Source organism: Protopterus annectens, chromosome 17.part0 (assembly GCF_019279795.1).
Source record: "Protopterus annectens isolate FY-2018-M chromosome 17.part0, PAN1.0, whole genome shotgun sequence".
Taxonomy (NCBI): domain Eukaryota; kingdom Metazoa; phylum Chordata; order Ceratodontiformes; family Protopteridae; genus Protopterus; species Protopterus annectens.
Genome location: NC_056751.1, coordinates 456,415,096 through 456,487,184, shown reverse-complemented (window position 1 = coordinate 456,487,184; position 72,089 = coordinate 456,415,096).

Here is a 72,089-nt window from a genome sequence, read left to right as displayed (position 1 = left end):
GTGAAAGAAAAAGATATTTGAAATAAGAAATTCTGAGTACAACAAACCAATTCTGCATGCTCGCGCATAGTTATAAATCTTATAGTTTAGTTTTAAGCATTTATTTACTTAGAATCAGTAATAAAATCTCAGTAACAAGCTAAATACACATTAAGATAATTAAGGACAAAAAGGTTTGAAACAAGGAAAATTCTCTTATATAAAAAACTAGAAAAACCTTGTCAAGCAAAAAAACTAGCATTATTTTCTTGATTTAAGATATTTAATCTTACATAGATTTTACTTTTTGCAGTGAAGTGACTAAACCCAGCATTTTGTTTAGTCCATACTTCTTTTACTTCAGTTTCAACTGCACACCATGTTCTCATTCAACTTTTATAAGACCTACATTTTACCGATGTCACCAGTTGTATCATACACATTTCTGTTGCTACACCTTCCGTCTTGTACTTGTTTCATTCACTGAGTGCAGTTTACTTTATTAAATAAATCGCATGTTTCTTTGCCAACAAGTTTTGTAGGTGCACTATTTCACTTGTTTTTGTAGGCTATATTTATATACTGATCTCTTTCTTCTTTCTCCTTTCCACCTTGTGATTTAGCTTTGCTGTCCTTCACTCAGCTATCATTGTGAATATTATCATGTCAGTTTTATTACAAAAGCTGGCATCCTTTAATTTGTGCCCCAATATCTGCTTTTTGCTGCTCTCTTGAAGGAGCTTTTCTCGTGTTAGTAGTGTGCATGTCTGTGGATATTATCTAAGATGGCCATTGTACTTTGTCATGTGATGCTCTAAGCTGCATTTGTTTGCTGTGCTCTCAGTCTGTGTAGCTCCCATTCTTTTTCTCCTCTTCTTTTCTATCTCATTCATCTTCATTTCTTCTGTATCCTGTCTGCAGTGCAATAGCCATTTTGTATAATTTCTTCAACTCTTGTCCTTTGCAGCAATTCGCCTGAAAGATGCCCAAGTTACTATCTCGACATCTCTGGAAGGAGCCATTTCTTCTTTCTCTGTCTGTCTGTCTCTTTCTTTTTCTCTCTCTCTGCTTGGGAAGCTTTAAAAATTGTTCTCCATTTCCCTTCTGTTTTTCTCCTTAGGCTTCTTGTCATGCATGTTGTTTTATTCTTGCTTGACTCCATTTTGTATTATACTTTGTCTTTTATGTTCTTTAAGTGTTACCACTTGTTCTCTTATTTGTTTCACAGTCCTTCTCCTCTTGCCTAAGCAGTGGAACATTCCTTTATTCTTTCAATCTTCTCCTCACTGGCTTGCTTACATTAGTTTGCTTCTGTATCCCTGCTGCATTCACAGCAGCTCTTGTTTGTGACAGACTGATTTTCCAGTTGATTCCCTGAATGAAACTGGAGTTTTCATGTCTTCATTCTCTTGTGGTAATGTCTGATTTCAGACTACAGCTTTAATCATGCTATTCTACAACTGCCTGTTAATATAGCGAGACAGCATAGTAAAGCTGCTATTCCCACTTAGGGTTGTCATCAGTTTCTCTTATGTAGATCAGTCATATAGGGACAGTTGCATCATGCAAATAATGTGAAAAGTATCAAATGTCTTCACATTTTAGGCTAAAATAAAGGTTAATAGGCTGTAATGATTTTTATGGCCGAAAGAGCTCACATCACTCAGCATCATTGGGAAAATAGCAGTGCCACCATTAAGAAGACTTTCTTCACATATACCTGTTACAAATTGCAATAACCCATCTACTGCTTTTAAAGGCAGGTAGGGAAGAACTTTGCTATACTGGTAAGAGCAGCCTGTTCCAGAAATAGGATGTACAATATGTTAATTAGGCCACTGGCATGCTGTCGGCTATTGTTGATGTGATAGTGTAGATTTGTGTCTCTAGAATGGGCTTTTGCTTTACCACTTTTCTGTTTAGGTGAAGGTAAACTAATCAGAGATCAAACATCAGGAGTCTGTATGACACTGACTTGAGCAAAAGTGCTTTTTTGTATCAATATAATTAAGGGAACTGAGAAATGAGATGTTTTTGATGAGCAAATGTTGACGTCAATAAAGCTGGTTTAGGTGCTAGAAGTGGTATATGCCAAAGGATGCATTATATTCATGATGGCTGTAATAGAGGATGATGATGTCTTTGGTCATTGAGGAGATGTTGAAAAGGATAGGCCATGCAAGGCAGAAAAAACTGTCTAACCACCATTGAGACATGGTGGTTAAAGAAGAGGAGGTCATAAATATATGTACTCAATGCCCTGATGACTGTGTCAAGTTTAAGTGGAATGTCTGTATAAAAACTAACAGTGATGCCAAATTTACCAAAGGAAACTATGCTGCATTTCTTTGTAATAAGGGTAAGCCCATGATTAAAATAGCAAGCATTAGTTTGGTCCAGCCCTTACAGAGAATTTGAATATGACAATGGGATTTGATAACTGCAATCATCAGCAAACTTGGTTAGCCAAACTCTCATGATATTGTCTTTTATGTCACAGGAATATGTATCCAGAGAAACAGAGACCCAGGATAGAGCTTTGTGGGACACCAATAGTGATATTTTTCTCTCTAGAGAAAATATCTTCTACCTTGAAGATATGGGTTCTGACAGACAGACAATTACAAATCCATCAAATTATGTATGGGATAATATTGACCTAGGAGAGTTTGTCAGTAATGTCAGCATGGGACATAGTATCTAAGGCCTTGTCAAGGTCTAGATAAGCTGTGCTGACTATATGCTCCTCATCTATAGCCTCAGTAACTCTTCCAAAAATCTCAACTAGGTTGAGCAGTTGTGATATGCCTTTTGCAAAAGGTTGGGGGGTTTGCATAGAAGTTAAAGTCTTTACCTTGCAGATACAAGGTAAAGGGTTTGACTCTCACATTTAAGAAGCATGGTTACACTTAATAATGCCGAGTGGGATAAATAACCTTAAGGAATTATGAACCTATAAAGTTATTGGCTATAAGATCACTTATATTGTTTTTTTAAATGTTCAAAATCTTTCCAAATATTACTAGGTAGATTAATGGGACTGTAATTCCAAGGTTCAGTAAATTACTTTTATGTAAGGGAACCAGAGCTGCAATTGTCCACTCCTCAATGATGTAACCATTAGAAAGAGAAGCCAGCTGAAGAGCTGATGGAGGATTTTTTTCTAAGTGGGACTTTACACTTCCCAGCAGGCATACAGAGATATTGTCCAGACGTAGTGTTTCTATTATTAGAAATTGCCAAAAGGACTTGGTCCAAATTGATTATTGGGGAGGGAGGGTGAGTGAAAATCAAAGAGAGAGAGGAGGAGGAAGGGTGGCTGTAGTGAAGTTGGAAGAAAATTTGTTCACAAGGATGCTATCAATATCCCTGGAGTCAGAGAAAGAGAAACTATTTGAGATAGGTTCAATACAGAACTGTGTGCTACTTGTAATCTTCCTAATATAGCTGAATAAGACCTTTTGATTATCTTTTGAATTAGTAGCAATCCAAAGTTCACAGATGACCTTGCATTTCCTAATGGTAAGTTTGAGAGACTTACTTATCTGCTTTAAATCTATTTTATGTTGATGACGTGGACATCTTTTAATGATGGCCAAGAGCTTTTTTCTTTTTAGTATAGAGTTTGATCATGTGGCAGTTCCACCATATGGGATAAGTTCCAAACCTGCCATTATATACACTCCAGACTAATATGGCTGCATCAGTGCATTTGTCCAAGAGGGTATACAATTCAGATCAAACAGCAGGCACAGCTATATGATGCATTTAGGAGCTACACCATTTGTGATTGCTAACAAGATGAGTCTATATTAAATAATCTGTTTTGGAGTAATCCCTGAATGCCTCACAACAGGCTTTCATAGAGGAATTCACAGCAAGAGGACTAGATTTGACTAGGGAGAGGATAACAAGTTGGCTGGTGCAATTGGGAGAAATTGTATGTGAGGACTCCTTCAAGAAGATTAACACCTCTGTTTTTTAAAAAAAACAAAAAAACAAACAAGGCAGTGGTAATCTCACAAAAACAGATTTATGTTAGCTCTTTCATTGAAATAATACATAAACTTTCTCAGACACTAAATAAAAGAAATCCACAACTTAAATAGTATCCAAATCATGACATCACATACAAATCAATTAATAATTAAGCTTTAAAGAACCACTCAACTTAATACATCAGAAAAAAAAACATATAAAAATGTATGAATATAAAATCATCATATTTCAAGAACCAACCTCCAAAATTAAAATGTAAAAAACAAGTTCCAATCTACTTACAATAAAAAAATGTACAAAAATGAAAAATCATATATAAATACATACACACACTTTAGGGGAATATATTAACCAAATCACTCCCAGATTCTTATTTAAATTACCTTTCTAAAGCTTTCAATTTGAGAATGCAATTCAATGAGCACTGCTCATTCAGACCAGGGTAAGCATAGGCATTGAGTCTTAGTTGCCAAAATAACTCCTTTTCTTCTAAAAAACAAAAAAAAACAAACATTTTTATTTCCTTTTTAAAGTTGATATTTTTATTAGTATATTGATATTTTTTCTGTGTTGTTTGAACTTGTACTATTGTATTTAGACCATGTCTCCCCGGGCCTCTACTGAAAAAGGACATGTATCCAGCTAGACTAGCCTGGTCAACAAATGTAAAATAAAAATAAAATAAATAAATAAAGTTGCCATGGCCCACCTCTTCAATCTTTTAACACTTGTTCAATAACAAGATAAGAAAATCTATGTGCTTCATTCTCCATTACATGCCTTGCTAGTGCATTTGTGTTTACTTGCCTACTAATATTGTACTGGTACTCATAATTTTTTTTAAACATCTCTCGGTTTTACTAATATAAAAACCAGTAGAATTTCGACACTGTGCAAGGTAAACAACCCCTGAGCTCTCACAATTGAACCTGCCTTTTATATGGTATGAAACAATCCCAATACAAAATTTATTCTGTACTTCAATCAATAAGATGACAAAATTTGCATCTACCACATTTGTACATTGCAGCCCTACCAACGGCAAAGTTATATTTTTTCTCCAAGAGGTTCTTGATGTTGCACCCCCGCCTAATCATTATGCAGGGATCAGTAGTGATTATTTGTCTAAATAAAGAGTCTACCATTAGAACAGTCCATTTTTTAGATAAAATGTTTCTGAGAGCTCCAGCATCTAATGAAAAAGGGGTACTAAATTTTAATGAGTAATCCGTAACCCTCTCGGATAGTTCACAAGATGCCTTATTAGAAACCTCTGAAAAAATTGTATTAACAAGATAATTTCTACCATCTAGGATAGGTTTAAACCATCCTTCTTCACTTTTCATCACCACTTCATTTATAATTGATGTCAAAAATTCCAGATGGTAAGACCTACCCAGGAACATGTTTTTCAGATGCTCACATTCAGATAAAAAATTATCATGCAAGGTGACCATCCTGCCAGCTCTCACAAGTTGACCTTTCACAACCGTCTTCTTCTAATGGAATGGGCGGTTACTCCCATAATGAAGAAGCTGTTGGAATAAGTGGCTTTTCTAAAAATATTGGCCACATATCTTACATTAAGTCTATCCTTTAACAGAAAGACATCGAGATAAGATATTTGCTCAGACCCAAATTCAAAAGTGAATTCTAAAAAGTAGGTTAAACCAGAAATCTGCTCAACAAATTCAGACGCTTGAGGAAAATTGCCCTTTAGAATAATAAAAATATTCACAAATCTGGTATACCAAAAGACAAAATCCTTATAGATTTCGCTCTTGAACAAATACTCTTCCTCCCAGTGAGCCAGTACACAATTTACAAAACTTCCCCCACATGGAGAGCCCATTGCTACCCCTGATCTCTGAAGGTATATGAAATTGTTAGACAGAATTATGTTGAGTAAGTACTTGATAAGGCCTATCTCATCACCAGGGGCACCTATCTTGTGTAAAAACTCCCTAACTAATTCTATGCCCATAACCTGTGGGATTAACAGTATATAAACCCTTAGCATCAATTGTTAAAAAATTATAATCAACATCAAATGTTAAGGAATTCAGACTGTTTAAAAAATACCAAGAATCATGGCATATTTGAGGAATATCCTTCAAATAGTTCTTTAATAAACTATCCACAAATTTACTGCAACAATATGTAATACTTTTCCTTCCATCCACAATGGGATGGAAAGGTGGATTCATCACACTCTTCTGGATTTTTGGAAGTCCAAAAATGGTAGGGGAGCTAGGATTTTAATGAAGTTATATACATCCATATTTATTCTAGACTCAATGAATAAATCATTAATGTATGATCTAATTCACTGGCATGCCCCCATTGAATTCATTTAACAACACCAGCATATAGGCATCTGACCTTAGAATGTTCAATATACTATTGTTATAATCAGCTAAATTCATAAACACAAGGCCTCCACCTTTATCTGGTTTTAAGACCTTAACATCAGCATTCCTGAGTTCTCTCAAGGCATCAAACGCCTCAACAGAAATGTTATAACTATTAGCATATTTAAAAGTACTACTCAACATATTTCTAATATCTAATTCACACAATTTCTCAAATGTAGCAACAGTATTGTGTAATATTTGATTAAAAAAACTGGATACCTTAAAATCCTGCTCAACAAACAATTGTTTGTCAAGCACAGCTTTTAAGTTCAGTTTACGAGTAAAAATTTTAAGGTCCAGCAAAGTACTTGCTAAATCAGCCCCCCCTTGTTGGAACAAATGTTAGACCTTTTGATAGAAATTCAATAAGTGAGGGAGAAACCTCAAAGTCTGAATAATTATAAATTTTAAAGTCACCTGTAGAATTTGTTAGCATCCATTACCCAACAATTGGAGTATCCACGTCAGTGGTAACTTCATGTTGAATGACAGCACCAGTGACTATCTCCTCCATTTGATGTTGCATTTCTGTCTGCGGTTGTTGGAATAATGGCTACCCGGTTGCTCTGGTTTGTAAGGGGACAATTTTTTTTTGCAAATGCATTGCTTTTTCCCAAAGTCAAGAATTCTCTGGCCTACCTGTTGCTGGTAATAAATTTATTTGTGGATAGCTGAAGTCACCCATAGGAAAGATATTTGGTTCCACTGCTAGATTTTCTAACTAGTTAAGATATTCTGTGTTCTCTAAAGTGGCCATATATGAGGATCTATAACTGACTATAATTTGATAATTAATTTTATACAGTGTAGCTGGACTTCAACCAGTTCCAGATTTGTATCATGTGAAATCTGGTAAGAAACAATGAAATTATGAATAAAGACAGGTACCGTCCACCTGCAGCTGTTGTTGGAACTGAATGTATGTTAAGCGCTGTCTTTTGGAATGCAGGGAGTATTGCAATAGTTTCATAAATTTATTTATTTGCCTTTGACATACATTATCATGATATGAATCAGCAGAAATGACTCAAATTCTATACAACTAAGTTTTAACACAAAGTGAAGTACTGTCCTTCAGACTGATTGTGTCCTACAAAAGCCCAAATTCCCTAAAAAAAGTTACACTTAAGGTACCTGAAAAAAGGCAACTTTTCCCTTTATTTTTAATGATTTTATTGTTTGCACTATGGCTTCCTTTTGCCTGTGTATGAAAAAATTGTGTGCAGTTTCATATGAATTTCATAAAATAGGATATATTTATGTAAATTCTTTTGACTTAGAATATACTCCTTAATTTGGGAAACATTAATATCCACCAGCAGTAGATAACTGCAGTGGCACTTCTCTTGCAGGATACCTCCTCCCCACTCTGACTAACAGCTCTGTTAACAGTATATGCATACTTGGTAGCATGAATTTCTCTTGTAAAAAGGCCAATAGATATTTTTCTAGCTCCAACTTGACTATTTTTCCTGAATCATTATGCATCACCTTTATCGCATTTGAATATCAGCCATCTTTTTGTTTTGTTTTCTAACCATTTCTTCTAACCTTTTAATTTTATTATTATTATTATTATTATTATTATTATTATTATTATTATTATATTGACACATTGCAGGACGTCTTCTTTTAGTACTGACCTATCATCTTTTAAATCCTGGACTTTTTCTTTGAGCCGTATCTTCTCCTAATATGCTGTTTTTTTCACTATATCTACTGTGATGGCAATCAGCATATTGGACTATGTCCTTCCTTTGGTACTGCTTTAAGTAGTACCATTTTATCCTTCTTTTATTCCTATCTATTTTTATTTTATTTTATTTACTTGGCATTTTTTCTGGGAATCTCATTTTTTCCATCCCTTGTTGAGAGCTCCAAGGTCTGGCAGCCATCTTGTCTGGACTTAACAAGCACTTCTTTCAGAACTATTCCAGTCAATGGATATTTTGCTAGGATGAAAAAAATAAATAAATAAAAGTGAAGTTATTCTTGTTGTATAATCATAGAGCATAAATGGCAAAAGTTCCCACTGTCTGTTTACTCCTTTGTCAATTTGGACCCTTACACCTTACCTCCTTTAACGAAGAAAAACAGGTCAGTATCAGTCATACTAGGGGTATAATTGTAGATGTTTGTCCAGTTGGCAAACTCCTTTTTGAGGGAATAAGGCATGCTGCATTGCTTCATTTATAATGAAGGTTTGGTTCAGGAGAAGGGGGTAAGCACTATGTGATGAATCTCTCTTCCTATCATGTTTTATTTATTTGCTGAAGCAAGTATAGATTCCTGGTTCTGTAGTTAATGGGTATGTTTGATTTGTGGAGAAATATGAGGTCTCAGACTCAAAAGTCACAAACCTATCACCACTAAGGGTTCTACAAGCCAATGAATAATGGAACAGTGCTATTAACCTCTCCTGGTAGCTCTTGTCTTTTAAGTCTGTGCTCGGGTTAGTTTGGAACCTCTTTTTTTTCCAGTCACTTGATAATGCAGAGGGGGACTTGAAGATGACAGGGAGTTTGCACTTCTCTGCAAATGTGGTTAGCAAGAGATCCCCATTTGTAATTTAGAAATCTGACAGTATATACTGAATGATAGAGTTCCTAGCAATGACACCTGAGGAAAATTACTGGTCACCTTTATGTCTGCTGAGGACACACCTGCCACCCTCAGTACATGATTCTTGTCCTTCAACTAATTTGCAGTCCACCTAGCTATGTAGAGCTTAGTTCAATCAGCTTGTTTATTATGTTAGCATGTGGTGTGGTGTGAAAATCCTTCATTAGTTCAAAATAAGCTGTGCTGACAACATGGCCACTGTTCGCAGCTTAAGTTACTTCCTAAAAGAAGCTGATCAAATGTATTAGATAGGATCTGCCCTTATCAAAGTCATATTGATAGGGGCAATGCTTTGGGGAAAAATGATATCATAGAGAATTAGGTACAGTTATGATATGTTTTATGACTTTGCAGCTGAGACTGGCCAGGCTATCAGATCTGTAGTTTCTGGAGTCAGTTGTGTGCTCAGGATTGTGAAGTGGAATCTTAACAGCCATGCTCCATAATTCAGGGAGAAATCCAGTTGCTATGCATATCCCTATGAATGGGTCCACCAGAGAACATGTGGAATGTTTATTTGACATCTAGGTATATCATCATGCCCCACAGATGATGTATTTTTCATTTTGGGGAGTACCTTTACCAAGTGTCCTTTGGATATGACAGGAATGTTGTTTTGATGGTGACATCTGCACTGAATTTGTTTTTTAGTATGTTGGCTATATTTACTGGAACCAAGTAGGTAGTGTCACTTTAGATACATTCTGAGCAATGTTGGGGGATATTCCTTAGTTTCCTAATGTAGCTAAAGAAGAATTTGTAATTGCCCTTAGCTTTTGATGATAGTCTAAGTTCATGATGGAGTTTTTACTTCTTTTGATGGCTTTTTAATGTTAACTTTGATTTGAGAGTGTTTTTGTTTTGCTATATAATTTAATAAGCATTTTTTTCTTTTATTGTATTTCTTATTTGTACACAAGGACCACCAGGTTGATTTACTTTTAAACTTACACATATTGTTTGGATCTGGTAGGGTTTATCCAGATGTTCATAGCTTGGGTATATATGATTTCTTCGAGTACTCACATTGTCGAACCACTATTAATCGAAACCTCTTTGCTGAAACCTAAATTTATCAAACAACTGTTTAATTGAAGTTTTTCATAGGGAAAAACAATGGCTGACCAACCTACTGCCTGTGACAAAATTCTAAAAATGTAAAACCTACTTGAATGGGGGGCTGTACTCCCCAGCCCCCCTAACTAAATATACCAAATTCGAGATCGCACTACAGTGGTGAAAAGGGCAAATTTGCAATGACGGCCAGTCATTGTTTTTCCCTATGAAAAACTTTGATTAAATGGACATTCGATTAATTTAGGTTTCAGCAAAGAGGGTTCCATTAATAGTGGTTTGACAATATGAGTATTCAATAAAGTGATATAGACCCCATAGCTTTGGTTATGTAACTACTTGCTGTGCCAGTATCTGTGTAATACAGTTAAACCACAATTTTGACTTCGTCATTGAATTGTTGAAGGATTATTCTTTTAAAATATCTGAACTTTGTGATATTTGCATCTAACTGTTTTGAGATTTTGAAGGAAAGGTTTACCAGTTTCTGATCAGACTAAATGGGAAAAGGGAGTACCAGTAGGATCTTTGATACTGATGACACGTTTGTAAAGATCAGTCAGGAATATTTTGTCCTGTAGTTGTTTCCTTGACAATTTAGTCCAAGGGGTTTTATTTATAAAGTTAAGGAATTACTGAATGTAAATTAGAGTTGAGGCAGATGTATTAGAGTTTATCATGGGTTGTTAGAGCTGTTTAGGATAATGGATTTCCTGTTAATTGTAGGCCATCCAGTGTATTTAGGAACCTAACATGTTTGTTCTGAGAGCATAGAACAGGTTCTGTAACATGTTAAGACCTCACAGTTGGTCCTATTTATTGTGATTTAGCTCTTAATCAGTTCACCTTTTGGCATTTGTAGGGATCTGTCTAGAAGTTATATATTTTTTAACAAATAAAGATACTCCACCACAGTTACCACCAGTATGGAGGTTTTGCTTCCCATACTTTTAAATGTCATTTCTGTAATAACACACACATATGTATGAACTACAAACAAGGCAGGGTCTCAAGATCAGGCAAGTTGCCATTTTGACTTTTGGCATTGAGCAGGGCCACCTTGATATTGTGCGGTGTCTGAAATTGTACTTTTGTTAGCCTGGGGGCTCTGTTAACTGGACTCAGCCTGAAAGTGGCAGTAAGGGGGGAGAAAAGGCTTTAGCCAGTATTCCACAACACTGGAATAAGAGGTGAAAGCTATCCCTTGTAAAGCAATAGTGACTCCCTAGCATTTCATACAATGCTGAATCATACTAGAGCCCCTATAATGACACCAACTATACAGCCAGTGGTTTAAGCATTCAAGAAAAAGGAAGGATTCTGGTAAAAAGAAGGTATTGACCTGCATTTATGACATGCATGGAGAGGTCCATCATGTCTATCTGCAAATGCCTAAGGGTAGTGATCTCCAGGTTGTAGACATCCTCATCAACCACCACCATGAAATAATCATTTGTTTAGCTTAAGGGTCTTTAGGGACCTCTTCAGATCTTTGCTCCTGAAAGGCAGCTCACTGTCAGTCTCTCCCTATTCAGTGTCCTGAGAACTGTGTCGGTTTGTCTGACAACAGAGACCCCAATCACTAGTACACTTTTGTTAGAAGGGTGTCTAAGTGAACATGTTTTGGAGTGGTTAATCACCTGGTTACCCATTACTGTGCTAGAGCTAATGGATGTTGTAGTGTTTGATTTATGTTTAGGCCTAAATCCATTTGGTCTTAGATACTTAAGATGGGACTCTTTAGTAACATCCATGTATGATACTTTACTTTGTATTTGTGAGGATTGCAATGGTGGTATGTGCACTCACAGGTTGTTTGCTTGCTTGTTTGATGAGAAGTCCAATTTGGTTGAATGTATCACATATAGATAGCAATGATTAAGCAATGCATTTTTGTGTATGAGTATCAGGCAACTGTTACACTGCCTGAGTAAACAATGTGCTTTGAGGCTGGCAACCAAGAGTGAACAAGCTGGATCACCTTTAATTTTAGTCTAAGAATACAGTAAAGGAATGTAATATTATTTGATTTTAAGAAAATATTTAAATAGCTAGTAATTCAATGGAAATAATATATGTTTGATATAACAGGATTGTGGCTTAGGGATTTATTAATATATGACTTATATTGGTTGTGTAAATGAGATCATTAATATGTAAATGTAGTTTAAGAAGTAATTTAAATTGCCTCACATTTGTAGTCTAAGAGGGAAAAACAATAAAGATAAGACAAATAAGAATATTTTTTGTTTATCTAACATAGTACTGGGTTTGAATCTAAGTAGTAGACAGTATGGAAGTACAGCTACACTATCTCAATGGATGTGAGAACTGGTAACCATTTAGAATGTCAGGACTCAGACACCAAGTCCAAAAATGTGGTGACTGAATGATTAAAAATCTGAACTTATGTATATTAAGTCCAATATTGCCATTTCTCAGAATATTCAGTTTTCCCTGAGGTATGGTAAACTGTCCATTTCTTGGAATGCCCCCCCCCCCCAAATAAAGTTTAAAGGACAAGAACAATGTTTAATGATCACTATTATCCTGTATTTTCAGACTTTTTTCAGTACTTGGGACTCAGCAAACTGAGTCTCCACATTTCTATAGCTAGCCGGGAAAATTAATAGGTTAATTTGTAGAACACTTCACAATGGAAGAGCCTGCATCAGTCTAGTACAGTGTTGTGTGGAGTGGTTCTTGGCACTGCTTTTCCCAGAAGAGAAAACACAAGTACCAATAGCTAGAAATTCAGACACATATGTCTACTTCTAGGACACAGGATGCAGTCACTCTTTTGACAGTGATTTCTTCAGAAGCCAGTAGATTAGAGAAATTATACCCAAACACATTTTGGAAATGGTACAGTATTCCCTTTTCTCCACTGCTGTTTGACCTCAGAAAAGGTATATATAATTTTATGGTGTGTGAGGCTTGCCACTCACCACACAATGGGGCTTCATGGAGGCCTGCCTCTGAAGAAAAAGTATTTAAGGACTGCTGAAAGGCAAACTGACATACTTTTTGCACTTTATTGACAGATGAAGAATCTGCTATCAGTCGATCAACAAGAAACCCATAATAAAGCAGAAGATTAGTTCCCTGTGTGACGCCACATCACTGGACAAGTAATGAAGGACCCTCAATCCTCATCACTGGCAACAGTGGGGGATGTACACTGGAAGGATGACAAGTACACATACAGTGTTCCCAGATGCAGCTTTCTGCAACAAGTGAAATTTCCCTTAAGAGCACACAAGAGACCACAGTCAGTCCAAGGCTGGTTTCTCCCTCTTTCTCCAGATCCCCAATAAGACTCCCCACTGGCACAGCTATAGAGTTGGATCTCAGCTGAGTGGCCAAGCCAAGACCTCCATCCCCCTCTGTCCAACCAGTCCTTCTTGTCCTTGCCCAAGTAGCTGACGTACATACACTCTTCAAGGATTGATTTACACACACACACACACACACACACACACACACACACACACACACACACACAAACACACCTGGGAAAGTCTGGCACAGGTTTACTAGCTATGCCCCCTTTTACCCAGACAGTAAGGTAGTTTTCACTGCCACCAACCAACTCTTCTCGGCTACTTCAAGGCCCTTAACAAAGGGTGTCCAATCTTACTGTGTAATGTTACTATTAATACAAATGGTAGTTTGACCAACAGCAAGACTATTCGGTGTGGCCTACACAGTGTCACCAAATAAATATGCAAGTACTGTCAGAACATAAATATGACTCACAAAGATCAGCCACAATGAAAGGTTTAAATATATTTCATAATAAATAATAAAAGAGCAAGAAAATATTCAGTATATATTCACAGTGACATCAGAGTTCAAAACCACAGGAAATATTTAAAACAACATTGCAGGACAGGCTCCAATAAATAAAGGATAATATCTTAACTGTGCTTTGCTATATTCCTGACTATATCTAAGAGAGTTATACTGTAACCTAAGAACTTACTTACTACAGAGCAAGGCAGATGTGGTGAATGGATTGTCTAGTTGTCAGGTCCAAGACAGAATGCTGTGTCTGACTCAGAGAGTTCTCATGTTAATATCTCAAATATTACTGCTGGGATAGCTTGCAGAATGACACCATTTCTCGTCATCTGATTCTATCCCTGGTGAAACCTCCACTGCAGGAAGCTAGCAGTATTTAGCATCTACCTGTGAAAATACATAGACCTCAGATCTTTGACATATGCTGGAAGTCATAAAACAATTACCTTCTTCATGTTTCAAGACTAGTAACTATTTCACCTTAGAGATAATACAGAAAGCTCCCTAGTTTTAGACATTTTTGTCTCCTTGCTGCATCGAAACTGAAAAATATCATCTTTTATTGTGTAGTCATAAAGTAATTTAATTTCAGCTATTTTTCTGATGTTGTGCTTGACTGAAGTTAACCTACTGGTGTTCCAGTTTCCACTGTTACAATATATACATTTAAACAGTTACAATAGTGCATGCACATTTCTGTTTAATTCCAGTAAGGCACACTGTAAATACATTTCAAGCACGTTGTAAAAACCTTTTTCAATACACGTCTGTATAATCAAGTTTGATATACACATTACATACAGTTCTCACAAATGACATATAATTATTTACAAAATTCCAGATAGCTGTGCTGGCAGTATCTCCCTTTCCATATCCTGCCCACCCCCACAGATACATAATAATTATACGATTATAACAATCTGAAACATTTATAAAACTGCAACAAAATTAAGTAAATTTGGAGTAAAATGCTAAATTAGATACCAGAAGCACTTTAGCAATGTAGTAACAACTAGTATAAATACAGCAGAACTTTTGTTGTTGTTTAAACAAAAGAATTGTAGTGAAACTGAATAAAATCTTACTTAAACTGGGTAAACCACTGGGAGACTGTAAATGAAACAGAAAACAATTTTCTGCTCTTTAGATGTGGAAACAACTCAAAACTCCAACAATATCCTTTCTGTCTGCAGCTGCCTGCTAATGATAAACCCTTCATGATCCATTGGGCCTATACATTCCCTGTATCTCATCCATCAGGGTTATTTTTTCTGTTTAGACCCTTAGTCCACCCCTTGGTGGCTAACATGGGGACCTGTGCCACCGTAAGGGCATACTGTAATGTGCTACTGCATGTGGCTTCTCATATCCATGTGCCAATGAGGACTACTGTCATTAGACTAGCAATCCATGCCCACATCTCTGGTTACAGTTGTCTTGCTTTCAGGCTTCCTCTTGCATTTGTCAGTCCAGCTACCACACAACTAGTCCATCTCCTAAGGAAAAGCAAGTCAGTATTTTGCAAATCAGTCTTATAATCCCCTGCCTGACTCTTGCAGTACCCATTCCACTAATCAGAATCAGATTATTTGCATCAAAGTCTGGACTTTATCCCACTATACCACTAAGGTAGGCCAGTGAAGTTAGTTTAAGAAATTTATAGATGAACATAGGAAAAATTGAATAATGTTAAGAAAATACAATGATGTGTGAGAAGATATTTTTAATATTTTTTCCCATGAGGTGGCAGATGTTGTGCAGTACATGAAATGGATTTTCAGAAATTTAGAAAAGAAATTAAGGAAAGTATCAACACTTTAATTCAGAGATATGGTTTTCATTTGTATTTTCCAGGGCAATTATGCAGGATTAGGCATAGTGAAGGGCTACATGATATTTAGAGGCAAGCCCTGATCCCTGCTCTCTTGCTGATATGTATTGTGGGCACTGTTGGTAATGTTTTGTACTGGCAATATGCAAAGAAACAACATCTGTATATCATGTTAAAAGTAATTCAAAGACAGTTATGCTGCTTTTTTAATATGGTAAGGTTTATGTGTTAATACTGTGAAGATCAGAGCTACACATGGTAACTCAGGCATGCTGTCATATCAGCAATTGCACAAAAACATAATCCTGAGTAAGCATGAGTTTGAATGACCTATTGTCAAAGGAAAAATATACTTTAAAAATGATCAAAACACGGTAGGTTCAGGTTAAGGCACTTTCATCTTGCAGCAAGGAGACAAAAACGTGCTAATACAGAGTTTGTCTAACTAGAATCAGGAAATGCAAGCATTTTTATACATTTTCTAATAAGACATTGCCTACCAAGCTGACGTAGTAAATCACAAGTTTTGTCATCATCATTTTGTAGTGATTGTTTTTACAATATTCTGCTGGTACTATCAATTTTTGTGAGAAACTTCCTAAGAAAAACAACGTGGCCTTGGCTACCACCGGTTAGATATATGCAATGTTACCATTCAAGGTACTATGGCTAATTTGAGCACAAAGCAAGTATAGATTGCAGTTCATTTTTCTAACAGTCCTTTGTCTATGTTATCTCTAACTATTGCAGCTGTGCATGTTCTCATACTTCGAACAGAGCTGATTGTTTAAAATCATTACATTACAGAATATTGCATTGTTCATTCATTTCTTCTTGACCTAGCAGATAATCACCTGCTTCTCAAGTACATTTCCAAAAGGCATAAACATGAATATTGCTGTGCTAGCAATTACTAGGTCAGAGGGCATCTTGCAAGTTTCAGAAAGCACACTGCAGTTTCAAAAAGCATCTTTTAGTTTCATATGAAACTCAACTGTATATAAAACAGTGCATATAAAATAGAATGAAAAACGTGTTAACTTATTCAGTTTCAAATTAGCATTAAGCACACACATTAATACATATTTTTCTGACATTTCTCCCCTGTTAATACTTTTTAATTCTATTTTCAAAAGAATAAACAGTTTGCTTCTTCTCCTAACCTCTTCCATTCAGGATTTGCAGTTAAGAGAGTCATTCAGTTTAAACTTATGAAAGTGTTTCACATTCTAACAATTCTTCAATTTCAGTACTTTTGATACAAAGTCTCAGAAACCGATATATCTATAAATTCTTTGATTAACTTTTTCATGCAGGGAATACCACAACAAATACATGCTCCTAATAGGAGTAATCCCACACAAATGGCAATCATGATGTTCATTAGGATGGAACCCCACCCCCCAAACAAATTCTGGAAAAAGTCTGTCAGAGGGTTTGGGCCTGGTTTGGTCATAGCCGACACTTGCTGTATCACCTCAAGGTGGTCATTTATCTCATGTTGATGATCAGGTATATACGCACAGCACTCTTCTTTGATTAAAGCACACGTACCACCTCTTGCCACTAGGGTGAAGTCAAGAACTATTTGGTTCTGGAGCAATACAGTTCTCATAGCATTCAGTTCATCAGTTATCAATTCAAGAGCAGAAAAAGTTGCATTACTCATTACTTCGAGAAGTTTAGACAGTTTTCGCAGCTCCCAAATTGATTTTACTGTACCATATGCAGGTAATATGCCTGCCCACGATATGACAGCATCACTCAAGTCCATGTGCGTCAGCTTGGTACCCACGGTATGATGGTCTTTCCAGCCCACCTTGATCTGTCCCACTGGATTTTCAGGCTTCCTGACAGCTTTCTTGGCTACATCTCAGGTATTTTGAATATTTCCCTGAGGCAAAACTGCAGTGTGTCATATGGCCGGGACCAGGTACCCCAAAAATCAACTGCCGGACCAATTCTCAGGTAACCATTTATATGCTTTCTTACCACACACAAAATAACAATCCTCTACCTTAATAGTTACTTTGCTACAAAATGGCTGCCCTGCATGAAACATTTTCCTATCTATTACAGATAGTTGTTTAAAAAGTACAGGATTATGTTGCACTTGATCAACAGTCTTATGCATGGACTCAAGAAATGAGTCATAATTCAAATTACAAACTGTACCCATTTTGTTTGCTTTGGTATAACATTTGTAATGTACAGTTACATTGCACCTGCTCCAACCCACTTGAATTGTGTCATTCTTATAAAAACATACAATTCCCTTTTGTGTTACAGGCAAATACAGTGCTACTTTATCATATGCTTTGATAGCTACAGTGTCATAAACCAAATTTTCCCAGGTCTCATTGACCCTAGGGGGACTGCAGTCATTAATATCCCCCTGTTTGCTGTTGGTATGGCTGTGCAAATCCAGCAATTCAAAACATTAAAAGTCTCAGCATACACAGGTGTAATTGCCTGATAAGTGTTAAAGTTCGGGTGCCAGTCTATGGTCGGCTCATCACGTTTAATCAGTTCAACTTTTGTGGTTGGGAAAAGGAAAGGCCACAACAAAAAGATCAATGTTATCAGTATAGCTATCAGAATAATTATGCAAGTTTTCTGAGGTTGTTCTGCATCTCTCTTTACTCTATACCTGGTCATTTTGTTCTCATTGTACAACAGTAACAAGGTTTTTGTCCAGTTCAAAGTTCTTAACCAGTTTACAGTGTGTCAAATGAATCCAGGACACACGCTCCGCGATCTTGACTGCAGTGGGTGTCGACAGTAGTACCTGGTATGGCCCTTCCCACTTCGGAGAACTCTAGTTTTTTCTCTTCATCACCTTCACCCAGACCCATGCGCCTGGGGCTACTGATGCTTCCGATGGTCTGGTTTGCTCTTTATCTGAAACAGAATTTAACTGCAAAAGTTTGTTATTCAAAAATCACCTCATATACCCTGCAAGTGAACTGTCAGCCTCCTGCTCTGCAGGCATGAGAGGTTTCCATTGAGGTGTATAATATGCCCTCCCAAACAGAACTTTAAAAGGAGTTAACCCTTTTGCATTTGGAACAGTTCTCATGCTCAACAGTGCCAGAGGTATACAATGCACCCAGTTCTTTTGTGTCTCACTAATTAATTTTCTAAGCTTATTTTTCAAAACCCCATTATGCCTCTCTACTAATCCTGCAGATTGGGGGTGGTATGCGCAATGATTTTTCAGAGAAATCCCGAAATAACGGCTAAGTTGTTGTATAGTTTGATTTACAAAGTGTGTGCCATTGTCACTATAAATCTTTTCTGGTATGCCAAATCTAGGAATAATTTTTTTAACGAGGACTTTTGCAACTGTAGCTGCATCTGGATTTTTAGTTGGAAAAGCTTCCATCCATTTAGAAAACATATCTATAATGACAAGGCAGTACTTCTTATTTTCGCATTTGTTCAGCTCTATAAAATCCATACAAATAGTTTGGATCATAAGGCCTTCTTTAGCTATGTTAGAAACCTGGGAGGAAACTCCCAGATATGCTCAGAGCTAGTTCAAAATGATGTGAAGATTACTGATCCTACAGACATTGCCAACATACTGGCTGACAGGTTCAGTGCAAACTTCTCCCCCCCCCTCGCCCCCAAAAGGAGAGATATCTATACCAAACGATTGCAGCCCCCAAACATCTCCAGCGCCCAAGTGAGAACTGCTCTCCAAAGCAAAAACACAGCATCCATGGGACCTGATGGTGTCCCCGGCTGTGTGCTCCATGAACTCAATGAGGAATTAAACCCACAGCTAGGACAGCTGTTTAATCAAAGTCTTACCTCTGGATACGTACCCAGGGAGTGGCGCACTGCAACTGTGGTACCACTTCACAAAGGCGGTGCCTCCACCGACCCTGGAAATTACCGCCCATTAGCTTGACAAGCCTTATCTGCAAAGCCATGGAGAGGATCATAATGGACCTCATAAATAAAGACATAGGAATTTGCAGACTTTGGATCCAACCCAGTTTGGCTTTGTCAAAGGCAGATCATGCCTTTTAAACTTGGTTGACTTTTTCAAACAGTCACCAAAGCCATTGATGAGGGAAAGGCAGTCCATACAGCCTACCTCGATCTGGCTAAGGCCTTCGATACAATACCCCACTGGTATCATTGAAAAACTCATCAGCTTAAATGTCAACCCATACATCACAAGATGGGTTGCAAACTGGCTGAGTGACAGAACCCACAGGGTCAGAGTTGCTGGCGCCATGTCAGACTCAAAGCCTGTCACAAGTGGTGTCCCACAGGGCTCAGTCCTGGGCCCACTCTTGTTTGGCATCTACTTTTCCGAAGTACAAGCAAACACAGGAGGGTTATGGCTGACAAAGTTTGCAGATGACTGCAAACTGGGCCATAGTAGAAAACACATCTGACACAGATATCCTTCAGAAGGGTCTCACAGAAACGGATAACTGGTGCCAGAGCCACGGCCTAAAGTTAAATGCCAAAAATGCATAGTCATACCCTTCGGGAAAAACAAGGTTACCCCTAGCTACCAAATAGGTGGCAATCCACTGAGCACAGAAGAAGTTATCAGGGACCTGGGGACCCAGGTTGATAGTAGTCTGTCATTCGACACCCATGTAGCTAAAGTAGTTAGGAAAACCTTCTACATTGCCCACCTTATCATGAAGGGATTCTCATCTAGATCAAGGGAGGTCATAGTCTCCCTTTACTCATCACTCATCAGACCAATGATTGAGTACAATGCCCCATTCGGAATGTATCTGACCTGACACTTGCAGCAGCTGGAGAGGCCACAAAAGTTCCTCACCAAAAGGATAAAGGGTCTCAAAATCTGTCCTATGCTGCCCGACTGAAAGAACTCCAGCTCTATTCAGTCGCCACGCTTGCTCAGAGGTGACCTTTGCCTAACATACAAGGCCATGTCAAACCCAGATTTGATGAATATGCTTCACCTCAAAAATCTAGATCCATCAGAGCCACAAGGGCGGAGACTTAAACCTTGACACGGCTATTAATAGGACGTGCTGGAGGGATAGATTCATCACCCCTATGCTGTGGAACAAAATCCCGGTACATGTGAGGCAGAGCACCTCGCTGGCCTTGTTCAAGAGAAATCTTGACCAATGGATGGGAGATCGCAGATATACCCCAGGGATTACCTCAGTGTCACTGCTCGACAGAGACACAGCAAAATAATGGGTATAGTTCCCCATACTAAAGGGGTGGCGTAAGCCACAAAACGATGGGCTAGGCTTGTAAATGCCCTCGGGCAGATAGCCTAGTATGAACCTATGAACCTATGAACCTATGAACGGATACGGTGGTATAGGGAAACTCCCTTGCTTAGGTTTCAGTGCCCCTTGTGCATGATGCTTGTTACAAACATGACATGCTGCACAAACATTTTTTGTGTAGTTTGTAAATCCATATGTCGTAAACACTCAATTCACTAACTGTACCATCCCCCTGTTGAGACATGGCACTGCCCATGGCTCAACAAAGCTGCATATCTAAACAAGTTAGATGGTAAAATCGGTTTCTTTTCTTTGGAGATGTACAGTCCCTTCTCAAGGATTGCTCCTCATTTTATCCACTTCTGTTTTTCTACATTTGTAGTAAGTGTCTGCATTGTTTTTAACATTTCTAGGTCTAAGATCCCAGATGGTTGTAATTCCTCACTCAAAAGAAATACTTCTGTGGCTGAAGCTGCTTGTTTTGCAGCTGTATCAGCCCTTGCATTACCTTTTGAAATCCTATCCTGTTGCTTGGTATGAGCTACACATTTACAAATAGCTACTTTCTGAGGTAACTGAATAGAGTCTAACAAGTCTAAAATAAATTGCGCATGGTTAATTGGCTTACCAGTAGATGTTATCATTCCTCTATTTTTCCACTGCTGCGCAAAAACATGTACAGTAGAAAAAGCATACTGATTGTCAGTAAAAATGTTCACTCTCTTACCTTTTGCCAAGATACATGCCCTTGTCAAAGCAATCAATTCTGCTGCTTGTGCAGATAAGTTGTGTGGTAAAGACTTTGCTTCTAAAATCTCGGTATCAGAAACTACTGCATACTCCACTAGATTCTGTCCTGTAGGACCCCTCCTGCACGAGCCGTCCACATAGTATGTCACCTCAGCATCATCCAAGGGAACATCTGTGAGATCTTTTCTAGGTAGTGTCTTTTGCTCAATCTCCTGCAGGCAGCAGTGTGGTTTGCCATCTGCAGGGTTTGGGAGCAAAGTTGACGGATTCAAAGTTGTACATCATTCAATTGTCATATGAGGTTGACTCAACAGTATAGTCATACAGGAAAGATGTCTAGCAGGAGAAAGATATGCTACTTTTTCTTGCAGTAAAATAATCATGACTGCATGAGGCACTATCAATGTGAGAGGGTGGAACAATACTACTGAGGCTGAAGCCTGCACTGCCATTGCAGCTGCAACTACTGCTTGTACCCAGTGGGGCAAGGATCGCGCCACTGGTTCTAGCTGTGATGAATAGTAAGCTATGGGGCGTTGTTTGTCCCCATACTGTTGTGTTAATACTGATGTCATATAACCTTGCTTACAATCTACAGTTTGGAAGAATCTTGGTAATCCTAAAACTAAGGAAGAAGCTATCAGTTGTTTCAGTTTGCAGAAAGCTAATTCTGCTTCTGGTGTCCAATGTAATAAATCTTGTGTTGCCATCGGCTTTTTGAATATCAGGTTACTCAGCGGAGCAGATTCCAAAGCATAGTTTGGAATCCAACTCCGACAAAAGTTAGTAGTACCCAGGAAGGACATCATTTCCTTCTTGGTAGTTGGTTTAGGTGCTTGTAATATTGCTGTTTTTCTGTCTTCATCTAATATTCTGCATTCTTTGGATATTACATATCCCATGTATTTGACCTGTTTTTTCCAAAGTTGCAGTTTGTTTTTGTTTACCTTGTGTCCTTGAGTGGCTAAAAATTGTAATAATGCTAAGGTATCCTCTCTGCATTCTTGCTGGGTGGGAGCTGCCAGCAGAATGTTGTCTACATAAAGTAAAATCTGATTGCCTTTCAGTGGGATAAATCCTGCCAGGTTACTTGCCATTTCTTGTGCGAATATTGTTGGACTTTCACAATATCCCTGTGGTAGTCTCGTATATGTATACCATTTCCCCTGAAATGTAAATGCAAACCAATGTTGGCTGTCAGGGTGTATTGGTATTGAAAAAAATGCATTGCTAATATCTACCACAGAAAAATACTTTTGTTGAGGTTTCAAATCATTCAATAAAGTGTGTGGATCTGGCACCGTAGGTGCCCTGGGTATAATTGCGTCATTTACAGCTTGTAAATCTTGGATCATACGCCATTCCCCATTTGCTTTCCTAACAGGAAATAAGGGTGTATTACATGGTGAATCAGGAGATTCTATTAAGACTCCTTCCTTAAGTAAGGCTGCTATTATAGGTTTGATTCCTATTTCTGCATCCTTTCTTAAGGGATATTGTCTCTTTTGAGGTCTAAATGCTGATTTTGGTGTGATAATAACTGGTCCTGCTGTACGAATAAGTCCTACATCTGATTTCCCTGTTGACCAGAGGGTCTCTGTTATGTCTCGTAAGGCTTTTTCCTCTTCCTCTAGTAAGAGTGCTACTCAGCTATCCTCACTTGCCTGTGAGTGTACAGCTGGGTGTGTCTGCGTTATCCAATTTAATTTCTGCTTTTGTACTCCCTGTTTGGAAAGTTCTAACTCTGTCTGCTTTTCCCACCTTGTGACTTTTTCTCCTAGGTCTCCCCACTTCAAATTTCTATCTTTAGTTAAACTTACATGTGGTAATCGATTAGATTTGTAAAGTGCTAGGAATTCCTGGGGCAATGAACAGCTTACTACACTGTTTCCTTCTGTGTCCCAGTACAAATTTCGTAATATTAATCTGTTGGCATGGTTTCTAAACAGTTCTTGCTCATATTCTTTATCAGGTCCTGGTCTGTTACAGTAATATAGAGTACAATGCAACAAATGCTGTTTATCAGTGTCAAGGGAGGGGATTTACTGATGGCTATATTCATCAGTCCTTCGGTTACTGCCCCTGGACCAGTCGTAACTAAGTCCTGGCTGTACCAATAAAATGTGTCACTCTCTGGTCGCACTACAAAAGTATCCATTTGAAGCTGTGCCTCCATACCCTGCATAGTTGGAACTACGGCTATGCCAAATATCTGCATTAGGTCTCTGCCCAAGAGATTCACTGGGCATTTTGCAGAAACAACAATTTTGCTTTTCTGGGTCATCCCTGAAACTGGGTCAGTTATTGCTATGTGTGGGAAAGTGGCTCCCGATACAGCTGTCCATTAGCTGCTTTCACTAATATGTAGTCAAGTGATTCTGAATTGTCTGGTAGTTTGGAAGGATGTATCAGGGTCCGTGATGCCCCTGAGTCACACAGGAATTTAACTTCCCTCCCCTCTACCAGAAGTGTAACTTCCGGTTTTGTGTCTGCTAACTAGAGCTCTAAGCTCAGTAATGCTAAGTCCAAAATTTCATTTTCTTCATTATCTGTGATTTCATTTACATCCTCTATTTCTTCCGTCACATCCTCTACCCTTTCTACCACATTTGCATCTGTCTTTTCTTGTTTATTCCTATCCAGTGATTCTTGACTATCATATAGTCATTCCTCACCCTCCTTATCTTCTGTGGTTACCTTCTTATTTTGCCTGCAATCCCTTGCTAAATGTCCCTTTTTCCCACATTTGAAACATTTGCCCCTCAAAGTCCTCTGATCGTTTATCAGATTGTTTGTTTCCCTAGGTATTTTTCTTACCCTTCTTCCTAGTTTGTACTACAAAAACTTCTGATCCGTCTTCTACTGCAAATACTTGAGTTTTCTTTTTCTTTTTGCTATTAAAATGCCTTTCGGCATGTCTTGCATATTCAAGTAGTGACTGTAATCTACTTGTATGATGGTCTACCATGTGCTTTGTAATAAAGCTGCTAATGGGTGCAATACTGCCTTTTAAAAATGCATTCTTTAACTGTTGCTCATATGGGGAATCATGTGTTTGGTCTTCAGGTACCTGCATCCCACAATGGTTATTAAAACATTCTAATAATCTGGCATAATATCTATCAACAGTTTCACCTTCTTCTTGTATGCACTGATTAATGCAAGTCCAATCAGCCCTAGGCTTCCATTTCTCAGAGATTCAGTCTGTCAGACCTTTCACTCTGTTGTCCAGTTCTGCGTTACTATGTGGGAGTGGTCTAAGCTCTGCATCACGGGGATTCCAGTTGCCACTGATCATGTGCCAATCTGGACCTACGATTTGTCTAACTACTTTCTCTACTTCCTCTCCATTTAAATGGTAACTTAACCGCATGCCCTGTATGTCTTCTAAGAATTTTCTAAAATTAACTTTTGGATGGGGAATTCCCTCTGTGGCTTCCCGGATGTCTTCCAGTGTCCACGGTCTATATACTAGAAGAGTTGGATCCTGTCCTGCCTGTGGATTTGGTACTTCTATGAGTGGACATATCTCTTCTTCACTCATAGCTTGTGAATTTTTATTCATTTCATACAATTCAATATCCCCTCTTAAGTTGCGTGTTCGAGACCTGGTCTCGATAGGATCTCTGACAAACGGTTTTGGCTTTGCAGATAAGCTGGGTATAGTGGAGGTGGATCAGCTTGTCCACTCGCTTCATATTCTGGTAAGAGAAGCGGAGGGGGCAGAGGAGGGGCTGTCGCTATTACCAAGTTATTGTCTTCTTTGTCTAAGAACATTGCATTTGAGTTTTTAATCTTTTATTCCCTGCGGTTTGCTTCCTCAAGCCACCTGTGTGCCTGAGGGACTCCTAATTGTCGCTGCTTTTTTAGCTGACCTTTCGCATCTGTTTTAAGTTGTCTAACAAGTTTAATAAGTGAAGGTTTATCTAAATTACCATCAAATTTGTATTTAACAACCCATTTTGTATAATATTTAACATTATCGGCACGCTGTAATTGCATATATTTCACGTCTTCGGTTAAGGGCGGGTCTTGGGGACTTTCCATGCACTGATTTCTCATGTTGCCTTAGCTAAGTCAGAAATTGTTATGTAACCCTTTCTATCATGTGGTACCATGATTTTACACCTTTTCACAGTTTATCTAGAATAACTGCCTACCTATTCTGTTTCCCTGATCTGTGACAAGACAGCAATCTTTTTGTCCCTGATCTGCACATGCAAATCTCCCTGACAAAACAATACTGTAACAAGTCCTTGATCTAAAACAGAAATAAGGTAAATTCCTCCTTACCTGACCCTCCGTGTGTTGATCCACCGGAACATTGACTCGTCCTCCAATCCCAGATCAGAAACAGTGGCTGGCCTCTTTCGAATGACAATTCAGTCGGAGGTCTTTCAAAACAGAAGAGCCAATGTGGCCACTTCTCCGTATGGGTACATGCCACCGGGCCCAATTCTGACCTGAGCCTAGAGTGAGAGATACTTTCCGGTCCGAAGGACCAAACTGTCAAAGGAAAAATATACTTTAAAAATGATCAAAACACGATAGGTTCAGGTTAAGGCACTTTAATCTTGCAGCAAGGAGACAAAAACATGCTAATACAGAGTTTGTCTAACTAGAATCAGGAAATGCAAGCATTTTTATACATTTTCTAATAAGACATTGCCTACCAAGCTGACATAGTAAATCACAAGTTTTGTCATCATCATTTTGTAGTGATTGTTTTTACAATATTCTGCTGGTACTATCAATTTTTGTGAGAAACTTCCTAAGAAAAACAACGTGGCCTTGGCTACCACCGGTTAGATATATGCAATGTTACCATTCAAGGTACTATGGCTAATTCGAGCACAAAGCAAGTATAGATTGCAGTTCATTTTTCTAACAGTCCTTTGTCTATGTTATCTCTAACTTCTGCAGCTGTGCATGTTCTCATACTTCGAACAGAGCTGATTGTTTAAAATCATTACATTACAGAATATTGCATTGTTCATTCATTTCTTCCTGACCTAGCAGATAATCACCTGCTTCTCAAGTACATTTCCAAAAGGCATAAACATGAATATTGCTGTGCTAGCAATTACTAGGTCAGAGGGCATCTTGCAAGTTTCAGAAAGCACACTGCAGTTTCAAAAAGCATCTTTTAGTCTCATATGAAACTCAACTGTATATAAAACAATGCATATAAAATAGAATGAAAAACGTGTTAACTTATTCAGTTTCTAATTAGCATTAAGCACACACATTAATACATATTTTTCTGACACCTATCATAATGAATATAAAGGCTAGGCCAGTTAATTGACTAGGATTATTCCTGTTTGAAAATAATAGTAACCATTACTTAGGTAAGCCTCTCGCATTCCTCCCTTACTTGCCCAACATCTACTACTGCATTGGCCTATACATATGGACCTGTGTCCGAATGAAGAGATGATAAATCAGCAAGCAAAGGAGGGTAGTATTCCTGGAATTAAATTCATCCTCAAGTCTAGATGAGTACCTTCATGAGGTGGACCCTGTTTTTCACAAAATCCAACCCTGTCAACACTGCTATATAGACTATATTTTATATAGCATATATTATGGACAAAAGTAGGTTAAAAAATAAAAAAAGATAGCTAGTTACATAAGACCCAGGATAAAATGTGCCAAATCTTGGTAGATGCACTGGTGCCAGGAGTGGGGAAAATGACAGTATAGAATCCTCAAGACATGGAAACATTCCTACAATGGAGCTAGGCCAAGCCCAGGGGGAGGATGGCACCCCTGTTGTAGAAGGAAGTAGCAGTCCACAAAAATCACAAAAACAGATAGCCAAAACAGAGTCCTACAGATGACAGAGTGGAATATTAAGGACTGGAAAGAAATGATGTACTATTGCTATTATGCAAAATGCCCAGAATTTCCAGATAGAAGATAGACAAAAAGATTAAGAAGGAAATTAGAGGAAAGAAAAATACTTCCACAAGAAAAACTGTCAGAAGCTTCAAATGCAGATTTATGTTCATTAATAAAACAGATCCATAAAACCACTATATAGACCAAGAAACCTTGGGATGTTTGGAAAAAGAAGCAACTAAGGAAGTGTGAAAATCTAAAGAACAAAATATATAGACGTTTGAAAGTTATAAAAAAGAAATATGGACACGAGAAAGAAAGAGAGATCTGATATGGTGCAAAATATATGAAAAGGAGAAAGCCAAATTAATCAATACAAAAAAGGCAGCCCCAAAGATATTTGAAGAGAAATACAGGCAAAGGCATCCAGATGTGGAAAATTTCACAATAAAAAAAAAAAAAAAAAACATAAGATAGCAAAGAGGAAACAGAACAGAAGACTAATAAAGTAGAAGTTAAAAACTAGAAGTTGAAGTTATGGAACAGTTGCTAAGTGAAGGACTTAGTATGGAAAGTCTAATACAACCTATATCATAGAATTATGGAACAACGCATCCCCAAAGTAAGGAGAAACAGGAATAAAAGGAGATATCTGAAGATGGACATGAGATTTAATATAGTGCAATATCTATACAAAGAAGAAAGTAAAACTTATCAGTACAAAAAGAGCAGCACCAACAATATTTTGAAAGAAATACAGGCAAAGGGATCTAGACATGAAACATTTTACAATACAAAAAATAAGAAAACAAAGAGGAAAAGTAGAAATGAGGATTATTAATGGAGAAGTTAAAGAAAAATAAATTGAGGGTATGGATTACCGGTGAAGTGAAGGATTTAGTGTGGATAATTTAACTTGAATAACATCACAGCAGGATAGAGCAAAGGATCCCCAAATTAAGGAGAAACCAGTGGAACGAGAAACATCTGATCAGTTGCCATATGAAGATACTTTGAAGCCTTCCATAGGAAAACAGTACAAATATTCAGTTGGAGTTGTACAGCAAGGGAAGGAACAGGAAACCATGGCAAGTTTAATGCAGTCAGTGTTGAAGAATGATTGGTCAGTGAGTTCCCATATGAAAAGAAACAGATGACACAGGATGAAACTGAAAAGAACTTGGCACTGGAAGATGCTATGAAACATTCTTTAGAATGCCTGCAGGAAATCAAGAATAAAGAATATTCCCTCAGTTTAGAAGAAAATGATCTATGAGAAGAATTGTTTGATTTAATAGAGATGGACAGACATATTACGATCAATGAAAGAAATAGACTACAGAAGGCCAAAAAAAACAGAAAGTTAGATGTTTTATAAAACAAATGACCATAGTAATTAGGAATATCCATACAGATTTATGTGATATAACAGAAGTGAACAGGATATATTACTGTGCAGCTAAATTAATAACAAATAAAGTCTTACCACAAGAACATATGGTAGTAAGGGAAAGGAAAGGGAAAAATTGAATGTCATCATGGAAGTATCAAATAGAGAAAATTATAAAGCAATTAAAACAAGAAATGTCACTGTTAAAAAAAAGTATAGAAGAGGGAACAGATCAAGAAAAATACTCAGAAAGATAGATGTTATAAAAGCAACACAGAGTATTATAAGGATCTATTGTCTACTATCATATATAATAAACTAAAAATATCAGCATAAGCAGAAAGATTTAGAAGATATATAGATAAATATAAAGGAAAAGTGCAAAATAAGCACATTATTGATGATCCCATAAAGTTTTATAGAACATTGGGAAACAAGGCAAAAGGAATTGAAAGACCACAAAAAAAAAAAAAGAAGAAATAGATACATTTTGAAGAAAAATTTGTAAAGCTCCTGCTGAACATAACAAAGATGCTAACTGGATAGAAGAAGTAAAAGAAAGAATAAGCAGCTCAAATGTACAGGATATGAAATGGAATGAAGTAACAGTCAGAGAGATGGAAACAAAGATAAGAAAAGCCTCTAAGTGGAAAACTCCAGGCCCAGATGCAGTACCTAACTTCTGGCTAACATTATTAAAATCTTTGCATGAAGATTTAGAAATGAATAAGAACTAATTTATATGCACACTTCAAACAAACGGAAATTTTTTGAACATATTTTGCAAGGTTAGATGTTTCATATATTTTGGTCTTTCTCTGATTAGCTTATCTTACAGCATATAAACACTCATTATTTCTTGTTCAGTAATAAAATTTGGTTGCTCTAATCCTTTCAGTAGCTCACCTGTTAAGTCAATTAACCTTTTGATAGAAAATCTCTCTTCTACAACTTCCTCATCTTCATCACTGCTTTCTCCTTCACTACCTTTTTTCTCCAGATGTATAACCATCTGCACAATGTCTGAGTCAGTATAATAAGAAACAGTGGGCTCATCCTCATCTACATTCATCCAATCTTTGACATCGTCATCATCCAATCTCAATGCAAGATCCCTGGCAACAGGATTAGTTAGCTCTTGAGCAAAATAAAGCAGTGCACATATCATCTGTTTTCCATTAAAAACCCTAGCATCTGAAAACTCATTTTCAGTCTCCTCACCAGGTGCAGACTCGAATATTAAACCTAGCCATAATTTCTGCCTACCATTCTTCAGTGTCAATGGCTCCACAGACTGCCATGCTTTAGCAGCTCAGTAAACCATCTCTTTTATATGAAATTCCTTTAGAAATTCCTAGACTTGCTTACTATAATATAATGTAATGACATGCAATGTCTCTTCACACTCTCTACACTGTTGGTTTATTCAACTGCCTTCTGTCAGCAGGTATGGCAGTATTCACTGTAAGACCTCCAGATTGATTAACATCCAGTGGTGATGAGACTTATTAACTCAGACACCAGCCCTAGTGAAGCCACCATAAATTAATTTAACAACAGTGTTTTTTTTATTTTTGGAATGTGCAATATTTATTTATTTACTTAGTTATATATTTACATGCAAGTGCAATTGCCTGTTACTTACTTGTGCAATAATACATAAAGAGTGACAATTATAGTTCATATGCAATAACCAGTCTTACCATTCATGCTGTTACTGTACAGTATTTGTATGACTAAATGGGGGGGTTAGCTTTTTTTCTTATGTTTTTATGGAATAGTCATTAGTGTCTAATTGCTTTACTTGATATGTCTTAATGTTGTATTTGTATCCTGTGCTTCTTCTGTACTCTCAGGGTGAGCTGATACTCATAATTTTGTTTAAATTTACACGTGTAGTCCTAAATGACAATAAAGTTTACGTTCAATCTTTGAAATTTGGAATTTTTGAAAACCAGCATTAATTGCACTCAGTAGATACCTCATAAACAGGAAACGATACTTCAACTTGAAGGAACGTAATATGCCATTGTCCAGAGGTTGAATTTATGATGTACAGTTAGGTGGCAGGTAGATACTTAAAACACTGTTTTTTTACCAGCAGTTCTGCTTTTGGGTATCCTGATCAGTTGTCTAAAATAAGCATTATCTTACAAATAATCTTCAAACCATTCTATTGTGATGCTAGTTGTAATCCATCCTTTTTTTGTTAGCACAGTAAATTACAGGAAATTGCTTCATATCATTAAACACCCTGGGACATAACCATTTGCCAGTGACCAGTAACTTACACCTGTGGGCTCCTGCAGCATTAGAGCAGCCAAGCACAGTCACATGATCTTTAGATGCCTTAAGACCGGTTGGCCGTTTTGCATCAGGTGTTGTTAGTGTTCTACTTGGTGTACATCACCAATACAAGGCAGTCTCATCAGCATTATACACTTACTCAGGGCTTAGTTTTTCATTGAAAACTTACTAACAAACTCGGCTGCTGCTTCTTTGTCTGTTGAACGTTTTTCACCACATGCTGCTCGATACTATAAACCACATGACGATGCTTGAACCAATGAAGCCAGCCTTCACTATAGTCACTACTAGAACTAGTTCTTCAAGAAATACTCTTGGGTGCTCCTTTGCCATATCTCAGGACACTTCAACACCCTCACTCACACAAAGCTTAAACCACTTTATCAAGTTCCGATCTCTTCCCGCCTTTCATTGTTTTTTTTATGCACATCTGTCTCTGATTCACTATCAGCAAAAAAAAAATGTAGCAGTTTTTCTGTTTTTTTTATATCATAAACTGTAGAAAAGCCAGTGATGTAACACTTGCACAAGTTCTTCACAGATTGACCACTGTCCATTTTTTCAAGATGTCAACTTTATCTTTGATGGATAATGTGTGGTGTTTTCACTTTACAGCATGAGATGCACTTCCTTTATTTACTGAGGCCATCATGACAACACGTAGGCAGATGTAGTGCAACCAAAAACACAGCACAGTTAGTAGGTGGAGTTTTGAAATCAAAGCCAGATTATTGAAAGAACTGGATTATAAGGAAGCAGATTAGTGAAGGTCTACTGCAATGCCTTTATCGTACCTACTAAAATAGTACTTTCATTGTTCAAGGAACTCTACTTGTCATATAGAAGATGCTACTCCTGGATACACATAATTCAACTGAAGTGTTTTACCCTAGACCTGTGAAAGCATGAGTGCAGGCTACTTGAAAAATTACTTAAAATATACATTTACTCGTGCTTAATCTGTGAGAGAATATCTGTCTAAAATGGGTTTCTCAAAATTGTGTGTGGTAACTTTGATGTCATATGTCTCTGATGTTATATATGACCAAATATTATGTCGCTGCCTACTGGGTATTATATTTATTAGTATACATTAGTCTTGTAGAACAATTCATAAATATAGATCTTTCTGATGACTGGAAGGCTGTGTGAAAAAGGATAGGGTAGATTCAATCAAATCTACATGGTCTGCTTACACGGTGTGTATGTCTCTCTGCGATGCACACATTGCAGTGCACAGTGTTGCATTCAGTAAATGGTTCTACTCTACATATACCACAACTATGGTAAACACTGTGGCATTCTAATTACAGCATAAGCATCTGAATTGTATGCTAATCAACCCATCTAAGATGGAGGAGCTATTCAAAAAGCTATAAAGCAACCGTGTAGACTCAATGATGGTTTCCTCTGCCAATTCCAAAATCTTTTGGAATACAGCCATGGAAAGGAGTCTACACCGAAAAAATGTTAGGAGCTGCAGTTGCTTTAATTAATGTATATGTGCAACAGGGTGAAGTCTATGCTGCTGCTAATACACTGTGGCCAAGAAGGAGAGGGGTTTTCAGACTCCAGTTAACTAATCTCAATCTGCATGATGTGGAAATTGTAGAGCACTACAGGGTAGATAGAGACAAAGTATAGGAACTCTGCAACCTCTGTCATCCTCAACTCAGACCCAGGGAAAACCAAGGTGAACCCATACCAGTGGAAATAGAGGTACGTGTAGCACTTACAATTTTAGCTACAGGAACCTTTCAGAGACAAACAGGGGACATGCTGGAGTTGTCACAGGCATCACCATCCAGGATCCTCTATCAATTTCTGAATGCTATGCTCCAACATGCCATTGACTGCATATATTTTCCTGTACACTTGAGGACAGGGCTACAAGTATTGAGTTCTACCCTGTAACACACTACCTTGAAGTACTGGGTGCCATAGAGTGTACACATTTAGAAATAAAGGCACCACCCGGGGAACAGAGAAGGGTCTTCATAAATAGAAAGGACTTCCACTCTATTAACTGACAAGTTGTGTGTAATGCTAAGGGAATCAACTTTAATGTATGCTGGCAACCCAGGCAGTTTCACAGCTCACATATCCGGCACACCTCCCAAATGTATCAGATGTTCACAAGGCATGATATCCCACAGGTTCATTTACTGGGGGATGCAGGTTATGCACTCAAACCATTGCTGAATATGCCCATCAGAAATGCAAACACACCCAGTGAAGAACATCATAATGAGGCACACAATCAAACCAGAAATATCATAGACCATAAGTTTCTGGTGCAGAAGTCGCAGTTCTGGTGCCTATATACTTCTGGGGAAACTTGCATTACAGTCCACATACATGCACTGAAATATTGACCATCTGTGCCATGCTTAACAACATCATCCTGAGAAAGCAGCTTTAGCAGGATCAGCAAGGCGAAGGGGAAAACATCCCACCACCAATGGCAAGGTCACCACAGCCACATACAGGTGAGGAGTCAGAGGGGGAACTAGCAGCTGCTGTGGGTGTAGGCAGATGTAGGCATGCTTAATATGCCCTTGCATTTGCTAAGAGGCAGCCCATAGCATATTCACTCACCACCTAATGGGCTAAAACCCTTCATCCTATGCAGATGCATATAGTAACATTGATGCCAGGAAACACAACGTTTAATTACCCATGTAATGGCTGTGTAATGCTAGCATAGGACAGAGTAAGCCCTGAACTAAAACTGCTGTAACTGCTGGATTTACAAGGTCAGTGTTGAACCTGAAGTTTATTGTGCAATAATGTGAATGAATGATGAATGCTTTTATGTTGTTACTTGGAAATGTAAGCAAGTAAAAGGTGGGTGATTTGTGCAGAAATGACTTTAAGATGTGACAGCAGAGACTTGTGTGAATGCATGTGCCCTTTATCAAGTAGTAGGCCTCAGGCATCAAAGATTTGCACATTAATACCTAACAAAAGCACTTATGGTCACCGAATGTCCTCAGTTAGGCCTCATACATTTGCATTGGAAAATCTTTAAGTAGAGAAGTTAGAAAGTAATTAAACACATTTCAGTTTCAGACTTCATAATCCACAAAATATTATTAAAAATACTTATGCAAAGAAAAAAGTTTTGATTCTATCAACTGTCTAACTTTACAAGACCAAAATATGTCAAAACTAACAGTAGCAAAATGACATCATAAATGCAGATATACTAAGCACTAAGTCAGCTATGCTCCCTGAGCATCAGGCACAAATCTTATGTATCCCTGAATCTAAAAGCCAGAAAACAAGGATATGGCACAGCTATCATCACTTGCACAGGGTGTTGTGTGTGTGGGTGTGTGTGGGGGTGGGGGGGCAGGAAGCCTAGGCTGACAGAAAAAGTTGGTGAGTGTGTGTGAGCAAGAAAGAGAAGCAGGCAGACACTCAGATAAAGTGACAAATGGACATTGAGATAAAATGAGCTTTAAGCTTCATGGCTGTACCATGTAACTGTTGTGTATGTGTCTGTCTGGGTCCTCCAGGTGAAACTGATGTGTGAGTGTCTGCAGGAACACAGCCAGATCCTGTCCTAGATCTATGTCTTGGTATGTCGGACAGGTGTCAACTATGCATGGTAGAGGTGGCAGTTCATCACTGCTGTACTTGACCATGAGAACTGGCTCTAGCAGAAGTTGCACTGGCACATCCATGCCCATGGTTAGATGCATTGCTACTACCTGAATGTGACTGATGTCTGCTGAATGAGCTCCCCTCACAAGGGTGCCTAGTACCATGACCCCATAGCCTGCCACATCTGGATGTGGACACCTCAGTCACTGACAGAGCAGCAGAAGTATTGCCAATGTGGGAGCATGATCTGGCATGGCCATGTCGGCTAACATCAGATGATGTGGCTGACCTGTGCCTATGTGGATACTGACCCCCTCTTAGCAGATGTTCCATCACTGACACCATCCATTCCGATGTGTAATTAATCCTACCCATTGAATTGGCAGCTTGGTAGAAGCAGTTATGCATGTCAGCCTGTGCCACATCTACAAACCTAAGCATTTCTCTGGAGGACTTATAAGAATGTGCTTGCACCTCCATCCCTAAACATACATCAGGTGGCATGGGAAGACACTCCTGGATCAGGTGGAGGATGGACAGCAGGCCTCCACAGAACATCCCTAACAACCCGCCCGCATGGCTACTCACCCACACTTTGGCTATGGCCAGAGTCAACAAGCACTAAAGCCACAGTAATCATACTTTCCTGATCAAGTATCTCACTTTCTACCTGTTCAATATCTGAGGGCTTACTGAAATGGGTTGGCGTAGGCCTACTGACTGTGTCCCAAATAACCAAAAGCAATCCAAACAGGCTGAAGTAAAATAGCTGTCTATTACATTCCAAATCACTCCAAAAACTTATAAAATGATGAGAAATCCAAGTGCAGTAAGTGCTTTCATTTGGCTATGCCAAACTTCCTCTGACAAAACAGCCATCATTTCCTGTTGTTTAAATAGATGCAAGATGGCTTGTTACATTATTACATCAATCAATTCCCCTGTGATACACAGTAAACACCTAGATGAATAAAATACAATGTATAAAATGTATAATGGAACATTTTTTTTTTTAATTTGATTACATTCTATTTATAACAATTATTTTGTTCTGATGGATGTCTATACAAAGCTGTATACATTCTATTAAATATAATTCATTTAAAAATATATATACAATACCTCAAATTCATATCCAATATAAAAAATAAAAATAAATTAATAGTGTGTAGGTGTGAAACTAATAATATGTAAATAGTAATATATATAACATTGATTGAGCATTACCTAGTACTGTTGTGAATGCTATCTGTCAAGGGACTTTAATCTAAGGATGCTTTCTAAAGAAAGTACACCATTTAATCCTGGCCAACAGTGTGCACTACATCTAATCTGCCATTGTAATTCCATATGTTTCCAAAAAGGCTTGCCATGCTCCCCCCTTATCTAATTTTAAGGTGTCCAAGATTACAAATTTAAATGAACGTGAAGGATGTGTGTTAACATGTTTTGCTAAGGCATTTGTTTTGGTTTTGTCACGAATTGCCCAAATATGTTCACCCATATGATCTTTTAGTTTACTCTCAACTTTCCCGACATAAAAATTGGAACAAGATGAACATATTGCACAATAGACTATTTTGTCTGTGTTACAATTAAGTTTCCCCAAAACTCTAATACCATACCCATTGTTTGTTTGTTTGTGTCTTTCGGCTTTTCCCGGTTAGGGGTCGCCACAGTGGAACTCCGGTCCGCTAATGATTGGCAGTAGAGTTTTACGTGCTGGCTTGCCAGGCCTAACGCACAACCTTCAACGAAGGAATGCCCATTCATGCATGTCGCCACACAGAAGACGCTCTAACTGAGAATCAAACGGGCAACGTCTAACTGTGAGGCAACAACGCTACCGCAGCACTACCATACCATACCCATTAATAGATACAAAACTAGTTTCTAACACATACCTGCAGTATTTACACCTACCTCACTTGTGCATAATACCACACCTAGTGTTTCTTGGGATTTCAAAACATTTTTTTTAAATTGAATCTTCTTTTGTAAACTGTAGTCAGAGTGTAATCAAACTTGTTATGTAAGTAAGGGTCATTTGTCAATAAACTCCAATTTTTAAAAAGAATATTCTGTATATTGTAACTATCAGTACTAAAAGTTGTAATAACACTTCTAGTAAAATTATTCTTATTACTACAATTATTGCCCTTATTCTTACTTGTACAGTAAAATTCATTAGGTTCATTCCTCTCAAGATCACTCGAAAGAATACATGTGACATCATGTATGTCAGTGTTGGTTGAAGAATCAATTGATTAGACTGATGTCCTACCTAATAAAGGTGTAAAGTATCCATTGTCTCGTTTCATCATTACGTCATTCATTATATTGTCTATCATCATGTTGCGATAACCTCTATGTGTAAACATATTCTTCAATAAATTACATTCTGAAACAAAAGCATCCCATTTGCTGACCATTCTAGCTGCTCTAACAAATTGTCCCTTTAGAACAGCGCTCTTTTGAGTATAGGGGTGATTGCTATCAAAATGTAAAAAAGTGTTGCTGTATGTTTCTTTACGAAAAATTTCTCTGCACTTGGATTTCTTGTAATTTTATAAGTTTTTGGTGTGATTTGGAACATAATAAACAGCTATTTTACTTCAGCCTGTCCGGAATCCTTTTGGTTATTTGGTTTACAGTGCTCTCATTGCCCTACTGACTGTGTCCAATGGAATTACAGGGGATTCCTGAATGTCCACCTCAGTGCCAAATTCAACCTCTGCACCCCCAAACTGTGCCTCTGTTTGGCCACCATAATTATCAGTCTGCCGACACTCTGACATCAGGTGGTAAGAGTCCTACACTTTCAATGTCAGGGTCACCTGTGATAACAAACACAGGAAAGACATTGATACCTACACTTCTGTAGTCAAATATATGCTATCAAACTAACCATGGTGCCACTACTACAGACAGTACAATATTGCACACAACAGTCCTAACACCTGCATCACACTTATGGATAGAATAAATATTACTATGAACTGCTCATCAGTACCAACATAAAAATATTAGGCTTACCATGTGCAGATGATGCTATGTTTCCTATGGATGATGGTCATGGAAGAAGTTAAGAAAAGGTAAGGCCACAATTAAGAATAACACAGGAGGTTAAAACTTTTTGCCTTTTATATGTCCATTAATGATACTTTTGACAAGAACTTGGATGAATGTGTTGTTAACTGCATCGGTCTGCAGCTATCCCCCCAAAATAATGTAATGTTAAACAGAACATACTTAAACAAGCAAATACACTTTTAACAATTTTCCTACTAATGAAACTGTATATAGCTTTTAAATGGCTAGATACGATAAATATCTCTTAGGAGGGTTTTAAACAAGTAGCTATACAACACCTTTTACCTCATAAAATAGTAATAGATAAAAGAAACAAAAACATGAAATCCAGAGAAATTTGGGAACAAACCTTTAACATCATATTAGCATAATTCATCACACAGCAACTTAGAAATACACTATAATGGAACCAAAGAACACATACAAGTTCAGATATTAAATAATAACTTGGATAATACAAATGTATATACTGTGTATATAACTGTGGAATTAACAATGAAAGCATCTATGTACATAGTGTAAATAGATATGTTGTATGACCTATATCCTGTGGTATTTGACATCAATGTATAACATATGTATATGTGTGTATATGTATGTATGTATGTATGTGTATGTATATATATATATATATATATATATATATATATATATATATATATATATATATATATATATGCACACGGTCATGTTGTAAGATGTTTTTTATTTGTGACATTTATTAATGTAAAAATAAAAATAAAATTATTGGAAAAAAAAAAAAAAACAGAACATACGTATTCCTGTCAGTATTTTACTATACAAGTGTTTAGCAACTAAGATAGGAAGTTCCTCCTGGGACATACTTGTCCTCCCTGAAAAAGTAACAGCGATGTGAATGACATGCTGTTGTGCACTTTCCAGTAAGCTGTCTGGATCCCTGACAGTAAACAGGAACCCTTCATTTGCTGTTAGTGGTCGCTGTGTAGCAGGCACCTCATTTGCAGGCCACTGCAGCTGCTCTCTCCTTTTATGTTGTTACTTGGAATTGTAAGCAAGTAAAAGATCGGTGATTTGTGCAGAAATGACTAAGATGTGACAGCAGAGACTTGTGTGAATACATGTGTCCTTTGTCAAGTAGTAGGCCACAGGCATCAAAGATTCGCACATTAATACCTATCAAAAGCACTTATGGTCACCGAATGTCCTCAGTCAGGCCTCATACATTTGCACTAGAAAATCTTTAAGTAGAGAAGTTAGAAAGTAATGAAACACATTTCAGTTTCAGACTTCACAACCCACAAAAGATTATTAAAATGCTTATGCAAAGAAAAAAGTTTTCATTCTATCAACTGTCTAACTTTGATAGACCAAAATATGTCAAAAATAACAGTAGCAAAATGACATCATAAATGCAGATATACTGAGCACTAAGTCAGCTATGCTCCCTGAGCATAAGGCACAAATCTTATGTATCCCTGAATCTAAAAGCTAGAAAACAAGGATATGGCACAGCTATCATCACTTGCACAGGGTGTTGTGTGTGTGGGTGTGTGTGGGGGTGGGGGGGCAGGAAGCCTAGGCTAACAGAAAAAGTTGGTGAGTGTGTGTGAGCAAGAAAGAGAAGCAGGCAGACACTCAGATAAAGTGACAAATGGACATTGAGATAAAATGAGCTTTAAGCTTCATGGCTGTGCCATGTAACTGTTGTGTATGTGTCTGTCTGGGTCCTTCAGGTGAAATTGATGTGTGAGTGTCTGCAGGAACACAGCCAGACCCTGTGCTAGATCTATGTCTTGGTATGTCGAACAGGTGTGAACCATGCATGGTAGAGATGGCAATTCATCACTGCTGTACCTGACCATGAGAACTGGCTGTGCCAGAAGTTGCAATGGCACGTCCATGCCCATGGTTAGATGCATTGCTACTACCTGAATGTGACTGAAGTCTGCTGGATGAGCTCCCCTCATGAGGGTGCCCAGTACCATGACCCCATGGCATGCCACATCTGGATGTGGACACATCAGTAACTGACAGAGCAGCAGAAGTATTGCCACTATGGGAGCGTGATCTGGCATGGCCATGTCGGCTAACATCAGATGATGTGGCTGACCTATGACTATGTGGATACTGACCCCCTGCTAGCAGATGTTCCATCACTGACATCATCCATTCCGATGTGTAATTAATCCAACCCTTTGAATTGGCAGCATGGTAGAAGCAGTTATGCATGTCAGCCTGTGCCACATCTACAACCCTAAGCATTTCTCTGGAGGACATATAAGAATGTGCTTGCACCTCCATCCCTAAACATACATCAGGTGGCATGGGACGACACAGCTGGATCAGGTAGAGGATGGACAGCAGGCCTCCACAGAACACCCCTAACAACCCTCCCGCATGGCTATTCACCCACACTTTGGCTATGGCCAGAGTCAACAAGCACTGAAGCCACAGTAATCATACTTCCCTGATCAAGTATCTCACCTTTTACCTGTCCTATATCTGAGGGCTCACTGGAATGGGTTGGTGTAGGCCTACTGACTGTGTCCCAAATAACCAAAAGGAATCCAGACAGGCTGAAGTAAAATAGCTGTTTATTACGTTCCAAATCACTCCAAAAACTTATAAAATGATGAGAAATCCAAGTGCAGTAAGCACTTTCGTTTGGCTATGCCAAACTTACTCTGACAAAAGAGCCGTAATTTCCTGTTGTTTAAATAGATTCAAGATGGCTTGTTAAATTATTACATCAATCAATTCCCCTCTGATACACAATAAACCCCTAAATGAATAAATTACAATGTATAAAATGTATAATGGAACATTTTTTTTAAAAGTTGATTACATTCTGTTTATGACAATTATTTTATTCTGATGAATGTCTATATAAACCTGTATACATTCTATTGAATATAATTCATTTAAAAATATATATACAATACCTCAAATGCATATCCAATATAAAAAATAAAAATAAATTAATAGTGTACAGGTGTGAAACTAATAATATGTAAATAGTAATATATATAACATTGATTGAGCATTACCTAGTGCTGTTGTAAATGCTATCTGTCAAGGGACTTTAATCTAAGGATACTTCCAACAGAAAGTACACCATTTAATCCTGGCCAACAGTGTGCATTAAGTCTAATCTGCCATTGTAATTCCATTTTTTCCAAAAAGGCTTGCCATGCTCCCCCCCTTATCTAATTTTAAGGTGTCCAAGATTACAAATTTAAATGAACGTGAAGGATGTGTGTTAACATGTTTTGCTAAGGCATTTGTTTTGGTTTTATCACAAATTGCCCAAATATGTTCACCCATATGATCTTTTAGTTTACTCTCAGTTTTCCCAACATAAAAATTGGAACAAGATGTACATATTGCACAATAGACTATTTTGTCAGTGTTACAATTAAGTTTCCCCAAAACTCTAATACCATACCCATTGTTTGTTTGTTTGTGTCTTTCGGCTTTTCCCAGTTAGGGGTCACCACAGCGGAACTCCGGTCCACTAATGATTGGCAGTAGAGTTTTACGTGCTGGCTTGCCAGGCCTAATGCACAACCTTCAATGAAGGAATGCCCGTTCATGCATGTCGCCACACAGAAGACGCTCTAAATGAGAATCAAACGGGCAACGTCTAACTGTGAGGCAACAATTCTACCGCAGCACCACCATACCATACCCATTAATAGATACAAAAACTAGTTTCTAACACATACCTGCAGTATTTACACCTACCTCACTTGTGCATAATACTGCACTGAGTGTTTCTTGGGATTTCAAAACATTTTTTTAAATTGAATCTTCTTTTGTAAACTGTAGTCAGAGTGTAATCAAACTTGTTATGTAAGGAAGGGTCATTTGTCAATAAACTTCAATTTTTAAAAAGAATATTCTGTATAGTGTAACTATCAGTACTAAAAGTTGTAATAAAACTTCTAGTAAAATTATTCTTGTTACTACAATCATTACCTTTATTCTTACTTGTACAGTGAAATTCATTAGGTTCATTCCTCTCAAGATCACTTGAAAGAATACATGTGACATCATGTGTGTCAGTGTTGGTTGAAGAATCAATTGATTCGACTGATGTCCTACCTAATAAAGGTGTAAAGTATCCATTGTCTTAATTCATCATTACTTCATTTATTATATTGTCTATCATCGTGTTGGAATAACCTCTGTGTGTAAGCATATTTTTCAATAAATTACATTCTGAAACAAAATCATCCCATTTGCTGACCATTCTAGCTGCTCTAACAAATTTTGCCTTTAGAACAGCGCTCTTTTGAGTATAGGGGTGATTGCTATCAAAATGTAAAAAAGTGTTGCTGTATGTTTCTTTACGAAAAATTTCTCTGCACTTGGATTTCTTGTCATTTTATAAGTTTTTGGTGTGATTTGGAACATAATAAACAGCTATTTTACTTCAGCCTGTCCGGAATCCTTTTGGTTATTTGGTTTACAGTGCTCTCATTGCCCTACTGACTGTGTCCAATGGAATTACAGGGGATTCCTGAATGTCCACCTCAGTGCCAAATTCAACCTCTGCACCCCCAAACTGTGCCTCTGTTTGGCCACCATGATTATCAGTCTGCCGACACTCTGACATCAGGTGGTAAGAGTCCTACACTTCCACTGTCAGGATCACCTGTGATAATAAGCAACAAACCCAAGAAATACATTAATACCTACACTACTGTAGTCAAATATATGCTATCAAACTAAGCATGGTGCCACTACTACAGACAGTACAATAATGCACACAACAGTCCTGACACCTGCATCACACTTATGGATAGAATAAATATTACTATGAACTGCTCATCAGTACCAACATAAAAATATTTGGTTTACCATGTGCAGATGATGCTATGTTTCCTATGGATGATGGTCATGGAAGAAGTTAAGAAAAGGTAAGGCCACAATTAACAATAACACAGGAGGTTAAAACTTTTTCCCTTTTATATGTCCATTAATGATACTTTTGACAAGAACTTGGATGAATGTGTTGTTAACTGCATCGGTCTGCAGCTATCCCCCTGAAATAATGTAATGTTAAACAGAACATACGTATTCCTGTCAGTATTTTACTATACAAGTGTTTAGCAACTGAGATAGGAAGTTCCTCTTGGGACATACTTGTCCTCCCTGAAAAAGTAACAGCGATGTGAATGACATGCTGTTGTGCACTTTCCAGTAAGCTGTCTGTATCCCTGAAAGTAGACAGGAACCCTTCATTTGCTGTTAGTGGTCGCTGTGTAGCAGGCACCCCATTTGCAGGCCACTGCAGCTGCTCTCCTCCATGCAGATGAAATCATTTCAGTGGCCGTATGGTGCACCTGATCATATGTCCTGCTCTAGAAACCTACTGTGTTCACATCAGCAACTATCCTCTGTCAAATTTACATTCTGCGTGTCATATCCCCTCTCAAGCAGAAAAGCACCATAATGTCTAAAACCTTCCAGAATGACTTAATTTTTAGGGTAACTGAAGGGTGGTTTTCGGGGAATGGTATGCCTGGTGCCATTGTCCTAGGTGACATAAAACAAATAGAAAAGTGATTATACACATAAGTATCACATAAATAAAAGTCCTGTTTGGATATAACACATAAAAGGTATCATTTCACTATTACCCACTGGAGAAGCATAAAACATTCAAGATATTCAAATATAGAAAACATTGTTTGGTCATATCATATTACAATCACACACAAAGCAAGGTTGGATCCAAAACAAGCAGAGTAATAAGAGCAAAATTCTTGCTTGTGCCAAAACAGAAATGCAACTTTGCACCCTAACCCTAAAACAACAGGTAAATGGTAGTTTGCTAACAGACCATCAGTGAAATGACAAAAGTGCTCTCAAATAAACTGTCCCTGAAACACATGTATAAATTTAACACAGAACATTCTATTTTAAGCTATTGCCAGTCATGTCTACCTATGGCCAGCATTACCCTAGAAGTGTGTATGGGCCATCCTAGAAGGCTAACTCCCCTGTGTCATTGACCATATAGAACATTTACATTTTATGGAAATAACAATAGAAGGGTGTACAGAGAAAAATATGTGTAACATTAGCACTTGAGATGACAGTTAATAAAGCTGTGCATCTGGGAAAGTAAAATGCCCTGACAAATGTACCCATACTACCAATATACTAAGACATGAATACAGATACATATATATGTATACACACACACATATATATATATATATATATATATATATATATATATATATGTGTGTGTGTGTGTGTGTGTGTTTGTGTGTGTGTGTGTATATATATATATATATATATATATATATATATATATATATATATATATATATATATATATCGAAAAACACCCAAAAACCGTGAGTAAGTATAAAGATAAACCAAAAAAACAAATGTGGAAGGAGCTGTTCCCACTCAATCGTGGAGGTGAAAAATAACCACAGTTGTCCCAACAGCTGATGCTGAAAAATATAATGAAATGTTCTGGTGCAGAGAAAATACCATTAATCCTCTGGTGAGCCCGTATCAGATAATATATCAAGAAGACTGTAGCATCAAAAAAACAAGTTTATTATGAGCGCTTTCGCGGTGACCCACACCGCTTCTTCAGATATTTAAAAATAATAACATCAAAACAGTTTATATCATACTACAGATTCAAATGCAGCCAATAAAACATTTCTTAAAAAACATGTGGTAAGAGCCATTGCTCCTCAAATCAAAATCTGCCCCACAGATTCGAATACAGCCAATAAATCGTTTCTAAAAACATGTGGTAAGAACCATTGCCCCTCCCCACTCGGCTCTAATTGACAAGCAATCTAGCCAAGCAGTAATCCTCTGGTTAAAAAACTTATAGTTAAAAAATAATTCAAACATTATTAGCCTAATATTATAAAAGCTGCATCTCTATCACCATACTGTTTGCAAAGGCAAGATATAGTCCAACTTAAATGACAAGAGTTACAGGGACGATGCTTAACACATTTATAACACATTTATAGCTCAATTAACCTCACATACTGTCATGAGCACTTAAATTCAAAACATCACAGCATCTCCCAGTGTTGAACATTAAACATTAATCACAAATGTCTCAAATGCATAAAAAATACTGTCAATCTTGTTTAAAAAAGGAATATGCCTCAGTATTACCTTGATAAGCACCACGCAACAACTGAGAACATCTGAAGCACCCTTTCATGGATAGCGTCTCAAGAAGTACAAACTCACTATTATTGATCCCTCAAGTCACAAACTGACCACTATACGTAAAAGAAAGATGAAAAACTATTCCGATTAGCTCCATTTAAGAAATACTAAAAGCAAAAACAAAAACAAAACAGCCAAAGCTCCAACCGCCGCTACCAGCGGTGAATTCAAGGGAAACACCATGCTCCCTCCGCGCCCATGCGTAAATTATGTAACAGGCGCTGTTTACACATGCGTCAAAGCGGCGCATTGAGCCTAAATGCAACATAGCATACAAAATGTTTGTACAGGTGTGTACAATGGACCAAAACAAGGCATCCTCAAAATAGGACTCCAAAAATACACCAGGCAAGTAGCGGGCACGACATATCATAATCCGCTAAACGGCAGGGTATACACAAGCTTACGGCAACCAGACAGCAAAACATATGCCCCCTCCAATCAACAAGCATGGCCATGGCAGCAGAACAAATACAAGGCAGCAAACACATCTCTTGCTGACCCTCACCAGAAGCACACAAAACACACATGCACCACAACCAACATGACCCCACAATCTGGTCAACAATCACCACCTGCTCCAAACAGTTCATCTGATGCCTCCAAACCACCAAATCCTCACGCTGACTCCAGGGTGCAACCACTGAGCCGGACAAACATGTACATCGCTGAAAGGGAGCAACCGGACAAGGTCACCATTGTGACCAGCAAAGTCTGGTAGATGTATAATGGATAGAAGATATGTGAAAATACTTGTAAAGATGTGTGGGTGTGAAGAAGATAAAAATATAGTCAGAAGATAAATGGGGACTACTCTGTTGAAAAATAAACAGGGTCTGAGAATGGATCTGAAGACCAATTCTGTGAGGGTGTAAGGAACAAAGGGGGAGCCATGATCCAAACAAGGGGGAGACATAGATAGAATGGAGATGACCTGTCCTAGAGTCAACGTAACCTTAACCCTTTGAGATGAGGTTTAAGAGATATCATCTCATTCATGCCCCTCCCTTGATGTGCTCCCAAGCTTGTCTATGAAAATATCCGCATATTCACAAAAAATATTTTGTATAAAACTATTGTGGTTGCTCAGACTTGTATGGTTAATTATTAAATTAAATCAGTCCCATTCTCAAACTGTCTTTAAGGCCTAACCATGACTGCACGTGTCTTTTGACTACATACAACTGCAAGTCATAGCTGTTCCCAGCAGAATGGCATTTGAGAACTAATGCGCCATCAAGTTGGATCTCTTCACCACCATAAACAAGTTTTGCACACTTTGCTGAATCAAGTTTCTCACCAGCTTTTACTTTGGCAAACATTTGTGCTGATAAAACATTGCACTTGGACCCAGTGTGTACTTTAAGCTCTATAGGTTTCCCATTAATCCGAACAGTGCAAAATATTTCACCCTTTGCAGCCAATTTATAATATATTGCATTAACAGTCTCCTCAATCACAGAGATGCCATCAACATAGAAAGTTTGCTCATGGCTTTCTATCTGATCTAATTGTTTCTTTGGATGTTTTCTTTTAATAAAAGTATGTGTCACTTTAGACTTGCAAAGCCTTTTGAAACAATTCCATTTTTTACATTTGTGACATTGTTGACCAAAAGCTTAGCACTTTTCTCGTTTAGGTTCATGGTTGCCTTCACAAATATGACAGTTAACAATAAGGTTGTTTGTTGCAGCTGCATTCAGTTTATGGTTAGAGTTGGAAGCTACCACAGTCTTGGCTTATATTGCCATTTGCACCCAACCTTATGTTGCATACTGTCAACATTTGCACTGTTACTGCATGCAAATATTTCTCATTCATAAGAATGTGTGCTTTTCTGTAAGCTCATATAGTTGACAAATCTATCTTTGCTCAACATTAAATCACTATTTCAAAGCGAAATCTTTCTGACTGCATCATTAACACCACACACGTCTGTCCTTTATTAACTCATCTTGCAAATCACCAAATCTGAATGTTTTTGCTTTATTTCTCAAGTCAGTAATGTATGCTGCTGTAGTTTCAGCAGGCTTTTGATTTCTTGTGTAAAATCTGTGTCTTTCCATTGTAATATTTGTTTGAGGGTTACACATTTCACTGAATTTACTATTTAAGCACTCGGGGGGGGGGGGGGTCTTCCAGCGTTTCAGCCTATATCACAGTATGGCAGTTTTCCCTCTCCTGTGCATACACAAATGAGCATTCCCTCTCAATGGCTTCCAAGCCTGCTAAATTAAAATGTGTGAATGTTTTTGTATGTTCAAGGACACTCCAATTCTCAGCACTATTGCAATCAAACACCAGCGGTTCAGGTCTGCAAATTCATTCTGCCATATCAGAATATGTTTAAACATAAGCATAGACCAGATACTTGGAATTATGTTCAAAAACACAATGATCACTTTGAAAAGTCTTCACTTTGACACTGCAAACATTCCAGAAATCTCAGGTACTTTGTACAGCTTTAATTAATGGGAAAAAGTAGTACATTGTGAAGAAATGCGGTCATTCTAGCCTTTTCATACTTTTTAAACTTCGGAAGTTATTTCAAACACTTTTGTATTTATTTTGAATGCTTTTATCAGTATGTTGCAATTTCAGATATTTTGTTTATTTCTGTAATTGTCAAACATTTTGAATGCTTCGTTAAATGTGTGGTGACTGAAAAAATCATTTAAACAAATCTATGTACCTTTGAATAACTGCTGACCTGTTTTCAAGCTCACTCCAGTATATTCCTCTACTTTTAACTGAGTGCCTCGTGGCTTGTGTGTTGCTTCAACTTCAGATCCCATTCTGGCACCGTGTCACTTGCCTCATGCATTCAAAAGAGATAATAAAGTGGTGTATGGGTTCAGGATATTTGTTGTACCCAAACATGTCAGGAACAGTTATTAGAACTTGTATTTAAGCTAATTGATTCACTTACTTCAAACACAGTCGTATGTGCATCTCCATTCATGACTGCATTCACTCTGGCTGACTGTACAAAATGACACTGTTCTTGCAAGTGCTATCTAGCTACAGTGTCAGATTAGGAACAATACACACAGCTTGGTTGCTCTTCCTGAGTCTTAGCTTCCACTAGACTAAAGAATGATCCACCAACACCAGCAAGCTTTTTCATACTCCTCCCTGAAGAAAGGTGAGTAGAAAAAGCTATGGCACACAAATTCAAGTAACTGCTTAGTACTGTACAGATGCATAACAGTGCCTAGGGGGTGCTTAACAATAGAGAAACAGAAATGTGCATTTGCAGAAGTGTATTTGTGAGTGTCTGCAATATATTTTTTGTGCATTTTTATGACCAATCCTTTTTGCAGCGTCTTTTTCTAAGCATGGTTGAATTTTGCCTTTAGGAATTTAACTATATACTACTGGAAGTCTCCAGTCAAGGACGGTCTACTGTCCCCTTTACATATCCAGCTGAGCATTGAGCACTGCCTTAATTCCTGACCAGATCACCATTTCCTTCTCACTATTTTATTTTAACTTTTTAAGCCTTCATATGGGTTTTTGCTGAAGCTTTCTCTTTTTCCTTACCACTGGCACTCCAACCTTATCCTTGTTTCTTTTTAAGTGCACTAAGGCACAGATAAATGTATGCATCTCACTTTCACTTTGCATGTTAATATGAAAGACTGTATATTATGGGCCTCAAATTTATTTCCACTTATCACCAGTATTTCTGACTCTGCTATACTTTACATTCTTTCAGGGTATGCTGTAGACCCATTTGTAATACTTTTACTCAACAACCCTTGTGAACTTTCCTTTCCGGTTTGTGAATTATGAATGAATTATTTGCTGACAGTTATAGGTAACTAATTCTAATATCAGTTGAGATTTCCAAATTCTCTATTTTTCCTCTCAAAGGTTGTTTGCCTCCAGATTGGACTTGCATCTGCTACTCTAGTAGATTTGACAATGTCTGAAGCTTTTACCATTTGTAGCCTACCGTCCATTGCCAGATTTATAATGGTCTTAGCACAGGTTCTCCAAGTAGAAGGAATTGTACAGTCGGCCGTATTTCATTCCTTTAGCTAGGCATAATACAGTTTTATTTTCATTATGCAGTCTCATTTGCAGAAAGTGTTCAGTCTCTTGGTGTCTGTTAGTTAATTATCTGAAAGTAGTCATTTCCTAATAGATTTAGCAGTGCATCCAGGGGTACTTCTGTTTTTAGAATACCTGTTATATGTTCATAACGTTACCGCAAATTTGTAGTTAGGGTGGGCCTAAGGGGGGAAGCTGCTTCGGATACAAACAGTACACCTGAAGTGGTATCATTCATCCCCTGCATGTCGGTGCTATTGAGGGTACAAGTGCCAGTAAGAAGTTAAACACCTTAACAGTGCAGTTGTTTAGAGGATTTAATATACTGTTTTCTTGTTAGCTACTGTGTGAGCAGGTAGTTTAGCTCTTTGCTACAATTTCTGTAATCAAAAACAGTGGTAGCTGTTTGCCAAGGTTGAATTTGTTTTCCCTTTTTTTGGAGGAATTTAAAGCAACCTCAACAAAAATGGAAACAAAAAATAAACTTGGGTATTGCTCAGGATTCCCGTTAAAAGCTGCAGTGGTGCAGCGGTAGTGTTGTTGCCTCACAGCAAGAGGTTCTCCAGTTCGATTCTCTGCTGGAGCGCCTTCTTTGTGGAGTCTGCATGTCCTCCCCACAGTCGAGTGGCCTTCGAAAGACATATGTGAATGGGCATGCCTTCGTTGAAGGTTGGGTGTTGAGCTGGCACCTCTGCACTGTAAAAATCTACTGCCAATCATTAGTGGGGCAGAGTTTGGCTGTGGTGACCCCTAACCGGGAAAAACCGAAAGAAGAACATTGCTCAGGATTCCCATTACCCCAGTTATAACTCTGCATTGACGTACTGCATAGATTAATATACAAACTATAAAAAAAAATGTAAATGATGGTCACTAACTTACTGGTGTTAATCATTAGGGTCACTGCTGCAGTAGCATTAGCTATGTGGGTTGTATCCTGCTAAAGGTATAACAGCTGGCCAGCTTACATAACTTCTGGGCACCTTCTGTATCCTCTGACCATTAGTTAATTCAAGCTAAGCTGACTAAAAAGACAGGTCTGGGTGCAGAGCCCTTCAGACATTTCCTGATGTCAAAGAGCAGCCCCTCTTGTGAGCTGTTGAGGATCGATAGTCTGCTAGTGCTTTCCATTGCTGGACTGATAAGCCCCCTTTGGGGGGGCAGAGATGTCTTTCACGTCTACTTTTTATAACAGAAACTGAACTTTATCCATGAAAATATTAATTTTTAGGTTGTAGAAAGTGTTTTTGTCAACTTTTACATTACTTTTATTAACTTTTAAACAGTAGTGTTACTTTTTACCTTTGTGGAAAAAAGTAGTAAAAGTTATTTTACTTCTTGAGGCTGGGGTAAGTGTTTAAATTGTTTTTACTAGGAAAAAAGTTACACTTTTTTTACTTATTGTTTTTTATTGACCATTGTTGCCAGGCTTCCCCATGAATCAGGGAATTTTTTAATGTTAGCCATGCAGTACCCTACTGGTTCCTCTGTTGTCCTTCTTCCAGCCTCCAAAAGAAGAAATTTACTGAACAGACTTTGCCACCATATCAGGTTGCTAAAGTGCCTCAGCTGCAGGTGGGTGACTGTTCTATGGCCACTTTTGTTTTCTCAGGTTATTCATCTTTTTCCTTTGCTCCCTCTGGGGTAGTTCCTACAGCTATCATGGACCCGGGAGTTATTCACGTCCTCTGTGGCTGTTGGAGTGCTTCTGTTGGGCAAGGGAGAGACTCTTTTTATCGGTCTTGAGAAAGGACAGGGCATACCCCTCAGCCTGACAAAAGTGGGTATGCTGCTTCAGAAATTCCTGTGAAAAAGAAGCAAATACTTGGCCAGATTTCTTCTCCTGTCTTGGTCACTTTGGACCAGAGTGATTTATTGGGCTTTGCTCAGAGTTTAGATCGGCTCTTGTCCCTTTTAGTTCAGCTGTTTATTCTTTGAGTTTTCTGGTGACCTTCAATTTAAAAGATGCATACCATCACATTCCTGTAGGTCTAGATGTTCCTGTAGATCCAGATTTCAGGTGTTTAAGGTTTTTTGTGTCTGATTCCCTCCTTTTTCATACAGCTCTAGCTCTACTTTACTCGTGGCTGCTCCCCCCCCCCCCCCGTGAAGAATTTCTGGAAATTATCTTGCAAACAACTGAGGGCAAAATGAGTCACTACTGGGACTTTTACTCTCTGAAATAGTCTTATCTCTAGGTCTACTGCAGTTGTGGCTGCCCCCCCCCCCCTCCGCCAGGTGAAGAATTTTTGAAATTTATTCTGCAAACAACTGAAGGAGAATGACTCACTACTGGAACTTTTACTGTCTGAAATATTCTAATGTAGGTGTATTCCCTGTTAACTAATTTCTGTAACTAGTTCTTAGTGCTTTTACTTAATTTTACTATATTGACTTAGCATGCACACTTGCAAGGTCTGTTCTCCCCTTTTTTCCAATCCCTGGCATTGCAGCTGACTGCCACTAGCTGGCAGCAGAACACCACCAAACAACTGAATCTTGGCCCAGATAAACAGCTCATCTTGTAAGCAGGACAGTGTTCTACAGTTATTTAAATTCTCTAGTATTACTAGCTACTATAAAGTCACCCAAGTCCCTTCAAAGCAGTTACTTTTCCATTCACTGTGAATAAATAGTGAAATACAGCAACTGGCATAATCCCTGCCATTAACGGTACAACGCTGCTTACCTTCAGTACTTAAGACTCTCGATACTTTTTTCCAGCTCTTATTTCCTAGGTAGGGCTCTGCCTGCTGCACTCCCCCTCACTTTGCTTGGGCTCGTTCTGCTCCCCTACCCCCTTTCCCATCCACCCCCTAGCTCATTTGCTTTATACCTAACCTTACCACACCCACACCTAACCCCTATCCCTCAGTCAAGCACACAAACCACCACCACCTCCTCCCCGTTCTTTGCTCTGATATTACACACACTACCTCCCCATTCTCAAAGTTGTTGCAATCCATCCTAACTGTATACTGTCAGGACCCCCTACACATTCCACAGGGTTATCTCTGTGCACTCCTACAGCTTCTGACAAACCAAACATGTACTCCAATCAAATAATCCTAACACAAGCACTTACCATCACAGCCCATCTAACCTCACCCTACTTGAACAACATTATAACCTCCAACTTAATTCACCCCACCTCGTCCTCAGTTCCAGCATTCATTAACTACCCTTTACTCATCTCACCCTCACTCTTTTTAACCAGACCACCTATGATCAACACCCCTACAAACTCCTCCATTATCAAAGCAATTCTAGGGTATCCATACAGTGTGATTTAGCCTTCTCCAAATACCTACAAACCATAATAAACATTGCGTCTCATCTACTATGCAGTGGTAATATCAACCCCAACCCAGGTCCAATAACAAGACTCCAAATCACCAGAATCAACCTAGAACCAGTACTAGCCTACTTAAGAGAAAGTCTGATATTCTAATAATAAATCATAACATAAGAAGCATCCTTAACAAAACCACTGAGCTCCATGCAACCATAGCATTATAATTATCTGACATTATCTTCCTCACAGAAACGTGGCTTAAAACGCACATTAAAAATGAAGAAGTACTTCCCCCGTTATAGCATACTACGAAAAGACTGTACAGCTAAAAGAGGTGGAGTTGCTCTCCTATATCAGAGCAACATCAGTGTTGAACTATTTAATGTAGAAATCCCTGCATTTAATAATGCAGAGATCCTACTTTCTAAGGTAAGACTAAATGCACAAAACAGCTAAATATCTTAGGATCATATATCCCTCCAGGAGATGACATCAAAACCCCAGAATCTCTTTTCCAGTGGACATCAGTGACCCTCCCCCATGAAACCATTATACTAGACAACTTCAATATTGATTGGATCTCACTTAAATCACCCCACCCCACAAATCATATTAACCTTTATGTATTCTCACAGCTTATACAAACCCTACTAGGGTAGACAAAACCTCAAAAAAAAAAAAAAAAAAAAAAAAAAAAAATGAATCTATAATAGACTGGATTCTCACCAATTGCCCATCTTCCATCCATAATTTTGTTACACTACACGACATTCTAAGTGACCACCTCCCAATCTTCTTCATTAGAGACCAAACTAAACTCAGTAGAACTAGCTCTCTTAAACACATCAGATATGCTAAAAACTTCAGGGCTAATGACCTTAATACATCTCTCAAGCACTCTAACTTGTCCCCTCTTTTAACACTTCCTTTAGATGAGGCAGTTGAGTATTTCAACACTGTCTTCTTGGGCCTTCTCAACCAACTTGCTCCACCAAGACAGATCCGCCCTAAAACCATCTATGCTCCATGACTTACCAAGAGCACTAGTCAACTTATGAAACAAAGGGACAAAGCATGGTACACTTGCCGCACAAACAAAACTACTCCTCATAGGCAAACATTCTTACAACTGAGAAACACTAAAAAAGCAAATCAGACTAGATAAAAATACTGTAGTGAATTTCAAACTAGGCATAATACCAAAACAGAGGCACCAAGGATTCACAGGCACAAAACATTTAATAATATAGACAGGAACCAGCACGAAAATACAAGAATGTAGATGCATTTGTATTTTCGTGCTGGTTCCTGTCTATATTTTTAAACGTTTTGTGCCTGTGGATCCTTGGTGCCTCTTTGTTTTGGATTACAAGTTTGCCTTTGAGCACCAACCGTTCTTTCAAGCTGTTTCATAAGCATAATACCAACCCACAAAAGATCTGGGCTGCTATAAACAGTATTCTCCCTCCAAGTAAATCACCAACTCCTCATCCAAACATAGATACCACCTCTATAAACACAGCCACCCAATTCAATGAGTTCTTTACCAACTCTATATTAAAGCTGTCAACAGACCCACACTCCTGAACCCCCCACTATACTATCCTATATAATCCATCAAGTAACGCTAACTCCTTCACCCTTCAACCTGCACCAACTTTCACAATTTTTAGACACCTAACCAAACTTAAACCCCCACCACCTTAGCAGTAGACAAACTACCTGCCAAATTCCTAAAAATAGCCGCCAAAGCCATTTTATACCCAGTCTCTCTGATCAACAGATCAATCTCAGAACAAAAGGTGCCACCTCTCTGGAAAATCTACATTATATCAATTCACAAAGGGGAAACTCCACTGACCTTTCAAACTACCTCCCTATAGTTATACTTTCCCCACTGGCTAAAATAATGGAAAAATGTATCCACACCCAGGTCCTAAGACATCTCCTCTCCAACAATCTTCTTGCCAAAGCTCAGCACAAATTCTGCCCCAACCATAGCACTACCACTGCACTCATCCATTTTAGTAACCTAGTAAATATGCAACACAGCAACGGCCTACTAGTGTCTGCATATTTCCACAACTTATCAAAGGCGTTTGATGCAGTCTCCCATACAAAGCTTAATAACATCACTCTCAGAATTAAATCTAACTACCCCCACTCTATTATGGTTTCAGGGCCATTTCTCCCAATGCCAACAAGCTATTCAGTGGAAAGACGGTCTCCCCCCCTACTTCCTGTAAAACTAGGAGTACCAACCAAGAAACAAGTGAGAAAAAAGTGCCTCAGGAATACCTTCACCAAAACTAACAGAATGAAGCACTTGGAGCTTCCAATACTATGAACTATGACTTTATTGAACAGAAACAACAGCAAATTAAATGGGTGGGCGCTAGTGAAATATAAATATCAATTAGAAAATGTTTCTTTTCTAAAAATCTTTGACTCTAAGGTTTTACTATCATGATTTTTATAAATAGTCACATCCAAATAGTTCAGCATTTCTTTATTAAAATTATATGTAAATTTAAGAAAACTAGTGGTGGTGTTAATATACTGTAGAAATTCAGTTAATTTTTCTTCCCCCTCAGTCCAAAAAAAAAACACAAATCATCCAAATATCTTTTTAAAAAGCTCCAGTAGTTTATATATGGTGGAATAAATAAAAAAATATTTTCCCAAGTGCTGAGAACAAGGCCCCCATAGCAACTCCTTACAGCTGTCTGAAAAATTCTCCTTAAAACATTATGAAATTATTAAATAGGACAAATTCTAATAGTTCCATTATAACTCAAAGTTCTTTCCAATTAAATTTCTTTGTATCCAAGAGGCTTTCTAAAAACCACTGCATCCCAACATTATGTGGGATGACTGAAAATAAATCAGTAATGTCCACTGTTAAAAATATTGTCATTATCAAATAATTTTTGTTCAGTTTTTCTTAGCAAATCCCAGGAGTCTTTTAGAAAACCACCTTGGCATATCCAAACTTTTTTTAATTTTGGAATCTATATATTTCACTACGGGGTATGTTTTTGAACCAGAAGCCGAAACAATGGGTCTAATTGGGGGGGTTTGAGTATTTTTGTGCACTTTACTATTCCAAAAATAACAGGAATCAAAGGCTTTTCAACATATAAAAAAATCAAAGGTTTGTTTATCAGTTCATCTTTTAAAAGCTCTTTAAGTGCAAAATCTATTTTTGAATGTGCAGTGTTTATCTCATTAAGGGACATTGTTTCATATTTATTCTCATTTCTTAATTCCTGCATTTTAGCTTCATATATGATATTATCCATAATAACCATTCCCCCACCTTTATCTGGTCTTGAAATTCTTATATTCTTGTTAACACTTAACTCTTTCAATAAACTTCTTTCCTGCCAAGACATATTCAACACTATTTTTGACTTGCACAAAACTTCTCTAAGTTCTTTTTCAACTACCACCTTGAAGTTTGTTAAGCTGTGGGTGTAAAGCAGGGTTACTAATACTTTTCTTTTTAAGCTCCTTATTAGTGGTGGGGAAGGGTTGTTTAAGTTACTGTTATTTTCAAATAATTCAAAATTTTTCTTTCTCATAAATAATTTTAAATCTATTAATATCTTACTGATATCACTTTTACGTTTTGGAACAAATTTCAGTCCCTTCATAAACTAAAATGCCATTCATTGATTTCTACACTACTATAATTAAATATATTATAATTATGAAATCTGTACACATGTTCATCAACTTTAATAATACCCCCTTCATTTTCTAACCCATCATCCTCATTCAGTTCCAGGCCTTCCCCTCTTTGTTGTGATATTGTACAATCGGCCTGTTCCTGATTCTTTCTGATTGTCTCGGTAAAGGCAATTCTAAAGGGTCAGTAATATCATATAATTGATTCTCAAAATTATCAAATTCCTGTTCCTCATTAACAAATCTATTACTATTATAATTAGTATTATTGTGCATATCACCCCCCCTCCAGTATTCCATCTATTTCTATTTACAACATTAGTTACAAAACCAACCTCATTGAACCTCGGCCTCTTATTATACCCATATTCGTCCTTATTTCCCATCCCAAAGGTCCTACCATTCCCATACACTTGTTTAGTTTTGGGATAACTTCTATTTTCTTTATATTCAAGGATATCCCTTTCAATTTTCCTAGATTTCCTTCGGGAAATGTTAAGACATTTGTCATCAATTTTCTTTTTAATATCTTAGTATTTGTTCCTTTCATTGTCCACTGTAAACAGTAAATCATTCAGAACAGAATTGTTAATTTCTTAAATTTTCTTAAATAACTCTTGCATCTCAGCCTCATTGTCTTTGATAATAACTCTCATAATAGCAAAACCACATGTATCAAATATATGTACTAATTCTGTAATACTTGCTTCCTTTGTGTTATTTGGGTATTTTTAAACCAGAAGCCCTTTTTGCACAATTTCAAGTGATAAGTATTGCTTTAAATACAAATTATCCAAGTGTAGCGTTTTATATTTCAACATTACATCATGTAACAAACAAATATTTTCATTATACGTGTTCACTCGGTCAAAATAAAGTGTTTTAGTGTCTCTACAATTATTATAACTATCAGTTTCAATAAGCCAGTCTTTCCAACAAAAGTAATTATTTTTATCTCCGCTTTTGTTACCTGTATTATTACCCTGTGTAGCCTCTAACGGCTGATTGCGATAGTTCATTTGTTTGTCTTTAGTTCTAGCTCCCATCTACTGAACTGCAGCTGGGACATTCATGTTCCCTTGGCTTTTAAAAATGTTGGGTATACTTTCAAAAGAATCGTCCGTACGACCATGTTGGTTCACTTCTCTTGTTTCAGTTACTAAGCCACACCTACTTCCTTCCTTCTACTTCATTCGTGTCGCTGTGCAGGTCAATCAACACTTCCTGGTTGCCAGGTAACAACCTACTATTATGGATTCCAAGAAGCTGCGAAATGTTATTATTTAATAACATAACCACTTGTGTTAGCTGACCTACAGCACTCCGTAGCTCTCCAGTATCATTATTTTCGCGTAAGTCATGTTCCTCTGCATTGCTAGTCTCCATCCTGCAAAATTAGGAGTACCCCAAGGATCAATCCAAGGACCCCTACTTTTCACTGTATTTGCAAATAAACTTCACAAAGCCACCCCTCTAGCAAACCTGCTTCAATACCCTGATGACTCCACCTTAATCTGCTGTGCCCCCACCCTCCAACCACTTCAAATCAAGACCCAAGAAGCCTTTACATCCATCAAAACCTGGCTAACAACCTCCCAGCTAATACTAAATCCTAAAAAGATCCAACTTAGGCTCTTTCATCCTTCCAAAGCAGCAGCACCTACGCCCCCATTCTCTATTTCTGCATTAGATACTGCCCCTGTTTAGTACTTCTTAAATGGAGCTAATCGGAATAGTTTTTCATGTTTCCTTTACGTATAGTGGTCAGTTGGTGATTTGAGGGATCAATAATAGCGGGTTTGTACTTCTTCAGACGCTATCCATGAAAGGGCGCTTTAAATGTTCTCAGTTGTTGCGTGGTGCATATTAAGGTAATACTGAGATATATTCCTTTTTCTAAACAAGACTGACAGTACTTTATATGCACTTGAGACACTTGTGATTAATGTTTAATGTTTAACACTGAGAGATGCTGTGTTGTTTTGAGTTCAAGTGCTAGTGACAGCATGTGAGGTTAAATGAGTTATAAATGTGTTTTAAATGTGTTAAGCATCGTCCTTGCAACTCTTGTCGTTCAAGTTGGACTATACCCTGTCTTTGCAAACAACATGGTGATAGAGATGCAGTTTTTACAATATTAGGCTAACAATGTTTGAATTATTTTTTAACTATAAGTTTTTTAACCAGAGAATTACTGCTTTGCTAGATTGCTGGTCAATTAGAGCCGAGTGGGGAGGGGCAATGGTTCCTACCACATGTTTTTTAAGAAACGATTTATTGGCTGTATTTGAATCTGTGGGGCAGATTTTGATTTGAGGAGTAATGGTTTTTACCACATGTTTTTTAAGAAATGTTTTATTGGCTGCATTTGAATCCGTAATGTGATATAAACTGTTTTGATGTTATTACTTTTAAATATCTGAAGAAGCGGTGTGGGTCACCGCGAAAGCGCTCATAATAAACTTATTTTTTGATGCCATAGTCTTTTTGATATATCACCTGATACGGGTTCACCAGAGGATTAATGGTATTTTCTCTGCACCAGAAGATTTTATCATTTTTTCCAGTATCAGCTGTTGGGACAATTGTGGTTATTCTTTACCTCCACGATTGAGTGGTAACAGCTCCTTCCACATTTGGTTTTTTGGATTATATATATATATATATATATATATATATATATATATATATATATATATATATATATACACACACACACACACACACACACACACACACACACACACACACACAATGTTCTTACTGACATTTCAGCATATGCCGTATATAGCTGAAAAATGCAAGCATACCATCAGTAGTCTTCTGTGTAGATAAATCCTAATGTCATTTCTTCTTCTTTTGTTATTCACATAAACAAGTCTCTTCACCTTTAGGTTCTCTAGCTGCATGGTTCCATTTTTATGGTAAATATTCTGGCAGTGAGCACAGTGAAGATGCAAATGAGATGTGAACTCATTAGAACTGTTAAATCCTAAATACTCAGTCCATTAATCAGATGTAAACATAGTGCAGACACTCCCTCAATGTTTGTTACTAATGGATTGCAACTGTGAATGATTACTGGTAGGGTGAAGGAAAACACAAAAGCAATTCATACTCCCTTACCTGGGTTTCTTGCCAGGTTACACTTACAAAGCATAGAAGTAATTGTATTATGGTTTTAAATGTAAGTAAGCAGTACGCATTTCACAGTTTCTGTTCAGTAACAACTGAATTCCCCTTCATTTGTTGACATCTGTACACTGCAACCATTTAATATCCTCATACATTTTATGGACAATGATACAGAATGCTGTACAGACTGCATTTCTCAGATTACAGGTCAGATAAGACAAAATGAGCAACACAGAGATAAGACAGAGCTGCATTGATGCAAGCAGTAGTCATAACTGATTGTATGATCACTCAGTGCACTACATCTGAAATTAATACATGTGCAAACAACTGTCATATGTTTTGTTAATGCTGTGGATGATGTTGCAGTTGTTTGTATGCAAATTATTCTACTTATCTCTGATGCAAAGCTGCTTTTGTGGCAAAGAGGGATAAGACACCCTTCACTATGTTTTGAAGGTTAATTGGAGTGAAAGATCAAATCTAGACCTGTTTAAAAATATTTCATGTGTACCAGTAGTTTTTTTTTTTTATTTATTAGATTTTGTTCCTTCATTTCAGCTAATTTTCCCTTTTTTTAATGCCAGTTTTTGAGCAATGTGCAGCTTAGTGAAAACAAGGCAAACAAAGAAACCCGATGAATGTCAGCTTTATCTGTGCTTATTTTTTTATATGATGCTTAGCAGTGTGCAAACATGGACTAATGGCCCACACTTGAAGCAAACAGAACACCTGCAGCCAGGGTGTAGACCGAGTAAAGGTCAAAAGGGATACATTGTTGCAGTTTTGCTTTCCATCACGCAACACCACTAAGTGACATTTCGCAGCAGTTAGAAAGCTACCCCACCACCTGCAGATATCAAACAATTGTAGATAGGAAGCAGACAGACAACAAATTAAAATGGATACATTCTATTAATTCTCTTGGGCATTGCACAAACACAGTAAGCAGTATTGCACTGTGTGTAAAACATGGAACTTAAGAATGAGTAGGGAATTATGCAGGTGTCATTTATTTGTGTGGCACCACATGTTAAGTGTAGGGCTGTAATACAGATTGCCCTGGGTTCTAATACAGGAAGTACAATATATTTTTACTGCTGTGATAGTCCAGTTTATAGTAATGAACACAAAAATATACAAGTATGATTTCATCATTTATGTGGCAACAAGTGTAAATGTAGGGCTGCCATACACATGGTCCTATATTCTAATACCAGAAATTCCAGACATTTTACTGTTGCTCTATTTCATTTTATATTCAGTCTCACTTATAACACTTGAGACATAATCATAAATAGTGAAGCTCATATGAGTTATATGTATGAAGCAGAAGACACCCCTATTGCGTTTTCAGATATATGACTGAAGGTATACTGTCTATTATGTAATTTTTAAATTACTTTTAGAAATCCCTGGCTGCTGTCTGTTCCTGCCCCAGCATCTTTTTGCCTCTGTACCCTGCTCTCCATTGTGCTGTTCCTGATATTAGTCTCTAAGAACCTACCTACCTGCTGGCAAAGGACCCTATCCAAGTATCTGCGGTCTCATCTAACAGCCTTATTTTCCCTGCACCCTCTCTCAAGGAAACAAGAAATACCCTGGTCTCCATTGTGCTGTTCCTGATATTAGTCTCTAAGATCCTTCCTACCTGGTGACAAAGGACCCTATCCAGGTATCTGCTGTCTCATCTAACAGCCTTATTTTCCCTGCACCCTCTCTCAAGGAAACAAGAAAGTATGTTGTTGTCTAAGTCCTGTTTGTAAAACTGGCTAACATCTACTATTTGCTTCAGGGGTTCTAAAGTAAGCTATGAGCCTGAACAGCCAGCAGCCTTTACCCTCCATCTACCCTGTATCCAACTAACCTCTTTTACTTTATAATAACCCCCTTTAATAGCTATTACTCCTTCCCTGTTTCCCATAGTCCTGTGAGGTGCCATCTTTAATTACTTTTAGAAATTCCTGGCTGCTGGCTGCTCCTGCCCCAGCGTCTTTTTGCCTCTGGTAAGTGGTTTTCGGTTCTTTTTTAGCCTTGTCTAATGCTGAGGTGCAACTGTGAATTGAATACTTTAATACATTTAACATCCTGCTGCTGTATATGTGACTGTGTACCTAAATGATTATTCTTTCTTTTGCTCTGCTGCTGTCTACAACACTGTTTTCCTTAAATTATGCAACTGTGAATTTAATGCTTTAAGCCATCTAGCATCCTGCTGCTGTATGTGTGACTGTGTACCTAAATGATTTTACATTTGCTCTGCTGCTGTCTATGATAGTGTTTTCCTTAAATTGTTTCCAAGCCTGTGATGGCTATTGCAAATACGCCACCCACGTGGAGCCTGTATATGTTTGCTATTGCTCAGCCACATGCCTACAAGCCTGAAACGTCTGCCTTAGACTGCTGCTGCTTGTATTATCTTTGGTAGGACCAAAATGCCGCTGTTAGGGTTATATTTATAATTACTGGTATGCCTGCAACTGCTAAGTAGCATTATTTCACCTACATGGAGCTACTTTCAGTGTACTACAGATCCTTTTTGTCCATTTAGCCTAGAACGGCTATTTGGAGCCTGTATATTTTTGCCACTGCTCAGCCACATGCCTACAAGCCTTAAACATCTGCCTTAGACTGCTGCTGCTTGTATTATCTTTGATAGGACCAAAACAGTCACTGTTAGGGCTATATTTATAGTTACTGGTATGACTACAACTGCTAAGTAGCATTATTCTACCCCTACAAGCCTGAAACAGCTGCCTTAGACTGCTGCTGCTTGTATTATTTTTGATAGGACTGAAACGGTCACTGTTAGGGCTATATTTATAATTACTGGTATGCCTACAACTGTTAAGTAGCATTATTCCATCCCTATAAGCCTGAAACAGCTGCCTTAGACTGCTGCTGCTTGTATTATCTTTGATAGGACCAAAACAGTCACTGTTAGGGCTATATTTATAATTACTGGTATGCCTACAACTGCTAAGTAGCATTAGTCCACCCACGTGGAGCTACTTTTATCATACTACAAATCCTTTTTGTCCGTTGAGCCTAGATCGGCTATTTGCAGTTTCACCACCCACGTGGAGCTGATCCGAGTGCACTGAAAATTGTTATAGTCCGTTCACTGCCTGGAACAGCTATATGCAACTGTGCCACCCATGTGGAGCTAGTCTCAGTGTACTTAGGTTAGTTTTTGTCTGTATTTAGCCGGGAACAGCTATTTGTGAGTGCGCCACCCACGTGGAGACAGTCTGAGCATGCTAAAGCTATTATTGCCCTCCAGACGTCCACTACATGTAAATTAGGGAACCGAGTCTATTTTTGCTTCACAGTTTACAAGCTGTGCTAAATACCCAGCTCTTTATGCTGTAATGATGCTAGTTAAAAGCAATTAAAGGTTGGCCATAGACTGCCTTAATGTATGGAAGTACAAATTTGCTTTTAGATCAGGGTGCTTTCTTTTAACTTTTCCCTGACAGCCCTAAACTCTTCCCTGCTATCACTAGCGGTAATCTATATATATTTTCACATATCAGTAAGTGGGCCTCAGGTTTCTTTATTGTTTGAATGATTTATCCAACCTATACTGAGGTATGATTTCTACAGTCTACCACAATCACAATTAGGTCCTGGGAAACAGGGTACTGCCTGTAGCTGTATTTCAGTTGTCTGCCCTAGAAATTGAAGAGTAAAGTAATTAATGTTAAAACTTTCCAGAACAGCTCTCACCAATAACTACAGAGGTAATATACTCTGCTCCCTACTTTATCTAATAGGTCTTATTGACCAGAAGTATGACAATGCTGTGATAAATAGTAGTATCTAGAGGGTGCTATCCTGAATAACATTAAGATATCACTTTGCCCATATGTATAGCATACATACCTAGTGAGTGCATATTTAATTGATTAAATGCAAAGCCTTAATTAATGTGTTATTAGTGGGAATGGTGTACTCTACGTAAGAATATGAATGTATTGTTTCCCTTCTGGTCCATTGTTCAAGGTGTACTTTATGTTAGAATAAGAATATGATGTTCACCTTCTGGTTCATTGTTTAATGGTGGGTTCTGAGCCTGCCTACTAGTTTGCCCCAACTCAAAGCTGGGGATTATAGTCTAGACTCCTGTTTTATACTATGCATTGTTTTGATACATGACAATCTATCTATTCTATTGCATTATACGTATGAATTATAACTTAGAGTCATCATATGGTATGCTGTCCTACTGAGCCTATTAACAGTGCCCTTGCTACTTTATAATGTTACAGTACTACTAGCTTACAATTGATTCCGATAGCCTCTCTCAAAACTAAGGGCATGTATATAAGCTATTGTAATAATTGTGTCTTCATGTAAGCTACTTGTTTGTTAATTGCCATATCTACTTGCTATGTGCTAACTCTTTTTCTCTCCCCTATGTTTATCTTCTCTTTCTCCCCAAAGTACCCTACTCTCCATTGTGCTGTTCCTGATATTAGTCTCTAAGAACCTACCTACCTGGTGACAAAGGACCCTACCCAAGTATGTGTGGTCTCATCTAACAGCCTTATTTTCCCTGCACCCTCTCTCAAGGAAACAAGAAAGTATGTGGTTGTCTAAGTCCTGTTTGTAAAACTGACTACCATCTACTATTTGCTTCAGGGGTTTTAAAGTAAGCTACGAGCCTGAACAGCCAGCCCCCCCCATCTACCCTGTATCCAACTAACCTCTTCTACTTTATAATAACCCCCCTTTAATAGCTATCACTCCTTCCCTGGTTCTAAACTAGCCAGCTCCCTACATACTTACCTGCAATACTAGATCTGCCCACTAGGTGGCACCCATTTCCCAACCCTTATCTCCTGCTTATCCCTCTGTAATTTCCTCTGTAATTACACTAAACCCCTTAGGTCTTAGACCTGCTCTTATTTTCTCACTTACCCTTTACTTCAACTGTTTACTCTCACCTGTTTTTTATCTCATAAACTCCTAATATATCTCTGATCTTTCCCACTTCTGATTCACCTACTCACCTTCAGTTACCAGCATTGCTGATAGTTTCTTCTCTTGATTCTCCTTCACTTGTCTCTACCTGCTCCGTTTGCCCTGCGGGCTCACCCTGCTCCCCTACCCTACCCCCAATTCCCACCCACCTCAGGGGTCCTACTCTTATACCATCTAATCACACCCCCTTCCGTCTTCCACCAATTGCAAACAATTCACCATTGTTAATTAACTCCAATTCCCTCGTTTCACTTACCAATCCCAATTTACCTAACCACACCCTCTACCTATTTCCTTCCACACTTAGCATACCTCCAAGCCTATAACAAGAACCTAACAACATACTCTTCCAGATGTACAAGCTGTACTCCCCAGCCCTCTTACAGATGTTATTCATACTTACACTTCTACCACCTCTAACTTTAGTTTACCTGCTAAACACCTATGAACACCCAATATATCCACACTTTCTCCACCCCAATAGGTTATCTACCTCTTCTTCTCTACCTATTCTCACTAACCATGTTAACATAACATCTACACCCAGCTATCTACTAGCAAAATAACATAGGATAACCCACATTAAATATGACTCTCCCAATCCCAAAAAATCTCTAACTCTATATAGTAAATTCCTAAATCCTAGATTTCAAACACTACTCCTCTCTTTAAAAGATGGAGACATTTACCCAAACCCAGGCCCACTAACTGCTACTACAACTCAACTCCATAACCCAACCCCCATACTATCCATTCCCTTACCAAACCACCTAACTCACTCTTATTAGCTCAACTCAACATATGTAGCATTAATAACAAAGTTGCACAACTCCATGCTCTCCTGGAAGACTACTCCTTTGACATTCTTTGTTTAACAGAAACTTTGTTAAAGCCTGTAACTAAAGACAATGAAGTCATCTCACCCGGTTATAATATTTTGCTACTTGACCGTACAACCAAAAAGGGTGGTGGTGTAGCTATCCTTTTTAAATCTGGGCTACAGATGACTACCTACGACTATAAACCACCTCAAAACTCCAACGCTGAAATTCTTATTACTAAGCGTAAACGTAACCAATTTAAATCCATTTACATCATCTGTACCTATCTTCCTCCCGATAATAACATTGCTACAATAGAGTATATCCTTTGTTGGCTATCCCAAAATTTACCCCAAGAAACCATAATCCTAGGTGATTTTAACATTGATTGGAAGTGTTGTGGCAGTACCCACCCTACAAGCCACATTAACCTTTTTGGTTTTTCACAAACCAATACCTCCCCTACCAGGATAAACAAGCCTAATAAGAAAGAAAGCACCTTAGATTGGATTCTCATAAATAATCATCTCCAGACATATGAATCTGGAACCCTCCCTGATGATGTAAGTGGCCACTCACTAACCTACATCATCAGACTTAAAACCAATCTGCCTAATCCAATCATATCTAGGACAATTAGAACCGAGAAACACTTCAACCCCAATCTCTTCCAAAGAGAACTAAGAGAATGTAAGTGGTCTCTCTTAAAATAACTCAGACTAGAGGAAGCTGTTAATTACTTTAATTCTAACCTCCTAGCCATACTAGACCGCCATGCAACAACCCACTCTTTTAGAATGAGAACTAATTCTGCCCCATGGCTTTCAAAAGAAATCAGGTAAAAAATCCAACTGGAATAAATCTCGCTTAACTAAAAACCCAGTAGATCAACAAACCTTCAGGCAACTAAGAAATGAAACTAAAAAAGCTGTACTGTCTGACAAAAGAAACTACTACCTACAATTCCAGCAGACTCACCATAATAAATCACAAACGTTCTGGGCAAGTATTAATCAATTATTACACCCAGGTCAATCCATCACACCAAACCCACAAGGCACAGACCAAGAGACTCCCACGTAGACTGCTAATACCTTTAATTCCTTTTTAACTGAGGCCATTCAAACCCTTGCCAGTCAGTTATCCACTCAGGACGTATCTATATCCAACTCTATCACTAACCCATGCCCTCCATTTCTCTTCTAACCAGTCCCAACTACATATATTCTTGCCCTTATCCAAAAATTGAAACCATGCACACCTTCAGCCGACCAACTACTCACTGAATATCTACAAAAGGCAGCCAAATCTATCACCTACACCATTTCCATTCTTATCAATAGAACCATCAGTGAAGGACACATCCCTAGAATATGGAAGGTCTCCCATATTATCCCCCTTCATAAGGGAGGAAACTCTACTGAACTCTCGAATTACCATCCCAGTGCCCTACTGTCTCCCCTAGCAAAGATTATGGAAAAATGCATCCATAGACAATTGCTAGACCACCTAATCCAAAATAACTTACTTTCCAACTCTCAGCATGGTTTCAGACCTTTCCACAGCACTACTGCTGCCCTCCTTTCCTTCACTGATTGTATCAACAAAAACCGTAACCTCAATATGATTTCCTCTGCACTGTTTATAGATCTGTCTAAGGCATTTGATAAGGTAAATCACCAGATACTTTTAAATATCTTCAAATCTCTGTCATTAGATGCATTAGCTATAAAATGGTTCCAATCTTATTTGGACAACAGATAACAGGCCATTCTTTGGCATAACACTCTATCTACCCATCTGCCCATTAACATAGGTGTCCCTCAAGGGTCCATATTAGGACCTCTCCTGTTTTCTTTATTTATCAACAACCTTCACCTAGCAATCCCCAAAGTTACATGCATACAATACGCAGATGATTCCACACTTATATGCTCAGCCACATCCATATCTGAACTTCATTCCCTTACCCAAAAGGTCTTTAACACAGCTGAACAATGTTTTACTCTACGCTGTCTTCTCCCAAAAAAATAAACTCCTCCTTTTCACTCCTACTTGTAAGTCCACTCCAATAGACTTCACAGTAACATGCAATAACAGTACTCCGATATCCCCAGACCCAACCACCAAACTACTAGTTATCACCATAGATAACAACCTTAACTTTGATACCCATATTAACAATACCCTAAAATCTGTTAATAAAAAACTAGGCTCTCTGTACAGGATCAAACCCTTCCTCTCTCCTGCAGCAAGAATAACTATTGCTCACACTCATCTAATTTCTACTCTCCTCTATGCCTCACCCATATATACTAATCTCTCTAAAAACAACCTTAATAAAATGGAAAACTTCTACAATAACATAGCCAAATTTGTTACAGGTAACCCTTTCAGAACCCACCAATGTATTAACCTAAAGCAACTAGGATGGCTTGAATTACAAAATCAGCTTAAATTCCACCAACTTACCATTGCCCACAAACCCCTTTACCATCCTACCAATACCCCTGTACTATCTACCCCCATTATCCCCTACAACAATCTAAAGACCTTATGTTAATCACATAAACTTCTTGTAAACATTTGTAAATCAAACAACAGGGCTGGGGACACTCTTTTCTCTAATACTGTTGGAAAATCCTGGAACCTTCTTCCTAATGAACTTTCCTCTCTTCCCTCTATATCACTCTTTAAAAACAAACTGAAACTTTTCCTCAGAACACACTGGCTGTGCCCCTGTACTAAACCTGACTGATCTACTAGCGCTCTTACATGGATCTACCTACCCTCCTCCTCTCAGTAGTTTTGTTCCTTTTCTTAGAAGCAACTGACCTAGTCCTTCAAGATATTTTTACTCACATCCTCAGAATTTATTAAGGAGACCACATTTACTCATATACTGTATATTTCAGGACCTACTTTGTCTTTATGACAACTTGTTTACTAATATATTGTATAACTCAGCTACTATCTTTTTACATGTTGTATTGCATCTAAATTTATATTGTACTAATTGTATCTGTATATTTAGCACTATGCTATGAACAAATGACCTCTGTGATTATTCTTTGTTCTGTACCTGCAATGTTCATTGTACACATTCATTTTTTTTGTATAAGTGATTGTATTTTGCTTCCTCAGAGCTTATCTCCCCGGGCCTCAACTGAAAATGGACATATATATAGTTATACTAGCTTGGTAAACAAATGTAAAATAAATAAAAAATAAATAAATAAACAAGAAATAATGGTGCTATCTTGACTTGGATAGTCTTTCAACTTAAATAAGGCACATACATAAATTAATCTATATATAAGGACCTTGTCAGGTCACGCACATACATGGTTAACACCTCAAACTGTCATCTGTATTTATTTATGAATGATTCATGGCTATGTCTGATAAGTACTTCTTCTGTGGCAAAGATGGAAAATCACAGCTGTAGAAGAAAATGTTCTGTCCCTTATGCATAGGTTTGAATCTCACACTGTAAAAATCAGTTTTGTCAGTGTATAAAGACAAACCAAAAATCGGTCAGGTCATGAAATGTATGCCCCCAGTGTATGTCTGCAAAGTTAAATCACCTAATAGTTACAGTAGCAGACACCCCTCAGAATAATGTCAAGTGTCAGATTAACCTTCCAGTTTCATTAATTGCAATCCTCACTGCTTGGCATGGTTGTTCTCCAAGTAACATCATGCAAAGGTGGTTGGGATCATGTCTCAGGTTTGTGCACTACCAGTAAAAGTGATAACAGGAACTGGTGGGAAATCATTTGCCACTGCTCTACTTTTGGGATTAGACATGTCTGGAATTAGAGGTGATGGTGCCCAATTTAGGGTAGAGAGGTGGCGTGTTCAGGAGTCCAGAATATTTATTGGACTCTTGGTAAAGCGCTATATCCAAATTCTTCTGCAGGGGGACTATTCTGACTCCTAGTACAAGTCTGAGGCTTGGAATGGTCTGGCCAAGGCTGTTCCCAGTGAAAATGGTATACCACACACTGGAGTGCAGGCCCTATTTCAATGACCTAAAAAGGCTTAAGGGGGATATGCTTAACCAGTGGTTGGATGAATTTTAGACTAGTGACATCCCACAGTTGTGTAAGTATGCTAATAAAGAGAATTTGTACTACATAAAAAACTAAATATAGGCATTACTGGTATGTATAATGCTCTTCTGTTTTTTACTTTTCTTTTCACAGATAATCCTTAAATTGAGTTGAACCAGCAGGCTCATGCTGATCATTTGGCGAGACTCAAGTAAGCAAGTGGTATGTATGCAGTACAAGAGAAGCATTATTGTAGCTTTAAAAGTTAAGGATAGATTTTTTTTATTTTCTATACAGTAGTAGCAAATTGAGCATGCATATCCTAACTGTAAAAGCAAGTATGCATGCATAAATCTGTAGCATAAGCTAACTTTAGGAGTCAAGTGTAAGACTGATGTCAGAGGTCGTGGGTTCAGATACCATGAGTAACGACTATAAACTACATTTCTTTAACAAGATTACACATATTAAGCTCTATAGAAGTGACATAAATGCCCTGCTGTAAATGTAATCTATATAAGTGGACCAAGGATATGCACAATATATATGCATTGTAAGGATTACTTTGAGCAATCCATAATTATAGTTTGTAGTTGCTATGATATATACTTAAATATAATAGCTCAGATAAAATATAGTATAATATAAAATATTTCTGAAGAAGAAATAAGGGATCTAGGGACCCAAGTAGATAGTCAGCTTTCCTTTGATAATCATGTTGCCAAAGTGGTTAGAAAATCCTTCTATGTGACATCAAGATCTAAGGATGTAATGGTGCCTCATCAGACCCATTATTGAGTACAATGCACCAATTGGAATGTAGGGTACCAAACCAAGAGGATTACTGGCCTCAAACAGTTGCCCTATGCAACACGATTGAAAAAGCTAAAACTATTCTCTGTTGCATACATCTCTGTCTAACGCACAGACCCATGTCTAACCCAGAATTGTTGAACATGCTCCATCTTAGCAAACCAAATCTACTCATGCTCTAGGGATATAAACCTCAACACAACAATGAATAGAACATGCTGGAGGGATAATTACTATGGAACAGGGTTCCGATCTACATAAGACAGAGCCCCTCACTATCACCCTTCAAGAGGAACCTTAATGAGTGGATGGGTAACAGAAAGTTTACACCGGCAATCACACCAACAGCACTACTAGATAGGGGCCAAGGGTACTAGCTGCTAGTACAAGGGTCTAGTGGGCTAATATATGCCTTTGGGCAGATAGCCCAGTACCAACCTACGAACCTATAATTGTAATAAAGCATTGTATGTCACATATGATGGTACTAAGTTTATCTCTTTTTCCCTCACTCCAACTCTATCTCATTTTTTTATTTTCCATTATGTGTTATCAAAATGTCTCCATGTCATCCATCTGTAAAAAATCACTAAATGCTTCACAGCACAATGAAGTAGGTCAACCCGTATGAGTCATCCTGCCCACACTAAACCAGCTGTAGCACCGATGTCCAGCACATCTGGGTCCTAACCTTGCAGCACTGCCTCTGCTGCCCCTGCATTACCTGTACTCTCAGTTAGCACTACCCTGTCAGCTGGTGCTATGGTACCTTCTGGGAGAACTGTCGGAGGTGGAGATTTCATCAACCACCATAAGATGCCAGGGTTGGTGCGTTGGGTCATGTAGAGCACCCTTGGTGTATGCCTAGGCTGGATGGAGAGTCTGCTCTGACTCATGGTCTCTAGAAGGAGGAAAAGATATCAATTGCTCCAGAAGGCAGTGAAGATAGGGGATGAGCAATAGATTTTTACTGTCTCCATGTTTGACAGTCATGAGCATGCATTGTCCCCTCCCTCAGCCCAATCGTCATGTCTGCTAAACCTTTGTTTGCCCCTCTGTCTTTGTGTGTTGTCTTGTTTGTTTGCATTTTCTTCCTCACTTTCCCAACTTACTTGACCCAGAAGAAGCAACATCCTTTACCCAGCATTCCTCTCTTACTGAAGTAAAAAAAAAAAAAAAAACAAAATGGGCATCTGTCTGACACAAAAAAATATCATTCCATACATAGCTCTCCATTTTGCACTTGTGTCTTCTTGACACACTTGATTCAGTCCAGTTGGCTATTCTGTACAACAGGATTGCATTGCTGTCCACCCTCTGTGGAGATGACAGTTCAAATTCAGCTAATATTCTGCACATATTTCAATTTACACTGTTAAAAAAGGGATATTTATGGTTCTTTCCTACTTACCTCCTGCTCATTCCTATATTGCTTTCCATTTATTCTTCCCCTGCTTGCCCCCCATTTCACGAGTTTCCTATCTACTCATATTTTAACACCTATAAACTGGTCATAAAATAGAACCACACACAACACAGATATGTACCAAGACAAGCAATGGAGCCATTCACTTTTTGGCCTCTGTGTTTACATGGAGTTTGACATCACTCACCCGTGCCAAGCAAAGGTGAATGGCTGTTTCCTGGTGCTATTACCTTCATGCAATGCGCAATATGCTGCTCTACAGCAAGACATAGTGAAAGTAGAGAAAGTAAAATTACATTGCTTTATCAATTCTTCTTTAAAAGTATTATTACACACACATGGATTTGAACTCTGTATCATCTGACCTCAAAAAAAATGTGTCAATGTATTTACACCTGCTGCCACAGAGTCAGCAAAGCAGCAGGTATGTTTCATACACTTAATACTAACTCTCAGAATTTTATCAGTGAGCCTCACATTTGCACACTTCTTAAATACACACAAACAGGGAAAACAGCAGAAATGTGTATGTTGCATGCACAAAAACTTTGCTAGCCATCGCGCAAATCTACTGCTTGCTGTTGTGCCATGCAAAGTAAATAATAGAAGATAATGCTTTTGTTTACTGTCCATTAAGTCTTCATGCTATG